The following is a 69,657-nucleotide window of genomic DNA, read 5'->3' as shown; positions in this document are numbered from 1 at the left end:
GTTTTCCTAAACGCTAAACGGTAAACAGTCGGTCACCTACCGTTTAGCTATTATTCGGGCAAAACGTCCCATTAAACGGGCTAAACGGCCAATTAAACGGGGTAAACGGGTGATTAAACGGAAACGGCGCACCACCGTGTAGCGTTTACACGGTGTTTAAACGGGCTAAATGGCCGTTTAGGCGAACAGGCCTGTCCGTTGCGACAAAATTCAAAAGGAAGGAACTCCCATGATTCGTCTGCCCGGCTCTGCATCCACCGCGCCCCCATTCTCACCCTCACCGCACGGCCGCTGCATGCGCCCGTTCGCAGCTGGGCGCCTTGGCCCTGCTAAAAGCTCTAGTTTGATTTTGATAAATTGATGAAACCCTATGTGCTAACCTACTTTCTCTAGTGATCATGAGAATAGGGAAGCACATTCCAAGTGGTGGAGCATATGAAGATCATGATGATGGCGATGGCATGGTGATGATCAAGAGCTCGGACTTGGAAAAGAAGAAAGAGAAAAACAAAAAGCTCAAGGCAAAGGTGAAACTTGATATGAGCTTTTTAGTTTGGTAATCGAGACACTTAGCGAGTATGATCACATCTAGAATAGATAGCCATACTATTAAGAGGGGTGAAACTCGTATTGAAATGCGGTTGTCAAAGTGTCACTAGATGTTCTAACTCATTGCATATGTATTTAGATCTAGTGGAGAGCTAACACCCTTGAAAATGTTTGCGAAAATATGCTAACACACATGCACAAGGTGATACACTTGGTGGTTGGCACATTTGATCAAGGGTGGTGAAGTTTGTGAAGTCGAGGAGGTCACTGGAAGTGACCAGGCGTAAGACCTGACCCTGGACCTACACGTCCGGTTAGCTCTGCAGTGAAGTGCGCGGTGTCGATCTATGACCAGATGTAGTATAGTGAAAGTGACCGGACGCATAGGGCCTATGTCTGGTCTAGGCTGACGTATACTGACGCAATTAGTTTCACGAGAAGGTGAGGAGCCGACGCTAGGGTGTGCTAGGTCATGTTTCGAGCGCTCTGGGAGTTCTTTGGAAATGATCTGACACAGCTTGGCTCGACGTCTGGAGAAGGGACTGGTGCGTCCGGTCACAGTGTGGTGGCAGCGCAGGCGCGCCTGACCAGATGCGGAGTTGGTGCGTCAGGTCTTTTGTTGTGTGCGTCCGATCATGACTTAACATGAGCATGGGAGAATCTAGCTGTTGAGATCCAGCGGTGCTTGTTTGAAGGTGGGGACGCATGGCACGCATCCGTTGACCGAACGCTGGCCTAGGTGCGTTTGGTCACCTCGACCAGCATGTCCGGTCACCGCGCGGTGGGCTGTAGTGTGAGCCCAACGACTCTATTTTGTAGGAGCTCCTATTTAAGCCCCATGGACGGTTCAAGCTCACTCTCTTGGCCATTTGCATTGACATAGCAACCTTGTGAGCTTAGCCAAATCCCTCCCACTCATCTCCATCATAGATTCATCATCTTTGTGAGATTGGGAGTGAATCCAAGTGCATTATTTGAGTGATTGATTCTAGAGGCACTTGGTGATTGTGTTTTGCTATAGATTTTTCTTGTTACTCTTGGTGGTTGCCGCCACCTAGACAGCTTGTGTTTTAGCAAATCAAGAACATTGAGAGAGATCATGAGGCATGGAAGAAGTTGGAGAAATTATTTGAGGACACATGAGCCATAAAGGGTGCTAAGGCATACATCCTTAAGAAGAAGTTTGCTAGCTTCAAGATAAAGAAAGATGAGAGTGTGCCGAAGATGTTCCATAGGCTTCAAGTGCTTGTCAATGATCTCAAAGCACTTGGAGAATAGGTGAAGGACAAAGACTTCTCCCACAAGTTCTTGAGATGCTTACCATCAAGATTTGGCATGTTGGTCACCTTACTAGTGAGGAGTGGTTTGGACACAATGACACCAAACCAAGTGTTGGGAGATGTGATGACCGATGACACTTATAGAGATGATGGGAAAGAAGAAAAGAAGGAGGATGAAAAGAAGAAGAGTATGGCATTCAAAGCCACATCATCATCAAAGGGCAAGGCCAAGCAAGACACATCAAGTGAAGATGATGATTCAAGCTTTGATGATATAGATGATGAGAAGATGACTCTTTTTGTGAAGAGATTTAGCAAGTTCATGGTGAAGAAGGGCCATCGTGCTAGAAGGAAGAAGTCTTCATCTAAGAACAAGAAAGAGTCAAGAAGGCGCTTCAAGTGTGGAAGCAAGGATCATCTTGTTGCTCAATGCCCATACAATAGCGACAATGATGATGATGACAAGAAGAGAAAGAAGAAGGAAAAGAAAGAGAAGGACAAGATGACCTTCAAGAAGAAGAAGGGAGGTTTATATGTTGTCACTTGGGATAGTGATGCTTCCTCAAGTGATGATGATGATAGTGATGATGATAAGACCACCAAGAAGAAGGCTCTTGCAAGTATTGCCATTAATGAGAAGCCTTCTCTCTTCAACACTCCATCGACTTGCTTCATGGCTAAAGCCACTAAGGTACAAACTTATAATGATGGATGTGATGAGGAACATGATAATGAAAGTGAAAGTGATGATGATGATGAACCCACTAAAGATGAACTAATTGACATGTTGGAAGATGCTAAAGAACATTTTAACATTAAGAAAAAGGAATGCAAAGACTTGCGTAAAGAACTAAAAGCCCTTAAGCAAGTCTTTGATGAGCTCAATGCTACTCATGAGAGTCAAGGAAGACCATGAGGAGCTTGGCATGGCTCACAAGAAGCTTGAAGAAGCTCATTCCTCTCTACTTAATGAGCAAAATGAGAAGGAGCATGTTGTAACATGTGACAAAGGTTTAAAATATGACATAATTAATGAATCATTCTATAAGTCTATTGTTGTTGCTTCCGCTAACCCTTCATGTAGCTCATCATCCACTTCCACCTCATCTATGAGTGATGGTTTCACTTGTGATGCCTCATTTATGGTTGAGAATGAGACCTTGAAGAAGGAGGTCAATGAGCTCACTCGCACCTTAGGCAAAGCCTATGGTGGTGAGAACCGCTTGCTTATGTGCTTAGGTAGCCAAAGAGCTTCTCTCTACAAAGAGAGATTATACTATACCCCTTAGAAAGGCAATGCGGTCTTTGCTCCTCATAAGACTAGTTTTATGAAGAACAATGGTCAATTTTGCACTAGTTGCAAGCAAGTTGGTCATATAGAGCAAAAGTTCATGAATAATAAATCTCAAGCTAATGTATCCTCAATTAAGCTTGATTCTTTCTATGTGCTTACCAAGGGTACTAATGGTGTGAAGGCTAAGTTCATTGGTGCACCATAGATGGGCTCAAGGAAGAAATCCATTTGCATATCAAAGAGCTTAGTTATTAACCTTCAAGGACCCAAGCAAATTTTGGTACCTAAAAAGAATTGATCTTCTTTTGTAGGTCAATTACAAAGCTGGAGGAAGGTATTGGGTTCTTGATAGTGGATGCACTCAACACATAACCGGTGATGCAAGAATGTTCAACTCAATCAATACCAATGATAGTAATGGCTATGATAATATCACATTTGGTGATAATGGCAAAGGCAAGGTCAAAGGGTTTGGTAAGATTACAATATCCAATGACTTGAGCATATCCAATATGTTGCTAGTTGAGAGCTTGAACTTCAATTTGCTATCCGTGGCTCAATTGTGTGATCTTGGATTCAAATACATATTTAGGGTAGATGATGTAGAGATCATAAGTGTAGATGGTTCTAACTTGATCTTCAAAGGCTTTAGATATGAGAATCTATACTTGGTTGATTTCAATGCTAGTGAAGCTCAATTGTCAATATGCTTATTCACTAAATCTAGTATGGGTTGGTTGTGGCATAGAAGGCTTGGTCATGTTGGAATAAAACAATTGAATAGATTGGTTAAGCATAATTTGGTTAGAGGCTTGAAAGATATTGTGTTTGAGAAGGATAAGCTTTGTAGCTTTTGTCAAGTCAGCAAACAAGTTGGAAACACCCATCCTAAAAAGAGCATCATGAGCACTAGCAAGGCATTTGAGTTATTGCACATAGATTTGTTTGGGCCAACATAATACACTAGCATTAGTGAAAATAAATATGGCTTTGTGATAGTGGATAACTACACTAGATACACTTGGGCATTCTTTCTAGTGAACAAGAGTGATGCGTTTGCAACATTCAAATCATTTGTCAAGGGCATTCACAATGAGTTTGAAACAACCATCAAGAGAATTAGAAGTGACAATGGTAGTGAATTTAAGAACACTATAATTGATGAGTTGTGTGATGAATTTAGAATTAGACATCAATTCTCTGCCAAGTACACTCCACAATCAAATGGCCTTGTTGAGAGAAAGAATAGAACCTTAATTGACATGGCAAGTTCAATATTGAGTGAGTATAATGTGAGTCAATCATTTTAGGCCAAAGCTATCAACATGGCTTGCTATTGTAGCAACCGCTTATAGTCACCCATTGAAAGAGAAGACACCATATGAGCTCTTGAATGATAGAAAGCCCAACATTGTATATTTTTGGGTCTTTGGTTGCAAATGCTATATCTTAAAGAAAGGCACTAGATTGAGTAAGTTTGACAAGAAGTGTGACGAAGGATTCTTGCTTGGATACTCAACCACTAGCAAAGCATATGAGGTTTTGCAAGCTAAGTAATGAGTTGAACATATTAGATTTCCCAGATTTGTGTTGATGCACCCCCACTTATATGACATGCCTCTCCTTCAAGTAATCCAAGGTAAAAGTTGATTGACATGCATACATCCTTTGATAAGGACATGTTTAGTGCATCTAGTTATTTCTCATGTTTTATAGGCTCATTCATGAAAGTTAAATCAATTTGATGCTTGTATGATACCACTATTGCTTCTATGATTGACTTGATCTATTGGTAGCATATGACATATTTGTGGGCTTGTGAACCTAGTGTTTGATCTAGAAAATGAGCTATAAGTATTTAACTCAACATGTTACAAGATAACCCTTGAAATGAGGTATGAAGAAGCTTGTCCTTGGATCAAACCGAGTTAAATATCTTAGGCAAGTACTCTAGATTGAACCAAATTTGGGAAAATGATCCTTACCTCATTGATTGACACTAATAATCTTAACCTATCTAAAATTGAACCTTTGAGGTCATTGATGACAAAGGAAGAGAAGTGATTCACAAAGATAGGGGGAGAAAAATAAAGATAAGGTTGAATGACAAAGGGGGAGAAATATGAAAGTAAGTGGATCAATTAAAATTTGAGCACACAAGTAGAGGGAGCAAGCTCATGAACTTATATGATGCATTTGAATATGCATTCACATATGCTTGCTTGCATTTGTCAAGTTTAAATTTGATTTACATGCTTGTGTGGTGTATGCTAGTTGTAGGCTTGAATGATGAAATGAAATACTAGCATGCATAGGTGGTAGTGAGATATGCCTTGCTTTGCTTTCACAAGTGGTACTAGAACCTCGCTTCTAATGTTGATCTCACAAGGTATCTAGCTCTTGTCTTTGCAAGTGATATCTAACTAGCAATGGTGCTAAGGATGGTATATTTGGTGCACTCTGATTGGTATCATGCTTTAAAGGTCCATCTCTTATACTTTAGCATCATTTGGTAGACATTGCCCTCCCACATTTTCAATTCATGCATATATGCAACCTTCAATCTAAACTCTTAGCACATATGTAAGGGGAGCTAATGCTACCAATTAGGGTTCATGAAACTTTGTCCATATCCTTTTACACATGGTAAATATGTTGGGCAAGCAACATGAATTCAAATGAATTTCAATTCATATATTTGTGAAAGGGTTGTCATCAATTACCAAAAAGGGAGAGATTGAAAGCTCTAGTTTGGTTTTGGTGAATTGATGAAACCATATGTGCTAACTTACTTGCTCTAGTGATCATGAGAATAGGGAAGCACATTCCAAGTGGTGGAGCATATGAAGATCATGATGATGGTGATAGCATGGTGATGATCAAGAGCTCGGACTTGAAAAAGAAGAAAGAGAAAAACAAAAAGCTCAAGGCAAAGGAGAAACTTGATAAGAGCTTTTTGGTTTAGTGATTGAGACACTTAATGAGTGTGATCACATCTAGGATAGATAGTCATACTATTAAGAGCGATGAAACTCATATCAAAATGCGGTTATCAAAGTGACAATAGATGTTCTAACTCATTGCACATGCATTTAGATCTAGTGGAGAGCTAACACCCTTGAAAATATTTGTAAAAATATGCTAACACACGTGCACAAGGTGATACACTTGGTGGTTGGCATGTTTGATCAAGGGTGGCGAAGTTTGTGAAGTCAAGGAGGTCATTGGGAGTGACCGAACGTAGGACCTGACCCCGGACCTGCACGTCCAGTCAGCTTTGTAGTGAAGTGCGTGGTATTGGTCTATGACCAGACATAGTATAGTGAAAGTGACCTGACGCATAGGGCCTATGTCCGGTCAGGGCTGACGTATACTGACACAATCAGTTTCGCGAGAAGGTGAGGAGCAGACGCTGGGGTGCATCAGGTCAATGCCAACCGGACATGTCCGGTCATGTTTCGAGCGCTCTAGGAGCTCTCTAGAAACGATCTAATACGGTATGGCTCGGCATCTAGAGAAGGGACCGGTGTGTCCGGTCACAGTGTTGTGGCAGCACGGGCATGCCTGACTGGATGCGGAGTTGGTGCGTCAGGTCGTTTGTTGCACGCGTCTGGTCATGACTTAACGCGAGCATGGAAGAATCTAGCCATTGAGATCCAGTGGCGCTTGTTTGAAGGCGGGGACACATGGCACGCATTCGTTGACCGGATGCTGGTCTAGGTGCGTTCGGTCACCCCGACCAGCATGTCTGGTCAGCGCGCAGTGGGCTGCAGTGTGAGCCCAACGACTCTATTTTGTGGGGGCTCCTATTTAAGTCCCATGGCTAGCTCAAGCTCACTTTCTTGGCCATTTACATTAACATAGCAACATTATGAGCTTAGCCAAAGTCCTCACACTCATCTTCATCATAAATTCATCATCTTTGTGAGATTGAGAGTGAATCTAAGTGCATTGCTTGAGTGATTGCATCTAAAGGCACTTGGTGATTGTGTTTTGCTGTGGATTTCGCTTGTTATTCTTGGTGATTACCGCCACCTAGATGGCTTGGTGCAGCGAGGATCGTCGAGCGGAGGAAGGTGCTTGTCTCCGATTCCGATCATGGTGATTATGAGGGGTTATTGACCTTTCCTCGACGGAGAGTCAAAAAGTACTCTAGTGGATTGCTATTGGCTTGTGTGATCCTCATCTTGTGTTGGTTGTGCGGCACCCGATTGTGGGTTAGGCGTGTGATGCCTATAAGCATGTGAACCTCTAAGTGAGTGAATCACCACAATGGGGACTAGCTTGTCGGCAAGCAAGTGAACCTCGGTGAAAAATCATTGTGTCATCTCTTGCCACCAGGATTTTATTGTGATTGATTGATTGCATCTTGTGATTGGCTCTTTCCTCGACAAGGCAGTATAAATTTCACATCCTCTCTCTTATATTTACATTTCTAATATTGCTACGCTCTTTAGTGTAATTAGTTTTAAGAGATAGCTTATGTCGGGTCTAGTAGTTAGTGAGGCTCTATAGTTAGTCTTTGAGAGCTCACTAACTTAGTGTAGTGACATAGCCTTTATGTGTCTAGAGACTATAGAAACTAAAATTGTGGTAGGTGGTTGGTATTTTTGGTAGGCTAGCGCAATATTCACTTTGCCTTATTATTATCTAATCGTTTTGCTTAGTGTTGTATTTAGATTTTTTATAGGCTTTTCATCCTTCTGCTCAAGACCTTTCACCTGCACCCACCCACAGCTAGCCACACCACCGCCTCCCGTGCCCGCTCGCAGCTTTCTTTGTGCCCGTGTGTTGATGTTGTTGCTACAGGATACACCGGTGACAAGGCCGGCTCCCTCCACGCACGCCTCGCCAACGCTGATCCAGGACACCCGTGCCAACGTCCATGCCTCCGAGATCTTCGTGGGCCACTAGGCCGCTTGGATGGATGCTGAGTGTCGCCTCTAGGTCCACGCCGCCGCTGGGGATGAGGCCGCCTCCCTCCGCGCGCGCCTCGCCGATGCCGAGGCCACACATCCCGCCCGTGTCCCACAGCAACAAGCTCAAAACCAACATACACACCGTGTCGCATTCCCCGCATTCAACAAAAATATCCAATCAATTCGCCCATCTCAGCTTAACCCTATATGAATCACAGACTAATTGTGCTTCCATTTCTGATTGCCCAGGTAGAATCGCTGATCGAGATGCTGCGGAAGCTGCGGAGCCTGAGCCTCCGCACGCGACCAGCGGCTGTCGTTGCGACAGAGTGCCGACCCCCTCCCAATGCCCTGCCCCCCCCCCCACCTTGGTCATGCATACCTGCATCCTTCTCTTCTTCAGCGAGATGAGCCGGCGCCGGTCGGCCGGCCACCAGCAAGGTTCACGAGCGGTCACTTGAGGAGGACATTGTTGCGCAAGTCACTGGGGACTTCCACAAGGTGATGTGTTCTTGCTCTCAGCTCGCCTATTTTCCTTACCAGTCTTCACCTAGGTGTTCAGGGCAATCAGTTGGTCAGTTATATGTGTTCTTTTTTACATCGGCGCTGGTGGAATTGCATAATAGTGTATTTGAATGTTTAACCATGCGAATCAGAGAATCACTAACTAATGAAACATTACGCGTTCGACGCTACGTTTTGGGGGTTGAGATACAAAATAAGGTTGGGCACTTAATTATGGATCAAGGGTACCCAGCTTATATATTTCTGAATCCAAATTATAGGTTCATACGTCAGTGTCATGAAATTGAAAACTCATAGTTGTAGCATAGGAGCAGGGTAGAATCATTTTCTGACTTTTCCTCTGCTATAGGTCACTTGATTATTTCTCAGTGGCATTATCCGGGCACAGATATTTATTTATTGGTTTCATTTTTGCCATGTAGGCAAATTGATGGCAATGGAGGGGACCTATTTTATGCCGCCCTTCGATGCAAGCGAAACTGCCTGCTGCTGTGCTGATCAACAACTCCCTGACCAAATCCGAGCAGCTTGGGACTGCATTGTTTGGTGCCATTTCAAAATACAAGAACATTTCAAGATTCATTTCTCCCATCTCAACCATCTACAAACAACATAGGTCCATGTTGTAGCTTCAGCTCGTCTTCTGATGGCAATGGATACATGGCTGGGAACTTTAGCGAGAGTGATGAAGATTATGTTAATTCTACTATGCTAGAAGCAGGTAATTCTTCACACAAGGTGGTCTGCTTTTATATGGAGAATGTCATGCTACGTTCAAGTTTTACTTAGGCTTTGTTTATTTGCTATGCTGGACTTAATTTTCCGATGTGATCAGTTGTTTGACTTTCTATGTTATGCTCGTTTAGCATAAGTATCTTACTATATGAATAAAAAATCTGAATGCTTTCCATTGCAGTTTGTAGTTTATATTGTAACTGTACTAAAATTTGAAGCCATTTTTTATTGGTTTGTATTTCAAAACCCATTATTTTTTCTCACGAGTTGGAAATGACAAATGTATTTGAGCTCCTTCTTGTTGTTGTTTCTTGACTAATAATAATGCTCTATATTGCTGCATGGCAGTTCTCTCCCGTTTCAATTGGACTATACTGGATTTAGAATTCTCATATTTGGATATGGCAAGGATTCAGTTTGTTCGGATATGGCCTATCCGATTCTTTATTTGGTGTCCTTTCTGGATGCAGCAGATACCAAACCAATAGAACAACAATTTTGGAAAGAACGATCGGAGCAGTCAGTCAAACACAAATATTTTGCCACCCAGATTTGACATGGTGATTTAGCTAACTCAAAAAAATAGCCTGACAATTGATGATTCCTATATTGCTGATGGTCTACAACTATTCAATGGGAGTACATTTTCTTTAACTACTCTGTATCAGCCATCTCGAATACCACTAAGGCACTGGTCACCACTCACCAGTATTTGATCTCTGAAACTATTGCCTTTCAGACTGCAAATGGAAGGCACAAGCAGGGAACATTTGTGTTAGGTCATTCTTTTTTTAAGACCACAAGACAGGTCATTCTTTTTTAGACCTCAAGTGCAAGCTACCAGACAACTAAGTTACTCCCTTTTATCCCAAAATAGATGACAATTGTCTAGATTGTAGATTCATAGCCAAAGTGTCATCTATTTTGAGACAGATGGAGTAACTTAGTTGTCTGGTAGCTTGCACTTGAGTTAAAACTATACTTTGCAAGTATCATGAGGGCATGTTTCAAAAATCTAACATGTCATTGTTTTTGAATTATAGGCTACTCCCAGGGCTGGAGGATGACCATGCAGTTTCTTTGCACCCATACAACTTCCACGAAGCAGTGAGGTCCTGGGATCATGCGACTGGGAGGTCATATAATGTGGAGAGGAGGATCAAGGAGCACAGTTTGTTTACGAGGGGGTTGTCGAGCATGGGATGATGCTTTGATGGTGTTGAAAACTTTAGACATGTAGAAGTTCACTGGAACTGGATGGTGCTCAGGAGTTAGTAAACCTGACAGCCATCAACCTCAATAAAGAGTTGATGTTTTTCTTTGCCAAGCAAATTTAAAAACCTATGTTATAAGGTGGACAAAACTTGATTTTGTAGTTTTCTAAGAAGATAGTTTTCCTTGTGATATGGTTTGAAGTTTACCCCAAAAAATTTCCCCTCAAATGGCATTATTCACTCTACTTGTGCGTCTATTTCCATGTGTATTAACATTTGCTTCTATTTTCATTGTAATCCATTTATCTAAACAATGTTTGAGGTGAAGGCACGGTTACAGTTTTTAGTAGCTTTGCGATATTGTCCGAAGCTATGAAATGATTGATGGCTTGCAATGATCCTTTCATTAATTTATTTTTCTATCTATGTTTAATTGTTTGTTTAGTCTATTTTAGAGGCACGCCTGTAGACAATGGATGATAAAATTCAAGCATCCATAATTTATCTCTTTGACTTTGAGCATGAGTTTTGTTTTATTTTTTTAATTGATATATTGTCCTTTTATTTTTACCATAGCGTTAGCACGGGTATGCACGAAATACGAAGTTGTATTTACATTGTAGAAATCTTTCAAGAAGAACATGCATAGATTATTCTTGTATTGAATATTATACATATATACAATCACCTAAATATTCTAATTAAACTACAAAATTTTGAATTAGGATACAAGGTAAGACATGCAAACAGACATTTCAAAACTACCTGTAGAGTCCAAAGAACTTAATAAATAAATCCTTCTGGAGGCTATGCAAATTTTCTCTATTCTTTCATTTGGTGTAGTTAGTGTTATCATAGTACCTGCATGTATTCATAGAAAATAAATCGTATTATTAGGGCAGTACAAGGCTTCCTCTAAAGATCAGGTAACTCCTTCAACCCTAGAAATTATATATCAATTGATTGCTGAAGAGAATGATGTAAGGTAGAGATGCCAATATCCTTGAGGCAGATCATGTAAAGAATGTGAGTCTCTCTATGAGATTGCTCACAAGAGACTCAAACTTATATCTGATCATGATAATGTTGAATTGCTTTGCACCAAAAGCATCGGCAATGTTAAACGGGGACGTAGGTTTTAGTATGCATAGTAGAGTAAAACTCAACCTTGGCCTTCTCAACAACTTTCCTAAGCCTTTGCAGTGCTAACTTGTTCTTACTCAGATAGTCAAGAGGCGCACAATAAAATTATGCACCACCAAGGAAAGTATCACCATTGGTTGCCTTGATCTGAAAAATGTGTCAACACCTAATTCAACATCTTGGCACAGACACTCAAGTGGATATCTTATTCTACAATATATGTCTGTGTGGAATAGTCCTAAAGCCACATATATTTATACAGTGAGTATAACATATTTTGTTTTAAGATTTTGTGAGTGATTTTTTAAGGCACGTAGTATTATCCATGTGACATGCACTAATATTTACATATATACTCGAACCATTGTACAAGATGGTATAGAGATGCAGTGAAACTTATTCGTGGATTTATTAGCGCATGAAAGAAATAGATATCGAAGATTTATTCCTGCCGATATAAAATATTATCTTAGTCGTATCACGGAAAAGTCTATACAGGAGAGTTTATGAGCCTGCGACGTCGCGTTCTTCGTGACTATGTTAATTTTATGAACTTTGCTTTTTGAATTAAATGTCACTTTAACATCGGTATTTAATTTTACAGTATTGTTATCTTATCGTGCGATCCATGTGTTTTTAGTACAAAAAATTTAGTTGTCCCGTAGCAACGCACGGGCACGCTACCTAGTTAACATATATGAACTGAGTGTAGCTCAACTGGTTAGATCCTTTATTATGGTGTAATGTATCTACTCAGGTTATTAAGTCCTCAACTTGATGCAAGATTGGTGCTATCCTCTCAGTGGTAGGTGATGTCACTATTCGTCTACACTACCGTTTAGCCTATTTACACTGAGCGACGTACCTAACTAAAGCATCTGCTTAGGGCAGTCCCAATGGGACATTAATGGTGGCTTCTATCTCTATTAAATGAGATGCACATAAGCCAAATGCTGACATGGCAAGCTAATTAACGAGGAAAGAGATGAAAATTTATAGAAATCGTTTCTGAGAGAGAAACGGCGTCTTCTCTTCACCCAATGCAGAAAGAAACGTCGAGTTCACCATTGGGAAGAAACAACTGGTTTCTTGCAGGCTGCGCCCGCTCGCACTGGCCGTGCTGCGCCGCGCCGCCGCGCTCGCCCCGCTCACTGTTGCCCGCTCTGCTCGGTCACGTCGCCGCGCCCCCTCGCCTTTGCTCGCCCCGGCGGCCTCCTCGTCTGTGCTTGTGCTTGGTCCCGAGGAAGAAGAGAAGATGCTAGTCGGAGGGGAGTACAGTCAGGGGAAGATGGTGTTAGGAGAGAGAAAGAGAAAAAAAGGCAACATTTATTATAGGTAGACACCCACAATGTGTGGGGTAGTTTCTACGTATAGTTTGTTGCTGATGTTGTTACTATGAAAACATGCGTAGTTTCTATTATTGGGATTGCCCTTAATCTTTGGAAGGGTTCGAGGGGCTCGTAGAAAAAGGATGCATATATGAGTGTTTAGTTTTGTACCGTTATTCACAAGACAGATGGGGCATCATATAGGGTCTGTTTGGTTGGGTGGCCAACCCTTACCTAGTCTGCTGGAGCCAACTTGGGCTTGTTTGTTCCCTGTTCTTGGGCTTTAGCCAGGCCAAAACTGGCCTCCGTATGTGCGCTGGCCTGGCTCTGAAAGAACAGATCGGCGATCCATTTTCATGGGGCCTGGCTTGGCCAGCGCTCGGCGTGGATTCACGTCACCTCCGGATCGGACGAGGACGACCCCCACGAGAGCTCCCCCTGTGCTCCCGCCGGCCACCACCATGCGAGCTCCGACGAGGTCAACATATATCTCCGCCCGTGGCCACCACTCCGACCAAGCTCCCATCGGCTCCGCCAGGACACGAGCTCCGACCCGTGCTCTCGCGGCCACCACTACTCCGGCGAAGCTCCTACCATACTCTGCCACCACGTGAGCTCCTCCTCTTCCCTCAGCCACCATGGCGTGCTTCACCGACGGCTACACCCCCCTGGCCCACTCATCCACCTGCTACAGGAACAGGAACGGCAACTACGAGTACTTCCTCAAGGGCTCCTCGCTCCTCCTCTTCCCTCAGCCACCGGCACCGCACTAGGACACCTCCTCCTTCACCTTCAGCCAGGACAAGAGGGCCGGCCGCCACCGCAAGAACTGGAGCACTAGACATGGAGGCGAGCTCGTTACAGGTGATGCCCACCAAGTGTTTGACAGAATGTGCGATAGGGGGTGAAGTTACCAGGAAGAAGATAAGGTGATTCTATGCAAGCCAAGTCAGGGAACCAAACACACCCATTTTAATCCAGGCTTAGATAGCCCATGCAACCAAACAAGTGCATGTTGACTTGCTAGGACCAGGACAAGCCTAGCCAGCTTCAATTCTAGCCAGGCTTCCATGGAGACAGGAACCAAACAGACCCGTAATGTTATTGTCTAGAAGATGTTAATTAATAAATACATATGACATAATTTTCGTTTTGACGAAATTGGAGGGGCTTGCACCCTGCAGAAATCTATTAGAAAGTTAAAGCCAAAAGGCAGGTACAAAAAAAGAAACAAGAAAACAGCAACAAAAGACCTAAGAAACAAAGAAGTTCAGGAAAAAAATAAGGAAAACCACAAAAATTGCCATATGACATAATTTAGTTGCGCATATTATTGAACGCATGTGGCAGGTTTCAATTCTATTTTTCGAGACAAACTAGAAAAAAAAAGTACCAATGTTAGGAGATGAAAGTCAAATTGACAAGGCAGTGACTTAGAATAAGGCTCTTTGGTGAATTGAATTTTATCTATCGTAGAAATTAAATTGGTGATATATTTTTCTTTTTTCTTAGGAATGGTCCAATACAAACCCCTTCTTAATATAATTGGAACTTATTCAATTATACTGGCTAAAAAAATATCCGTTCATATACTTAGGACAAACCATTTTATGTGATTTTTTTCCGCACGGAAATAATCTTGTCTTGCCCCGGAAAATGATTAGTACTGTGCTCCAAAATTGAAATAAAAACAGCTTGAAAAATATCTAAAGCCAGCTGAAAAGTGGAAAAGGACACCGTTAATCCAGCACGGAATATTTCCCAGACCTCGTAGATAAGGCTACACTCAACTGATCACACGTTCCTGCAGGAACTGGCAGGCATGGCGGGCTTCTGCACTCCTGCTGCCACTGCAGCTGCCCATGCCACTCCAACCCCTCTGGTCAGCTCAAGGAAGCACATCGTCATGTGCCTCTCCCCCAAGCCAAGCGGCGGCGGCGGCGGTGGCGGAAGCAAGAGGGTGCGGCTTGCGAGTACAGTCGCAGCTCCTCATCAGGTGCGCGCGCTGGCGCCGGCGACCGCGGCGGAAGAAGCGGCGGGGCCCTCCCCCGCCCCTCTCAACGTGGAGTACCTGACCGCCGAGTTCGCCGGCCACGGCGTGAGCTTCGAGCCCGTGGGCAGCAGCTGCGCCGTCAAGATGGCGCTGCGCAACGGCAGCGTGGCGCACGTGCTGCTCCCCAGCGGGCTCGTCACGTCCTACAAGCCCGCCATGTGGCACGGCACGGTCACGGAGGTGCTCCACACGAACGTCGCCGAGGGCCCCGGCGGGCGGGCCATCATCCGCGGTGGGGTGTCCGTGGACCTCCGTTGCGCTGGCGGCGACGGCGTGTGGTCGCCGAGCGCGAGCAGGGCGTGGTCGCTCCGCGACGTCCGGGGAAACCCAACCACCTCCATCGAGGTACGCCAGAACAGTACAGTAGTGATAAGGCTCCCAAGCTTCGGAAATTAAAGGCCATTCGTCATGGCACGTCGCGTTTCCTTGCAGATCGAGCTTGCGTCGGCGGCGCCGGGGAACGCGGCCGCGGCGAGGTGCGTGGTGACGCTGCACCCGGAGGCGCTGGCCACGGAGCTCGCGGTGACGAACGGCGCGTCGTCGCCGATGGCACTGACGTGCGCCGTGCCTAGCCACCTGCGCGTGAGCACCCCAGACGCCACCTACGCCCTGGGGCTCCTGGGCTCCGACTACCGCAGCGTGGAGCCGGCGCTGTCGGAGTTCAGCATCATCCCTCCGGACTACGGGGCCACGCAGCAGTCCGCAGAAGGGACGACAGCCCGGCACCGGTGGGCAAACAGAGGCTTGGACATGATCCTCTCGGGCGGGCAGGACCGTGGCGCGGCGGACGAGCCCGACGGCGAGGAGGACGACGACTACAAGCACATTTCGGATGCGATGTGCCGTGTGTACAGCAACGCGCCCAAGGAATTCACCATCATCGACAGGGTAAAAACCTTCGGAGATTGGCCATTCTCTGGTTTATTCAGTTGACTAGAAATTCAGGACCGGATGACTGATGCGAGCTTTTGCGCGGGAACCGCTTGCAGGGCAGGAGGAACTCCGTTAGCTTGCACAGGAAGGGGTTCGAGGAGCTGTACGTCTTCAGCCCGGGATCCCAGTACCAGTGGTACGGCAAATATGCCTACGTGGTCGTAGGGCCTGCCATGCTGGAGCCTGTGATGCTGGGGCCCGGAGACACGTGGCAGGGGGCTCAGTACCTGCGGAACCCCAATCTTTAGGCATGCTAGCTGGGAGAACTGCTGAGGGGGACACGTCACATGTTCGTCGTGTACGTGTATCCAGATCAGCAGATGAGGCCAGGCGAGACGCAAAATAATTGGAAATCCAAATAATTAGCGACCACAATGGTCTACAGATGTTGGAAATGCTGTCCATAGTGAATTGCTGATGACAGTGTTCAATATTAGAATTATTGGTCGATGTCGAATGCGATAATGCAAGGTGACCCGCGACCGAACAGCATCAATGAACACCACCACAACGTTAATTTCACATCAGACCTGATTGACTAGCAACCATCTGTGTCAGATGAAAAAAAAATATATACATTGATCAGTAGAGTATCGAGATAGCAGCATTTGCTTCAGTTCAAACTTCTCTACGTCAGTACGTTCCTACTTCACCTAAACCAGTGCATGCGAAAGACGCATCACAGGATGTTAACTGTGAAATTTAACCGCCAACCATGGAAAACATACATAAGAGACATATCTATCACCTCTGCAGTTTCACAATAAACAATTTTCGTAGTGCCCTCTGAGATAATCACTTTCTCTAAAAATTAGATACGAGAAAAGAAGCACTACTTCAAATTTCTATTTTTCAACCCTCAGCAACCTCCGTTCATCCAAGAATGCCAACTCCTCTTTGTAATACCAATACTCTACATAACTGCTCTACCCAAGCCATTCAAGCCTTTGAATCTTACAATCAATCATCGCCAGCATCCATAGCAGCATCATCGTCATCCCCTGCATCTGCATGGTCGGCAGCATCATCGACATTCATGAGCTCCTGCCTTACAACTTCTTGATTGATTTCTTCCAGTACTTGAGCATTCGGCACTGGCAGAGGATACTTTTCCACCTTCATAACCTTCAGGTTATCCTCTCCAAAGAATGTGGTGAATGGCTTCGGGACCTGCAAAATGTGCATAGTGTGACCCATCCAGATGCTGTGTACTCTTTCATGCTAAGGAAACAAGATAGCAAGTCACAAACACACCTTGAAGAAGCGGTTTCGCTCCTTGGCACTCTCAACAAGGTTGTTCCAGTGTTTATCTTGCTTCAATGTTGAAGCAGAACCTACAACCTGCGGCATGCAGATTATTATTTAGATTTACAACTAAGTACTCCCTCCAATCACAAATATAAGCACATTGAGATTTCTCCTAAGTTTTTTTTTAATTTTGACCATCAACTAACATTTTATATGGACTGACAACACAAGATTGGCATTACTCACACACACACAGCTCCTTCCAAAAGAGAATAGATTTTGCCAGTCAAAGTGTCATATTGGAGACTTGTCTGTTCTAAATTTATAATGGACTTACAATAGTGATTGGAGGAAGTATATATAAAACATGAACAAATAGCGGTACAAGTGGGGGGGTATGGGTGTCCACATGTCAGTTAAATCTTGAAGACTGGATGGAGCCGTGAAGTTACATCAGGACATTGATCTCAAAAAGGCATTCTACCATTCATCTTAGATACCATAACTATAAGCAGCATCCTTGAACAATCGTATCTACTTGCATGTATGGATGCATGAGAGAATCTCAAACTTTATGTGTACATCTTGTTAGGCAACAGAGTTCCTTATTAAATTTATAGCCTGCACCTGCCTCTACCTCTCAGTTCAGACTAGAGTGCATATTTGAATTCTGTGTCATGCAAACAATGGAAACTTTGAAGCTACCATAATGCAAAAACAAAATAGTAATGATGAAATTTGAAACATGGAGAACAGGGGCTTACCAGTACAGCAGATTTTGCTCTCGTGATGGCAACATTCATTCGTCGAAAATCAGAAACAAAGCCAATCTTTTGCTCCTCATTGCATCTTACACATGAAAAAATTACTATTTCTTTTTCACGTCCCTACATACAAGCAGTCGGACATAACATCAAATCATAGTGGTCACAAAAAGAGCGAGAAAGAGATATAACATCATAATCACTGGTACTTGAAAGAGTATTGAGGCATAGAGGTGATTTGTACAGAAATCCCAAAATGCATTTGAACTAGTACCTGAAATCCATCAACGGTGCTTACATCTATCAATTCCTTTGATTGATCCCCAAAGGTTGATCGAAAACTGTCCTTCAATAGTTTTACTTGATGCCTGTATGGTGATATAACACCCACTTCAGGACTAGATTTGAGTTCTGGATAGCGCATTGCCAATTGGTGATACAGGAGAGTTATGAATTCCACTTCATCCTGGTTTACCCAAGAACCACTTCCAGATGGCTGGGATTCAATACCATCAACATCAAAGAAACAAAATGGTCCAAAGCAGCTGTACGAATGCCATGGACGTTTCCTGCTGAGGCCCTCCCCATCTTGTAGTACACCTTCATAAAATTCTTTTGACGGGAACATACTAATCTGTATGGGAATGGATAATGAATTACAACAATCATTCCAGTTTCCAGCTTCAGATATGCTGAAGATATGAGATTCACCTCTGGGTGCATGCGATATTGGATTTTAAGCATTTGCACCGGAAAACCAGCAGCTTGAAATCTTTTGAACAAGCTTGTTCCATATCTGAGAGATAAATGAGCATTGTCTTAGCATATTACAGCACCTGGAAAATGTGTGCCGGTATAAAAAAAAAGATCATCTTACCCCAACTTCTGAGCAGTCTGTGAAATGACAGTTGCAGGCAACTGAACTGGGTCACCAACCTGATAGGAATATTATGAGATAGTTATCATTACCAAAAGCTAAAGTGATTGTATTCATGTGCACAGATTAACCTGATAGGGATATATTATGAGATATACAGTCAAGAGAAATGGTGAGACTGCGCAAACATGCACACCAACAAATGAAAGTATACTTTTAACGTAAGCCCAGATAGACAAGTGCTACTATAGGTACTAAACTACTAAAGAGAAGAGAAAATATTCAAAATATCACCTGGGCCTGACCTCTGTCACATAACAAGGTACTATATAAATAAATAGGAAAGACCCTATAAGTTCAGACAACATGCTACATTTTATGATATCCTATTCAATCCCCCGGTTAGCATGCGATGCTCGTCGTGCTAATAAATCCTCTCTTCTTAAAGCCCAAGTAGGACAAATATACATCTTGCACAGGGGAAAGCAAGATGCTTAAAGAAAAGGAAAAACAAAACAATATACAAAAAATGAGAAAATTAGACAACATACAAGAAAAATTTGTCTGCAGCCATGGATCAATGGAATAAGAGTTGCAGGTTCCACCTGAAAAGAAGGGGATAAGTCTAAGCTTAGGAACTTAATTAAACAGAGGCACAGAAAATTCTATTATCCAAATTGATAACGTCAATGCTCCATGATGAAAGCAATGTTTAAAAGTTTCCTCACCGCTTGTGCAGCTTCATCAATTATAACAACATCAAAAGCACGGGTCATCCTGCTAAAAATTGAGGATCCACTGAAACTCAGAGTTGAAAATACCTACAAATTTTGCTTGAAAGTGAGAATACTAAAATAGGTATAATCAGCAAACATTTATAATTAATCAGAAGAGTACAATGGCTGCTTCGTCCAGTATTGAAGCTCTAATCCGATCATATTCACCAGCACCTCTTCTCCCACCATCTAATGTGCGATCTACACCAGAAAGTTTTTGTTGAATCTGCAAGGTTGAAATCATTGTAGTTGACAGAAGTTATAAAGAAAATGTATTGCAACTTTATGTCACTTACAAGGTAATCCATGGAAACTGCTTTAACAGAATGAAGGGCCTTCACTCCAATGCGCACAATTTTAGGGTTGTAAGTGTTGTTATTTTCATCTCGGATTCCTGAAACAAAAAAAAAAACATCATTTCAGTACTTAATTTGTGCATGATGCTTCCTAATGATAGCATGAGTGACGAGTCTAAAAATGTATGAGCACACCAGATGCACAAAAAGAAAAACAGAGAGAAGGGTTGGGGAGCATTGTGTCTGTACTGGATATTTAGCACCGAAAACCTTTACCTGTCTTAAGAACACGCAACACGATCTCATCAAGTGCTGAGTTGGATGGAGCACAGACCAACACATGGGCCCGATACTTGCGATTGGAACTTACGACTTCAGGTTTCTGTAAAGATTTTTTTTTGGCCATGTAAGGGATAAAATAGTCCAGGAACCTGAGTAAAATTTAGCAAGTATGCCATATAAAAGAGTACCAGTTCATTTCCTGTTGGGTAAAATCCATCATCACCATCAACAGGCATAATCAAATCTCGAGGATTTGCACCAAGTAACCAAGGAGATGCCTTCATCCAGTGTGCACGCCTGTCATGTGAACTCCCCAGTTATTGGTGCCGACAGAAATTTGCAGTCGCATGGTGTTTGAAAAACTAGAATCAGTAATCCATCAAAATAACATAAAATTCTTAGCTGTTCCACTTCCCACACAGAAAAGCTAGAAAATAAAAAGGCTACAAAATATGGTACCATAAACAAAACAACCTTTTCCTCCAAGTACTCCCTAGTTCGTTTGGAGGATTTGAGATATCAAAGGAACAAAAGCAATGTCAAAACTAAGATATTTTATTTTTCTTGTAACCAACACATAACCATGCAGATCTATAAGAGAAACCAGTTAAGGATGGAGCATTTCAAAGGGAAACTCACAATTTGAAGCAGCTAGATATTATTAATCAGCTTTATATCCTTCCTATTTTCCATACCCCAGCCCAAAGTCAAATAAATATATTAGAAACTAGGAGGTCTGCATTCTTAACATACTTGCCATCAATGTCCAGTTCTGGCCCATGCTTTAGAACATCAAGTCCTCCTCTGCATTAAGCATCATAAAGCACATGAGATTCATGCGCGAAATTTAAAGGACGTACCCAGTGCAGAGAGCTCCCGCTCTGTGCGGGGTCTGGGGAAGGGTGTCAGTGGCAAGCCTTACCCTCGCCTGTGCAATGCGAGGAGACTGCGACTCGAACCCGGGACCTTCCGGTCACAGGCGGTAAGACTCTACCGCTTGCACCAGGCCCGCCCTTCATGCGCGAAATTTAACAACAACAACAACAACAAAGCCTTTAAGTCCCAAACAAGTTGGGGTAGGCTAGAGTTGAAACCCAACAGAAGCAATCAAGATTCAGGCACGTGAATAGCTATCTTCCAAGCACTCCTATCTAAGGCTAAGTCTTTGGGTATATTCCATCCTTTCAAGTCTCCTTTTATTGCCTCTACCCAAGTCAACTTCGGTCTTCCTCTGCCTCTCTTCACGTTACTATCCTGACTTAGGATTCCACTACGCACCGGTGCATCTGGAGGTCATGCGCGAAATTTAAGATTTCAAAAAATGCAGTATAATTACTATCTCTCATATATGATAAACATGGAGCTTTTCTATCCTCACAATTGGAATTACTATTCCATACACCAAAATATAAAGAATAACCAAGTGAGTTTGTTACTTGATCTGCATTCTTGCAGGAGCAGAATGGAGAACAGCACTAAGGAGTCCAAGAATAGTTTGTGTCTTTCCTGTTCCTGGAGGGCCCTGCAAATAAGCAGATAGAACTTAGAAGAACATAAATCAGCAAATCGTGCATTACTCTTAAATAGTGTTATGTGTTCGATCTGCACATCATTCAAAAGAAAAACATATAGTTAAAACAGCTCAGGTATTTGCAATACTTTCACATAACTAATCAAGACAGGTAAACAATAACAATGCAAATTAATAGTGGTAAAAAAATAACAGACCTGGATAAGGACAAAGGATCTGCGTGAAAGACCTGCCTAGAGAAAAATTCAGTAACTATCAGAGCCATGATTTTAAATAAATATTAGGAACACAATACATACACCAACAATGCGAAAATCACAAAGGATGCTCACATTGACTGCTTCTAGCTGGGAATCGTTAAGATTTGTTTTGAGGTAATCCATAAGTGGCTCAGGAACATTCCACGCACGACTTTGATCATCACCATCCTTGTGCTTCTCAGTAGCTGAAAGAATCAAATCCTTAAACGGTAGAGAAGCTACAGAATGCATAGCTGTGAACTCCCGCATTATTGTAGACAAGCTGCAGACCTGAAAATTTAGACGAGAAAATGGCATATCAAGCAGTACATGCCGTCAATAAACGATGCAACCATGAAAAACTCAGGTGCTTGTTTTAGAACAATTGAGACTCGCCTTCAGTATCCACAGCAAGCTGTTTTGACTTGCAATGGTGGAAGCAAAATGTTGCAGCCTTGTAGAGTTCACAGGCTTTGCAACATTCAGATTTACAATTTCACCTGCCACAAAAGTTCTAAGCGAAATATGTAAGCCACCACCACGCTGTTCCACCAATGCAAAGGCGTATGCATTAGGGGTTGATCCCTCCTCAAACTGCAAAAGTGCAGGCACATCAGTTCATCACATAATGTACTCGGCTACAGACTACTTGCCAGACTGATCTAAGTATGATATCACAGCCATAACTTATGGCACATTTTGCTCTGTTCTTAGACAAAATGTCCAAAATGTAAGAACTAAGAACTCAGGAAATACATCTAGATATTTTATGGGTTTCGGTTATTAAATATTATGCAAATGGCCACCTACCAAATAAAAGTTTGACACATTTCGTCCCAATCAATCATTACCTTGGTATTTTCATATCAGGACCAGCTAAAGTACAAAATTTACTTGCACAACACTTACTTTCTCCTTGGAGAGAAGCAGTAGGTCATTCTCTGACACATTATCCTGAAAATTGTCTTCCACCGCCACAGAGAGCTTGTGGAACCCCTCGGACTCTGTGCAAGATCCCACTGCCCCCCTCCGCCAGTCCATCCCATATTCTACACACACCACACAAGGTCAAAACATAAATTGAAAAAATCCCAATTGGCAACTCACCAGCGAAATAAAAGCAAGCAAAATGCTGCGTTGAAAAAGAAGCAAAGCGCAGGAGCGCGCGCCCTAACCTTCCTCCTCGTCACTGCGTCCCTGGATGATCTGCGCCTTGACCTCCTCGAAGAGCAGTGGCTCAAAGACACCGAGGTACTCGGCCACCGAGTCGTACGTGTTCTTCACACGCTGCAGCACCTTGGCCTGCTTGCCGCCCTGACCCCCGAGCCAGAGAAGGTTAGGGATTTAGAAAATTTTGTTATGGATGGTATGGCGGGCGGGTGGTGGGTGTGGTGAGGTTGATGTGCGTACCTTGGATTCGGTGATGAGGCGGAGGTAATCCCAGCTTAGGACAATCTTTTGGAAACGGTCCATGGTGGAGGAAGTTGGCGTGCCGCCGCTGGACTTCTCCACCATCATTGGAAGGGCGGCCACTGGTGTACCTAGAATTTTAGCTTAGGTTATGCCTGGCCAGAGTGGAGAGGGAGAGGGAGAGGGAGAGGGAGGACGGCGCGGAGAGACCGAGAGAGGCGCGCTTGTCTCGGTCTCGCGAAGGGAGAGGGAGGGAGGGAGGCGTGCGGTGAGACAGAGAGAGTGAGGGAGGAGTCAAGAAACCTAAGGTTCTGTATTTATACTTGAATACGTTATCGGGCCTCGCCTGGGCTGTTTGGGCCTTGGGATATAAAACGAGACGAGCCTTTTACGTCGGTTCTCCGGTTTTGTTGGGTTAATTGAGGTCTGCAACCGAATTACCCGACATTATTTTGGTTCCTGAGAACTGGAAACAGAACTAGGAACCGAAATTTTCGATTTCAGTTAATTCGGTTTCGGTTCCGGTTATTTCGGTTCAGTTCTTGGTTTTCGGTTATTTTTGCCCAGGGTTAATGCCATGCCAAGACTCTTAACATAATAACTCCACGAATATCCGGTAAAGAATTATTAAATTTGATGAGCGATTCAACAAAAAAAAATACCAAAAACGCAAGGCATCAGCAATCAACAGTGCATCAAATACCAAAGAGGGGAGGCAGTAAATCATTTAATAACTAGTTTGAAGTCTGTACTTCTATATATAATTTGTATACTGCTGAGCATCAGCAATCAACAATGAAGTCTGAAACAATTACCAAAGAGGAGCGGCTGTACATCAGTTTGTTAACATTGCATTTCTTTTCTACACTATAGTCTGTACTATTGTACATCAACCAGCAAGTGGTTCACATAAATACATAAAATTTCTCCACATCTAATTTTCATCCCATATCTACAGACCAAAGTGGCAAATAGGAGAGGCAGCCGGAGTGCCAGATAGACACAGGAGCTATGTTGCTTCAATACTTATGATATGTCATGTGTAACGGACACCCGAATATGCAAATTCTCCACACACACACACACAAAGATGATACAGGGATATAGCTACGATCTTTTAGCGATAATAATTAAATCAAATAAAATAGTAGCAGCGACTATTCAAGAACTTAATAATACCAGAGTACAAGTACATTACAGATAAGAATTGAATTGCTAACTCAGTTAAAGGCATAGTCATAGATCACGTTGCCAGTTACCATTCACCACACACACAGTAACAAACAACACAAAAGAAGATAACTACCGACATCAGACTGGAGCGCTGCTGCCGGGGGCGGACCCAGTAAAAGGACATGGGTGTACACATGTACACCCGATGGTTTTTTGCAAAAAGTTGGAAGGTAGTAGGCAAATAGCCAAAGCTCAATTTCTCACAGCAACCAGGGAAGAGAAGGGGTGGGAATACCTGGTGGGTGCTTGTCGCCGGCGAAGAGACCACTGAATGCCTCAGCACCTGGCGTAGGGCAGCGGCGGCAGCGAGGGCGGCTGTAGCCCACCCAGTCGGCGCAGAGAGAGGGGGGGGGGGGGGGGGGGGGGTGAGCGAACGCGGGGTGGGCTACGGAGAGCTGATGCGGCGGCGGCGGTAGCTTTGTTAGGCCCAGGCGGAGCGCAACCGGACGGCCTTCTCCTTCTACGCATTATATGTTTTTTAATTTTTATTTCTTTCTGTTTCTCAAAAACAAATATTTCTTTCTTTCTTTCTTAAGGCAATATATTTTTATTTTTTTTCTTTCTTTCTTTTAAGGCAAAGGGGGTGTGCTGGCCTTTTCACGCGCGTGGGCTATATTTTTTTAATTACATAATATAACGTAGACCTGTTCGGCTGGTATTAAAGTCGGCTGATAAACCAGCTAAAGCTATTTTGTTATGAGAAAAAAATACTGTAGATTCTAGCTGATAAGCCGGCTAATAAGTTCAAGCGAACAGGCCCTACAATGCACGCACACTCGCCACCTATGAACGCATGCACGCAATCTCTACCCCTATGAGCACCGCACGTGGGCTATATTTTTTTTAGATTACACAATATAACGTAGGCGATTACAATGCACGCACACTCATCACCTATGAATGCACGGACGCAATATCTACCCATATAAACATCTTCGAAGATGGGGCTAGCAAGTCCTCGATACGAGATTAACGAAGTCATCATAGGTGCTTCACTATCGATGGAAACGTCGCCTACCACTGAAAACATAAAGTCATAAAATTTTGAAATATTCGCTTTCATGAAGAGTCGAATCTAGGACCTTAAGTGTTACTAAAGTTCTTGTAACCACTAAGCTATAGGCCTTGCGCGGTTGGATGGCTATATTGTGTTTGAGTCATGTTTGGTTGGCTACTCAGGTCATATAGCTAGATCTAGTAGGTAATATAAAAGGAAGTAACTAGCCAGGCTTAAAGAAAAAGCAGAGGAGGTTCGTTTTAGCTTGGCTAGTTGCTAGCGATTCATTGGCCTAGGTTGATGTAACTTCTCATCTTTTTCTCTGGTTCATTCAATACCGTCGTCTATTAAAGCAAAGGACAAGAGCGAGGAGGATGACAGCCACAGAGAAGCGCATGACGAGGAGGACTCCTACCACGATGTTGTCGATGTGGGACGCCACCCTCTCTAGCTAAAGTCCACCTCGCCCCCAACCTACGACCACCTAGATCTGCTAGTAGACATGAGCGGGTGGCACGGGGTAGTGGTGGGCTCACGCTAGGACACGAGAGACAGCGCGCGTCAACACAGGAGGCGGGGGGGGGGGGGGGGGGGGGGGGGGGGCATGTCTGCATCGCAATGGCGTGAGACGGAGGCAAGTTCGTGCGATGATGGCATGACCATGCGAGACAGCGACAAAGATGACAAACCAAGACGAATGTGGTTGGGGTAAGGTCACCATAGCAAAATAAGAGGTAACAGTCAGATAAACCAGCAACCAAACAAGAATTTAGTTAATGCAGGCTTAGTTAGCACATGACAACCAAACAAATATATATGTTGATTAACTTGGATCTACCAAAGTAGACTGCTAGCCAGGCTTGCTAGAGAAACACACCCTTCGTCATTTTGGCACCCTTCCCTACCCACCCCTTCCTCAAGTCTATGGCTATCACTCGTCCTCTGCCGGCCTCAAGTGGAGTCCGGTGTTCAGCAAGTTAGTTCTTAGGGTTTTGATTTATGTGTTTTGTATCATCCAAAAGAGGCCTTTAGGAAGACTGGTAGAAGGCAATAGTGTCGATCAAGATGGCGATAAGGGCAAGGCAACGTAAACGCCACCACCAGGCGGAGGGAGAGGACTGTGCCGATGATAAAGGCACCGACTTGAGAGCAAGAGAGCAGATGGATGTTAAAATTAGGACAAAGGCAATCATGGGCGGTGCGGAGGCGGCATTTTACTACCGAAGCACAGAGTCGGACGTCGGGGCACTGGGTTTAGGCCCTGTTTCCGCTCCTTGATTCTCCTTCGGAGTAATTCCATTGAATTCCTAGAAGGGAGCAGGGTGAGGAGCTGCTGATCCCCAACATAATATAATAGGGAGCAAAGTGAAACATGTTTCTAATCCCCACTTGAATCAGTTGTCATTTTGAGCATTTGTCTGGTTAGGAATGATTCTATTCGGAGATGCAGAAGTTGGAGCTCTCCTGAACGGCCCCTTACACCTAATTTGAAAACTCCAATTCATTTGAGATCCTGGACTTTTCCCTTTATGGGTAATCTATGAGGATATCATTTTAATTATCACTCTAATTTTTAGTGGAGGATTTTTCAGCTCACGCTTGCTTCCAAAAGAGACCTTAGAGTTGGGAATGGCTACCGGTACTCGAGTCGGGCGCCGGGTTTAGAGTTGGGAGTGGCCACGGCCCACGGGCGATGGCGAAGGCATCATCAGCAGGATAGTGCCCGATCTAGACTGCGAGCTGCGGCAGGGGAACAGTGAGATAATGGAGGGTTGCCAAAAATAGATATTTTTTCCAATTTTGTGTGTGTGCGTAGTCTAATGCATGGCCAGTCGTATGCATTAGCTGTGTCCAGATCGCAGGTTACTTAAAAATGGTGTGAAACAGGATAACATGGTCGCACAAGTAGCAATGCTGGAAATGCTGTCCATGGTGAAATGCTGGCAACGATGTTCAATAATAAGATCTTGCTCGATGTCAAATGTGATAATGCTAAATTGCTCAATGTCGAAAGAACAATATCACAACTACAAACATTTCTGAATCTGACCATAAGTTATTCCAAGCAAGGAAAATCAATGCCAAGTATATACATCTCCAAGAGATGATGGACAAGTCTCTAATGTTAAACTCACTCTAAGCAACAACTCCGAGCGACCAAGTTGTGACAAGTTCTTCACACAGGACAACCTCGGATTGAAGATCCTGCATGTTGAGCAAAACGATTATTCCAGGTTCCATTCGCGCCCACGGCCTTGGTGCTGTTGAGCAAAGATGCACTAGTTACGAGAGAAAAATGAGTTTCCTAAAGGGAATGAAAAAACAAGTTTATCAGCTTGCCACCGCAAACAAGATCATGGAACAATTGGTTTCTTCTCTAGCTTTCAATAGTAATATGTTGCGGGCCTAGTGCAAGCGGTAGAGTCTTACCGCTTGTGACTGAAAGGTCCCGGGTTCAAAGTCGCGGTCTCCTCGTATTGCACAGGCGAGGATAAGACTTGCCACTGACACCCTTCCCCAGACCCCGCACAGAGCGGGAGCTCTCTGCACTGGGTATGCCCTTTTAGATTGTAAAAGAGATCTTGTAGAACGCTCCCCTAATATTAAGCTGCCCGAGCTCAGTTGGTCAAGGGTGTAGATGCGAATTTGGGTGCGAGTCCTCCTAAATGTGAATTTGGGTGCCTCTATTTTCTTCATAATAAAATGCCACATAGTTCCTCCTAGGTTGGTCTGGTTTTTTAGAACATTCCCCTAATAGCTTTTGTTGGCAATCACAGTAAATATCATGCATGTCTGCAATATACAATATAATATGCACGATGCATGCTAGTTTATAATTGCAATTTCTCGACGGGAAGAATCTCTAGTCATGTTTAATTCTGCCACCCCACCAAGCTGTAGGTAGCTTCGTCAGTGCACCACTAATCCCCATGCATTTTGGAGTTTTTTCTCTAAACAACGAAGGAGAGCTACGTGTCATTTCATTTAAGAAAATTAGTATATATATGTGCAAATAGAAATGGAAAAATGTGAGGAGCCACTGCATTTTGGAGTTTTTTTTTCGAACAACACAGGAGAGCTGCATGTCATTTCATTTAATAAAAAAATAGTAAAAGGAGAGATCAAGAGGCCTCTCCAAGACCAACCCCTTACATTAGCACCTATTACAAAACTTTGGAGTTAATGTGAACAGCTAATATTTAAATGACAATTTTCTTTTGTAATGAGGAAAGGCTGTACAAAAGGAATGGCTTAACATGGTTTTAAAAATTACTATGTCCTATATTGACAAAGGACTCGGTTTTATAAAATTCAGATTTCTGGAAATCGATAGTGGTTACTAGCATCATCATACCTACTTGGAGAACCTCTTACTGAAGATTCCTGCATGTTGGGCAAAACCATTTCCCCTTGAATCTCGTTTCTGGTGTCAGACCCACACACGTGTAATGGAACCATTCACCTCCTTCACACTGTAGCATCAAGGTGAAATAGTTAGCATTTATAAGAGAGAGGTTGCTCTCACACAAAAAAGAAATTTTGTATTGTAACATAACAAGCTTTGGTGTTTCTAATGTGATGGTTCAACACAACTGTGGATTCGAATCATAACATTTGTTCGTCAGAAACCTTTCTTTAGTAATGATGTTTGGAAATCATACTTATTGTAGTGCAGGCTTTAGCATGATCACAAAGAGTCATACACCATGCATGTAAGCATATGACCATGAATTGTTGACAAAAAATATTCAGATACACCATGTAGGTTCTTTAACTGGTTTACAAAGAATTATTTGTTTCTCTATTTTCTTTCTTCGAAGGTGTATACATTGATAATAAGTAATAACAGTTTATCAAACATCAAATACTGGCAATGCTCAACGACGTAAGATGGCCAATGTATCAAGCAAACCAATTGAACAGGGTTTTCTTTTTGCTGTGCACAATGGCAACAGAAGAAAACTACAAACTGGAAGATAATATCATAGATTATCAGTCAAGCTGCAACAAAGCATAATGAATGCTACATTCTGTTGTTTGAAATGGGAAAAAGGAAATCCTAAAATCACAGCAAAGATCTAAAGCTTATCCTCTGATTAGACTAAAACGTAAAGGAAACTATAAGTTTACTCTGAAAGATAACTCATGAGGCATGATTATTTGGCACCAAGATGGCTTACATTCTCATTGTCACAAGCAATCATGTCACCATATGAAATCTGAAATAGCAATAACAAAGAAATCTTATTCAGAAAGTGATTGCGACATAAAAATTGTTTCATGCAAATAAGTTTCAGGAAATATTAACACATATTATCTTCAAAACTGACCTGGTGGCATATACAGTATGTCGGTTCATTTGGGTCAATTGTTTGATCCACATCCATAGATGTACCTGCTTTCTTGCTGCTACATGGAGGGGGCATTAAGTCAAAGTCCATACCCCTTTCCCTGTCCCATTCCCTCTCTCTAAATTTCTTTGATGCTTGAGGCGTACTAAAACCAAACCTCCTTTTCTCATCCCTGCTAACCACCGGAACTAGAGGAAGGACTGTAGGTTCATCTGAAGGTATCTTCCCTTCTGCAATTAAAATAGAAAAAAAAAAACTGTTTGACGAAGATTTAAGGATGGCAGCCCACAATAATGCCTAGCATCTGCCACGATTGCTAATACCATGCTTTAAATCTTCTGCAAACTGGCCCAAGTCTTCATCAAGGCGTTTTATATGGCTCTCTATCTGTACAATAATGCACAAGGTGCTTGCGATTAGATATCCACGCAAAGCCAGTGACACTGAATAAATGGTAAGACTATAGAAGTTGGCATTTCATTTCTAGATTGATCCACATTCACCAAAATCTCTTTACTTAAAGTGGGCGTAACACCTGTTAGGCTTCTAATATAAACATCTAATCTTAGATATATGGAGGCATATCAAACAATATATATCGTATCAGGCTCTTCACATTCAAATTCAATTTCTTCTTGCTGACCATTATCTAGTAGCTTACAACTCAGAACATATCAATGACTGCAAAGACTTGACCCTAGAATTAGTTTAAAGTTTGTATAACATTACAAATGCATACTCTCATAATGCCTTTTGGATTTCAGATAAAAAAAAGTTGGACCTGACCGTAGAATAGAAACGAAACAGCAACTAAGATAGTTATTAAATATGAAATAAATTTATTGTTGCACTAGGTGAGCATTTAAAATTGAAAAGAACTCATACAATAAGTTTCTTGAACCTAGGACCACAGGGAAACAACAGGAAGGAAGCAGTACCAGGTCATAAGCTTGGCGCGCCAGTAAGACTTTCTCGGTGCAAAGATTCAGAGCATTGTCCTGGCTAGCTTCAATGTCCTTCTTCATCCTCTCTGACTCATCATCATCCATGTTTGACCTGTCATACCCATGGGATGATACTCCCAGAATATACTTTATCTGTTCTTTGGTCTGACCCATAATGCCTGAAACGCAAAATCGCATAGGCAAAAACAATTATCCACTCATCATCACATCACGAAAATGCCAACTTAGCATCAACTGACACTAAAAGAAATTGTCTACATACTCTGTCCCGAAAAGAGTGGCTACAGTTCTAAGTCAGACCATATTTAAATTGAGCAAAAATTGTACAATAAACTAGTATCCCTAAGATTTATGACATCAAATAGGTATCATTATCCATCATGTAACATATTTTCATAGCTCAGTTGTTGATACTATTTTCTACGAACTTAGTCAAATTTAAATTAGTCTGACTTGGACAACAAGCAAACATATAAGTTATGCAAAATTTCGAACTGGTATCCTTATATACTCCCTCCGTTCCAAATTATAAGTCGCTTTGACTTTTTTGGTTCATCCATTATGCTATGTATCTAAACATATTATTATGGCCTTGTTTAGTCCCCCTAAAATTTAGTCCCTATCACATCGGATGTTTAGATACATGCATGGAGTATTAAATATAGACTAAAAAATAACTAATTACACAGATTGCAACAACTTTGCGAGACGAATTTTTTAAGCTTATTTAGTCCATGATTTGACAATGTGGTGCTACAGTAACATGTGATATGACGGATTAATTAGGCTTAATAAATTTGTCTCATGGATTACTGAGGACTTGTGTAATTTGTTTTATTATTACTATCCAAACACTCCCACGTGACACCCGATGTGACACCCCTAAACTTTAGCCCCTGAATTTAAACACCAACCATATCTAGATGCATAGCAAAATGGACGTAGCATTAAAAAAAAAAAGTCAAAGCAACTTATAATTTGGAACCGAGGGAGTATATACTTAGAAAAACAGAAATGGGGAAGAAATCATCACCGTGTGCCCTGTCATCGAGCTCGCGCATGGTGGAGAGAATCCTCTGCAGGTCGCCGGCCAGGGTGCTCGAGTCTGCACGATTCCAAACACAAAATAAACTGGTACGGACGAACAATCGGAGGGGGTAGCAAACTCAATAATCCGTGAAATAGGGGCGCGTAAGTCTAACACTCGAGGTAGTCGTCGACGTACACGCCGGTCCGAGCGATCGCCATGCCTGTCTACGATTGCTCCCGGATTCCGCGTCTCCGGACAGGGTTCGATGGATCGATGCCTCGATTTGGGGAACTAGGGGTGGAGAGACGCACCGTAACGGGACGGAACGGCCCTCTTCTCACTGGCGTTTGGATGAGGGGAGAAGTGGGATGGGCTCGTCCCACAGGCGAATATCCACCGTAGATGCGGGACGGGTCTGCCCGCACAAAACGAAGGGACGGGGTCGTCCCGCTTGCAGGGCGTGAAGCGCCGTCTCCCGAGAGGATGAGCTCGAGAACAGCGTGGCGGTCTCCGGCGAAGGTGTGGGAGCGCAGGGCCAAGGGGGCGTGGACGAGCTCCGGTGAGGGCGCTGAATCGACCTTCGACCGCTGGCTCGGGGAAACGCGAGCAGGCAGCGACTCGGGGAAGCGCTGGGGAGCGAAAGCGCGGACCGGCACAGGGAAGCTCGAGCGGCCGGCGACGACGGCGCGGGGAGGCCCCAGCGACCGAGTGGGCTGTGGGCGGCGGCGAATCTACCCGCGCGAGGTCACGATACGCGAGAAGATAGGCCGTGGGGAAAAAAGGAGTTCACGAAGTGGGCTGAAGGTAATGGAACATGGCCCAATAGTCACCGGGCCAACAAATCGTTTTCAGGGAAGCAGCAGGCCATCAGGGAGTCATCGACCGTCAGACGTCAGATCAACCTCACCTTACAGCCTGTGTTCTTGGATGATGAGTCAAGCCCCTGGGTTTGTAATTGTAACTGAACTCTTGTATGGAGATTTGCCTAAGCCTAGTGCTTAATGTAACTGAGAATTCAAAAAAAATTAACTCACCTTACCCAATTTGTTGCCGTTGCATTGCAACGGAAATTATGTTTATCATTATACGGTCATCTAGACAATTTGCAGACCCAAGAATGATCACGGTCATGCATTTCAATTCATCCTACAGTCACACTCCACAATATGCTTGAACGTGTGCCACTCTAATTCAGATGTGCACGAGAAGTTTGAAGTTTTATTGGTGACCGTGTCATGCACTTCAATTTATTTCAGAATCAGACTCTCCATGATGCCCAAGTATGTTGCTCTAACTCATATAGTCCGGAATTGAATGAAAGACCATGCAAACAAAATGAGTTTAATACTATATATAACTAGCAAACGTGTCGCAAGGTGATGTGAATGTACATGCCGTGTGGTCACTTGATTCTGTCGAGCCAATTATAATAAGTTATTTCCTCTGTTCTTAAATAAATTAATTTCTAAAATCTGTGTCAGTCAAACTTTTGTAAGTTTGACTATAGAAAAGAGTAACAACATCTATGACATAAAATGAGTACATTATGAAAATATATTCTATGGTACATCTAATGATACTAGTTTGATATCATAAATCTTGATGTTTTTTTCTAGAAATTCGGTCAAAGTTTAATTTTTTTTACTTAGGACAACTCTAGAAATCTATTTATTCAGGGACAGAGGGAGTAGCTATCTTTTGTTCATTTAGTTGAGTTTAGCTCAACCTATTCCATTTGAATCAAATAAATTCCAAATTTCATAACAAATGTTAGATGCAAAACCAAAGAATGTCGCCATTAAATTAATAGAATTGATCTAGGAAATGTAAGTATAGTGCCAAATTAAGGACTTAATAAACTGAGTGCGCATATTCCAAGGAAGAAAAATATCCATAAAAGTCGTCAACTCTGAAAGGAGAACCGGCACAAAGTTTTTCTCATCCTAAAGGCTAAAAACCCCTAGGAACAGAGATCTTACGAAAAATGCCTCGAGATATGGTGCTAACAAGGTTCCACTTGTTGAAAAACGCCTTGAGATATGGTGCTAACAAGGTTGCACTTGTTACAATTATTTATTTATCCATGATCGTATTCTCTTTTCTTGAAATATCCGGTAGTACCAGTTTATATTAATACTTCCTCTTTTCTAAATTGTAAGACATTCTAACATAATATATATTTAGGTGCATACTAAAAGCTATGTATTTAGAAAAACTAGATTCATTCACAACTTACCACATGACCTGCATGAACACACAAACCCAAGATACCTTCTCCTGTAACTTTAGCATCCGTGATTGGACAACGTATTTTAAGAGTTCAAAGCACGACGCAGTGACTTGAAGACTTGATTAAAGGTAGTTATTACGCACCAATTTTAAGACATTCTCCTCCAAACACACAAACCGAGATCGCTGAACGATGTGTAGTGTACGTGAACACCGTAGCCAGGGCTTATCAGCCAACCAACAATATTTTTCTCTCACAACGAACCAGCATCAGCCAGGCTTATCAGCCCAGAAGACAATCAGCGAATAGGCTAAAAATGGATGAAGAACAAGATATAATTATACAAAATACGGGGATAAAATGGCTTAAACCTAGAGTTTTTTTTGTCTTATTACTCTCCACAGTACCGCAACACGCAAAAAAATCTACCTTAATGTTGTTCAAAGTATAGGAAATCGGCTGCTTCGCTAACAATAATAGAGCTAAAACAAAAAGGCAAAAAAAGCAAGGCTACAACAAACCCGGTGTCACAGGGTATGTAAGAAGCCTAACACGGGTAAGACACCAAAAACCAGTCACACAACTAATAATGAACAGACAAAATAAGTAAAATCTGGTTCATTCCCATGATGAGCCCCAGCTCATGAACTCCAGTACCAAACGAAGTCTTTAATTCAGGCAGAATCAGTAGGTTTTGATTTGCAGATACCACAAAACCTGCAGCATATGCACCGATAGGCGACCAGTATACATGATGCTTAGTTGCCATTTGATATGCCACTTTCAGCTACAAGTTTAGAGGCATTCGCCGCCGCCTCAGCAGGAGTGCCTTCCTTGCTCAATGCCTGTTTCTGTGCCCCTGGTTTGCCATTAGTTGCATCCTTGTCCTTCTCTTGAGAAACATCGCCCCCCTGGACAATGCGAAGAAACAAGGGATCAGAGACTACCATTTACGCCATACAGAACCACAGAACACTGTAATAAGAAAAGATACTTGCCTGGCCTTGAAGCAGTTGCTGCTTTGCCCTCTTTTCCTGCATCAACTTTTGGCGATTCTCGTAAAAAGCAAAATCATCCAAAATTGATGTTTTAGTAACATGTTCTTTGAAAATCTTCAACATTTCAAGACCTTGTTCCAGCTTAACCTGCAGCATTATAGACAGCACAGGGTCACTATCATAAGTAAGTTTCTCAGAAGACCAACAATATTTATTATCAACAATTCATGGTGACACATAAATTTTCAACCACCCTCTTCAACAGAAACCAAGTGAATGGCCAGACAACATTATGAGTTGTCATGCAGACTCGCTAAGGCCCCTCGGGTCATGGCATAGTCATACATGACTGTAAACAACGAAATAGACAGATCATATTTTGCAGTTCCATCTAGCTAAAAGCCCCCCCTGATAAACCAGTAAAAATTTTAAATATCCTGAAAAGAAAGTAACCAAAACATTATCTTTACAGTACCCTTAGCCCATTGCATCATGATGCAATTAATCACTTAATAAGCATCTAAGCCAGGTAACTTTCAGGAAATATACCTCTTGTGTGTCACGGCTGTTTGTCACAGGCTTATTATCATTGTTATCCAGTGTAATATGCTTCAAGATGTTGTTGGGCACATCCTTGACTATGTGCCACTTGAGTGGAAAACAACCATTCCACTTGTCTTGTTGCCAATACTCCACAGTCTTATCAAAGTCGACAGGACCAACCATTTCAGCAACACCAACAAACTGACCACTTGTGTTCACCTAAGGGACAAGCTCAAGGTCAAAAAGGGACTGCCAAAGAGAACAGTAATAATAGGGAAAGATGCTGACTTACGGAGAAAAACAAGAACACTGGGCAGTCGCTGGATTTCTCCTGAGCCTCTCGGTACCCAGCATCCAGCTTCTTATTTCCATTAGGTGTGCTAGCCCACACATTGTATTTTATACTCTTGTGCACATCATCCTCACTATATGATTTGATAACAAAGATCTTTGCATCCTTGTAGGCTAAAGGAAATCCTTCCTGGTTAAACTGGCCTTTGTCTGGAAGAGCACTGTTCTGTTTCCCCACTGAAGGGAGGGCCTGGCCCTTCACAGCAATAGTGACAGTAGGCCCAAATTGTTTTTGGTGCTTGAAACCACCAGACCTTGGTCCTCTGTTCAGCTCGGTAAAGCCATCTTGATTCTCACCACTAAAACCAAAAGGTGCACGCCCTCTGGGCTTGTATTTGGTATCCACGACTCCCCACCTCCCATTGTTTCTCGAGTTATACATGTTTGATCCAAAACCAAGGCCGCTTTTCAGTGTATTCCCGTACTGACCATACTGTCCATATAATCTGTTGTCCGGGTACATCCTAGAAGGATAGCTAGGTGAGGTCAGACCCATTCCAGAAGAAGGCATCTGTGCATGTATACCCTGGAAATAAATGAAACCAACAACTACGCTTTATTCAAGAACACTGCATACTTCTCATAATAATCCAAATACACAAACACATCACATTTGTATGTGCACAGTCTTAAGAAAGGCAGTACAATTCATTATAAATGGTATGTGAGAGCAAGCTTAAGATGTCATTGATTGCCAGACATAATTAATTACTTAAAAAGAAACTCTGCAACACAATATTATGAAAATGATTTGTTTGGAGAGCACACCATGAGGTTTGTTGTAGGACGCTGGCTCTGACTTTTCGTAGAAGATGAATTGGAACGGTAAGATGTGGAACTAGCAGTTGGTATCTGATGCCCATTCGAGTAAACTGGACCATCGTACCATTGAGTTGGAGAACGAACACCGCTGTGACCATAATTGCTTGCAGAAGGTCCACCACCTTGCATAGGTCCTCTTCCATATGAACCATTGTTTGCTACTGATACATTCAGGTGGGTTTGCTTACGCGGCAGCGAACTGTTGTGAGCAGTCGTCATACCATTAGCACTCATGTTTGGAGTTGCTTTTGTTGCATCTACCAAAACTCGTGCCTGCTGACTGGCAATGGAGGGCAGTTCAGGTTGAGAACTGGCACCATTTACACCATGTTTTGCATTTGTTGGGGTTGGTTGCTGATAATATTGAGTCGGGTACTGATATTGCTGAGAGCCATATGACTGGCCATCATGCCCAACACTTGGTACAGGAGAACCCGAAGGATATGGGCCATATGGAGCATAGCCATATCCATGGTACATGTCTCCGAACACACTCTGCTACATTATTTCAACAGAAAAGAAAGTATCAACTTCATCCCTTATGTTATCCACAAGAGTAAATAAGTGAATTCACCAAAATTCATAGTTCACAATCTGAATGTGTACACATGCCACTATATTTGTTCTCAGATTTCTAGAGGAAGTGGAAGCGCATATAATTCAAATGTATCTTAAACCCAAAAATACACCTAGTTGAGATAATTGCACAGTCAACACAAATGTTAACTTACAGGGGGCATCTCCATTCCTTCATGACCAGAATACCTTGGGTCCCATTCATTGGCTGAGCCATCATAACCTGAGAAGCAGCATACAAGAATCAAACATTGCCATTATTGAGCTTAGCTACCTACAAAGGTCTGCGGCAACAAGGAGCACAGGTTTATGTACCACTAGGAAAGTAATAAGCTGGAGAGGCATATGCATTGGGCTGGTAGAAGAAGTTAGGATCCATGGCCTCTTGTAGTAGAGGTGTTATCGACCTGTCCACCTGCGAAGCAGCGCTCTGTGCATCTCCAGCGTGGGCAGATCCATATGGCACCCCAGAAGGCTAGAATTATACAATTTAGGAAATCATTAATTTTTATCCTCAGTGAATTTCTCCTTCCGTTAAGAATAATTCTGCAAAACGAAACAGTGGCCCAAAACAGCCTAGACAGCCTATACCTTCTTGGCAGCGTCGGAGCCATCCTTGCTCTCCAGAGACAGCTTCTGCAGGAGATTGGTGGTCTCTGAAACTCACGAATCAAGGAAGAAGCACGTGGAATTCAAGCAAGCACCTCGTAGTTCAATCAATACAGTTTACCTACTGAAAACAAATAAAAAAGTTTTTCCCCCATATAAGCGTGACCAAAAAAGAAATATTTCTAAAAACCGCCTCCTAAAACACTGCTCCAAGGCCCTAAACACGGATCAAACCCGCCACAAAAAGGAACAGGAAGCAAGGATACGGTCAGCAGCGGTAGGGGCAGGAGCAACTGTCGCCATGGCTTCTTCCCTCCGGGTCAATTCGATCTAGGACAGACGCCTGCCGCAGCTACCACCACCACACGGCTGCTCCTGAATCGGATCCAAGGCCGATGTAATAATTCGATAAGATAATTATTGTCTATGGCGGGGAGAGGCGGTGGGTAGGTGGTGGTGGAGGATAAACCCTAGGGAAGGGGAGGGGGAGACGAGGCGAGGAGTGAAGGGATAGCCGCCACAGACGCGAGGGGAGGGAGAAGGAGGCCGCCAGCCAAGAGGCGAGAGAGGGTTTTAGCGATTCGAAGGCGGTGATTCAAATACCGACCCGGCCCATCCCCGCCGCTCGTTTATCTTCCCAACCTCTTGCTCCAGGTACACAAAACTTGTCAACATATTGGAAAAGGGTGTAAGACTGTCTCCAACGACGTAGGCAAACGGCGACGCAAACGCAAAATCCATCGCCCACAGTATTTTGCGTCCCAGGATTACGCTCCAACGGAGGACGCAAACAAGGTACCCATTTTGCCTCGCAGGCAAGCCAGAAGGCAAAAACGCGTCGTCACTTTCGACGACGCAGAACACTGTAGACTGAGGCGCCGCAGCGTGGAGAGAGCGAGGCAAAGAGAGAGGGAGGAAGGAGGCGGAGGGGGAAGGGGCCGCGCCGCGCCACACATTGGATACAGCGTCCCCGAGCCACGCCGCCACCGGATCTGGCCGGGGGAGGAGGCCCGTCCCCGCGCCGCGCTCCTGGACCGGATCCGCCGCCCCTTGGACGCTGTGCTTGGAGGAGAGGAAGGGGTCGTCGTGCCGTGGTCGGAGGAGAGGCGCGGCCTAGATCCGCCGGGGAGCCGTCGGAGGAGAAAGAGGGGTCACCCGCGCTCCTAGGGCCGCGCACCACGCTCACCGCCGCGCTGCGCGCGCCGGGCCCGCCGGAGATAGAGGAAGGGGCCGCGATGAGGGAGGGAGGGGCGCCGTGCTCGCGACGAGGGAGGGAGGGAGCCGCGCCGCGCGCGCCGGGCCCGCCACCCGCCGGAGACAAGGGAGGGGCGCGGCGGTGGGTGGGCGTCGATCTGGGTCTGTCTGTTGGAGAGGAGATATTTGCGTCCGTGACTTTTTTTTTTACTGTAGATGACCTATAAGACCGAATGGGTATCGTATTTGGGTCCTTCTCGTTGGAGTCAGTCTAAGGGCGTATTTGGATGACGGCCACACCGCGCCACAGCTCACCACAACTATCACGCCCAAGCTTCGGCAGCCGTTTGGTTCATCGCTGGACTTACAGCGTGCCGCAACGCAGCCACAGCTTGCCAAGTCATTTGCATGCCACAAGCTACCAAAAGTCCTGCGCCCGAAATGGACGTCGTGTTTTTGGCGCAGACGCAGCTTAGGCGTGATCCAAACACGCCCTAAGTCTTCAAGAGAACAGGGTGATACAACTATATTAATAAAGCTCCTTAGCTCAGTTTATGGTGAAGACATAGGAAAAATACTAGAGAAAACTAACATGTAAAAGAGGAGAAGATGATGAAAAAAACTAGGTATGGCGGAGGCCCTACCTAGCCATACTCACTCCTCTAACGCACGCAGGTGGGAAATAAGGAATAACCTTTATTAGCACGCGCTTTTACTGAGCCCGTCACGCGATTTCCTTTCTCTCCTACCGTTTATCTTCTTCAATAACCAAACCTCATGTTCTCCTTGTTCAATGAACCGTGCAAGCCTGTTGTCGCCTCTAGCCTCTACTACCGCCCTAGCTCGCAACTCACCCGTCGACCGCTTTGCCAGCCAGCCACCTCCGCTCCTCCAGCCCCACACTCCCCTAAATCCAATCGGAGGAGAAAGCTTGCCACCTTGCCCCCCACCCCCCCAACAGGTCTTCCACCACCTGCTCAGCGGCACACCTTGCCGCCCCTCAACTCCCACCACCGCCAAAACCGATCGTTGTCGCTAGGCCCCTCCCTTTCTAAGCTAACCATGCATGTAGGGCTTCCCCAAAATTTTTTAACCCTAACCTCAATGCTCCTCTGAAAATCCAAAATCCAAAACCCTAACCCTAAATCCCATCGCTGCAGCCTCCACCACCCGACTCGCGACAACCTCGCCGTCAACTGCCCCGCCATACATGGCCCGCGAAGCATTATGCATATAATTGTTTCATATTTGGAAATATGTACATGCATTGCTATGATTTTTAGGTCGACTCTTATACAAGTTATTACTATGTTCTCTTTCTTCCTTTTCTTGATGTAAATGATTTGGTCAAAGCAATGCCTTTCATGGAGTTTAGCCAAATAGCAAAACCAGCTCCATTAGTGATAGTGCTGTGTGCGATGGTTCAAAGGTTTTCTACAAAGTTGGTGTCTTGGTGAATATTAATCTGGCTTGGCATGGTTTGAATCGATGGATATGCATGTTCGAAGATGCTGTTTCACATGCATGCACGTATAGTGGCATACATGCTACTTCTTCTCGCCATGCTTCATGTAATGCTTCTTTGGGGGAACATGCAGGGTACTTCTTCCTGACAAGCTTCATGCAAGGCTTCTTTTGTGGGGTGAAGGTTAACCAAACTCTTGGTTGTGTGGCTTAGTTTATTGTCTGAAACACCATATAGAAATGACTGAACGTTTCATTGTGACTTGTATAGGTACATTAAATAGCTAAATATTATTTGTTTATCGGTTTGTTTATTACATACCAACAAATGTACCTCATCTCCCTTTGTACATGTTACATCTCCGTTGTGCACTGAAGTATTCAATTCCGATCCATCCGTTACATGTTTGCAAATGCTCTAGCATTGTACCGTGCATGATGGTGACCCAGATATAGACAAAATTGCATCATGCATATGAATGTTAATTGGTACATCACTCAATGTCTCTAGGACTACGTGAGTAACTGAGTATGCTGACGACGAGGTCATACGAACACACTTAGGTTATTTTATATTTCTACAATGTTTGTACTCAAGACAACTTATTAATTCAGCATTGTTGACATCTATATTTTTTTGCAAAAAAATTAACTCGTTGGGTAGTACTTACTTTTTAATTCCCATACTAACATGTGTTTAAAATGGTTATTATGGTCATATTTAAAGATTGGATTACTTGGAATTATAAATAAACTAAAAGTAAAATCATGTTTCTTTACATATCGAGAATTCCCGTTGTTAATTGTTATCCTACCTATCCATATCCATGGATGTTACCATTATAGAGGTACTATGTGATTCACAAACATACGTTGCGTATCGTTTTCCCGTGTGGCTGTGACTGTGTGTGGCTCTAGCATTAATCTATATTTTAACTACTTTAGCAGGAGGACAGAAACCCTAGGCTCCGTTGGGCCAGCCCATGACCCAATCAGGCCCATGCTCTGTGGCCGTGGTCCTCGGTCATTGCAGAGCTTTCTCCACAAAGCTCCGAGCTTGTTCTTATCTGGAAGCGGTTTCGTTGCTTGACGAAAAATCTCTCTCGGTGCTTTGCTTGTCCTCTCTTGTCCGGTCGTCCCATGGCAACTGGAGCACAGCTAATCGGCTGTTTGGTGTTTCCATGTCCACTTGTAAAGCCAGGAGCCAAGCGCACGGTTTGCAAACACGACCGTACACATTTTCTTTCCCTGGCTGGAAAACACCAATACTCAGTAAGAACAAATAATCGTGTGTCCCAGAAGTATCCTTTAACAGTTGACACGAGTGTGTGTATAGTCACAGTTGTTTCAGGCGACGCGTCGACTGACTAGTGGAGGCGATAAAGCAGGCGAAGCTACTGCTCTCCTCGGTCCCAAAATAAATACTTGATTATTATTTTTAATTTAATTAAATATATAAAAAAATATTAATATTTATAATAGTGTAATTCGTTTGATCTTTCATAATAAAATAGCTTAGAGATATAAGTTTCAATATTATTTATATTTATCTAGTCCAAATTTAAGAAGTTTTACTTCTCTAGAATTGATATATATATATATATATATATATATATATATATATATATATATATATATATATATATATATATATATATATATATATTGGGATGAAACGGAATATTGGTTATTGGTATGAATTAAATATTGTAGAACTAATAATAATGATTAAGATCTTATTTTTGAAGGTGAGTTTTGTTCTCTAAACCAATAAACCATTATTGGAACTAGACTATTATGTTTTTTAGTTTTCTATATAGCTCTTATTAAAATAAAAGGGTAGTACTAGTAAATTTTGAAAGGTTATAAAGGACGTGTGTTTTTACCTTGGTATAAGCTTTGAAGTTTGAACAGAGTTGCTTACTTCAGGCTCGCTCTGTATAAGTAACAGGACAAGGTGAGTGGTCCCGGTCGCGCCGTTTTTCAGCCTGTTCATTTGGCTGTGGCTTGTCGTAAACGATCGTAAATTTTTAGTCGGAACAGTATTTTTCTCTCACACAAACCAACCAGCAGTACTTCTTCACGAACCAGCAACGATACGAACCAGCCAACCAAACATGCTATTTAACTTCGGACCTCCTTGCCCTGGTGGGTGGAGGGAGGGCTGGAGGGTTCTCGTTCTACGAGCGTGTTTGTTATTGCGGGCTTGCTCGTCTCTCCATGACTCGATCTGCCTCCGGCGCGCAGACGCGACTGCAAATATCTCATCTCTCGATACTGACGTGCGCTCGTTTTCTTGGCCGAGATGACGCGGTTTCTAGCTGCTCCAAGGAGACAAGGACCAAGGGCGGGCGGCGCAGCTCAGCAGCTCATCTGCACATGAGAGAAGAGAAATGATCAAGTCGGTGGAAATATCCGACTACGAATTCGGTCCCTTTTCAAACTCGGGACCCAGAGCCCACCAGAATCGACAGAAATGCACAGAGACAAAGCGGTTTGTAGTTCGATTTTCTGTTCATGCGTACGGAATGAACAGTTTTTCCTCGTTCCACACACGTCTTGTACATCAGTGATCATCATCCGTCATCAAAAGGCCTGTTTGAATCATCTCCTCTATATTTTAGAGCTCTAAACTTTAGAGCTAAGACTCGTAACATGTGGTCTAAAATTACTTCTGAACTTTAGCTCATCTCACGTTAGAGTCTTAGATCTCAAATGTGAGCTAAAGTGCTCTAAACTTTAGAGCAGATGATTCGAGTATCCTAAATAGTCGTGGGGACGAAGCGGACAACGAGAGGAATGAAAAAACATTACTCGTGTTTCACGTGAAAGGATATGGCTCACCACCAGTTAAAAGGAACACAGTTTAGGCATCCGATATGATGATGAATTTCTACATTTTCACAGTTTTCGGATGAGTATAAAATAGAGTGCTACCCCACGGTGGCGGAACCAAAAGTTTCGAGTAGCAGATCGATCAAATATAGTCGATCCATCGTATAATACAATGTAACCATCGTAATACCTTCCTGTCTAGTAAGTTAAACATGTTTTTTTCTTAAATGCATTAAGACAAAACAAAATGGACTATGCGCGATGGCTTAACGTGTGATTCACATGCGTCCTGCCTGCCTGACGAATGTTGAAAACTTGAAATTGCTTGGTATGTTAGCTAGCGTGCTGCAGCATTCCTTGTTGCAGGCAATCTAGGCACAAGTCTCCCGATACCCAATAGTCCATGCTAATGCTATGGTAAATTTTTTTTGCAGCGCATAGCGATGAAGTGACGCATCCTGCCCCTACCCAACAGTCCATGCTGAAATTGCTTGGCATGTTGTTCTATGGATTTTTGTCTCTCTGTTTTGCTTGTGGATTTAGAGAAGACCCATCTCCTGCTCGGAACGGGGGCAGCAGTGATGAACTGATGATCATGATGCATGCACCACCGTTGCCCATGAGGCCATAAAAGCAGAAAAGAAAAAATCGCAAGAGTTCATTCCAGATAAGCGTCTGAAGAACGGACAGTCAGAATATGGTGTCCGGGGACCGTCCCCGTGTATCCACGTTCAATAATGATCCAACACGGGTGTCTGTCTGCGCCGTGCCCTTCCCCTATCGCTGGCCGCGCCGCGCGCCCTAACTCCTTGGGCCGCTCGCTCCCACGCTGTCCGTCCGCTCGACGTAGCTTAGCAGCTCATCTGCACATGAGAGATGAGAAATGATCAAGTCGGCGGAAATATCCGACTACGAATCGGGTCCCTTTTCAAGCTCGGGACCCAGAGCCCACCAGAATCGACGGAAATGCATGAAGACAAAGCGGTTTGTAGTTCAGTTTTCTGTTCATGCGTGCTGAATGAATAGTTTTTTCCCTTTCCACATACACATCTTGTACATCAATGATCATCATCAGTCATCTAAGGCCTGTTTGAATCATCTCCTCTATACTTTAGAGGAAAAAGTTTACTTAATCTTCCACCTTTCATACTTGGTCTACTTTACCCCCAACTATGAAACCGTCTGTTTTACTCCATGAACTTTCTAAAACCGTCTATTTTACCCTTTGGACGGTTTTCAGCGGCGGTTTTGCTACAGTAATGGTGGGCTTGAATTTTCTTTTTTTATTTATTTTCGGTGAATTTTTGAAAAACCATAGTAAATCATAGAAAAATCATAAAATGAAAAATCTAATTTTATTGGACTCCACATGAGTAGATCTACATAGTGAATATATAATATGGTATGCTTTAGTACAATTTTTTTTTTAGCTTTAGATTAATTGGAAAATCCAATTTTGTCTGTAATTAATTAGAGTTTATCTATAACTAAGTTATACATAGTCCAATGAGTACGAAATTTTTACTATAGTTCAAGCATACAATAATTAGCGTACCATAAAAATTTCACCACAATTGGACCATAGAAGCTGCAGCTATGAATTATTCCAATTAATTACAGACAAAATTAGATTTTTCAATTAATCTAAGGCTACAGTAAAAAAAAATTTGTACTAAAGCATACCGTATTATATATTCACTATGTAGATCTACTCATATGGAGTCCAACAAAATTAGATTTTTTATTTTATGATTTTTCTATGATTTACTGTGATTTTTCAAAGATTCACCGAAAATAAATAAAAAAATACAAACCAACCATTACTGTACCAAAACGCCGCCAGTGTAGCAAACCCGCTATACTGTAGCAAAACCGCCGCTGAAACCCGCCCAGGGGGTAAAATAGACGGTTTTAGAAAGTTCAGGGGGTAAAACAGACGGTTTCATAGTTGGAGGGGTGAAGTAGACCAAGTATGAAAGGTGGGGGGTTAAGTAGACTTTTTCCATACTTTAGAGCTCTAAACTTTAGAGCCAAGACTCGTGACATGTGGTCTAAAATTACCTTTGAACTTTAGCTCATCTCACATTAGAGTTTTAGATCTCAAATATGAACTAAAGTGCTCTAAACTTTAGAGCAGGGGATTCAAACATATCCTAGATGGTCGCGGGGACGAAGCGGACGACGAGAGGAATGAAAGAACATTACTCATGTCGATAGGGAGACGATAATGTTTCGCGTGAAAGGATATGGCTCACCTGTGTTCCGGTTTTCCCCTCCCTATATTGTAAATGTATGTTTCAAATGTTTCAGATGTTTTAGATGTATATTGTAATTGCTATATATGGATGTTGTAAAAGTAGATCGAAATGTTGCACATATTGCATACTTTTGCAAGTGCTTTTCAGTGGTATGTTGCAAACGTTTTGAAAAAATGTTTCATCTGTTTTAGACGTATATCGCAGCAAGTGTTTTATCTGGATCTTGCATATGTTTCACGCATGTTGCAAGTGTTTTATCTAGGATTTTCTATTTGTTTCACACATATTACACGTGTTTTATCTGAATGTTGCATATGTTTCACGTATATATTGCAACCGTATATTTTAAATGTTTCTTATGTGTCCGACTTATATTGCATACCGTAGTGTTTTATGTTGCCAGAGTTTTAAGGGGCACAGTGACTCGATGAGTGGTGGGCGCACGACTTGATGCCGGGGAAGGGACACGACAGAGGTGGGGATCGGCAGACGGGGGCGCAGCGACTCAGCGAGTTGGGGGGCAGCCCCTGGCTCCTGCCCAAGCAGAGAGAGAGGTGGGCTCCGCGGACGTCTGTCAGAGAGAGGTGGGCTCCGCGGACGTCTGTCAGAGAGAGAGGTGGGCTCCGCTGACGTCCGGACCACGGGTATTCCTATCTGGACGGCGGCTGTTCTGTCTGAATCTCAATTCCACGGCCGATTCTCGCTCTCGAGAGAGAAAGGAGAAGGGAACCACGCGCGCCGTTGCTCTAAGCCTCCAAGTCCCGGACCCGAGTGACGCTCTGTTTTCTCCCGACGCAGATGCACAGCGGCCACGCACGACGCCTCCTACTCCAGTCAATCACCGGAGACGAAAGAGAAAAAGGCAGGCGGGAAGGGAGGGGAGAGGATCCATTCCATGGTTGAGAGCACCGCCCGGGGCTTCAGTTGTCATCCGTCAGGTAATGCGACCCTCCCCCTCCCCTGGCGATCGAAAACGCGCATGCCTAGAGGCCTAGAGCAAATCCGACCACGATGGGGACGGCTCCGTGCTGTCACAGCAGGAAACGGTTAAGAGACGAGACCTGAATCGTTTGGGGGCGTTGGGTTAGTGATGATAATGCCATGTGTATTCTGCAGAATTCGTTTCCGCGGCAATTAACGATTCTGCGAAATAAGGTCCAATCGCCTCTTTATTTTCGTACAATCTGGATCCTGCATAGGTGCAGGATTGCAGCTACAGATTAAAGGGAGGGCTTATTTTCGTATAATCTGGATCCTGCATAGGTGCAGGATTGCAGCTACAGATTAAAGGGAGGGCTGAAGCCAATGCAGTGGTTCATAGGTTGGATGGTTGAAGACGGTTAGTTCGTTAGGATAATATGTATTCAACCGTCCTACGGGTAGTGGGCGTATTGATGATTAGCTTAATCAGAAGATCAGGAATCTGTTTTGCGTTGAATGTGGTTGGGTACAAATATATATACTATCATTTATATACATCTTCAAATAATTACAATTTTCTCTAAAGAGCGTACCCAGTGCAGAGAGCTCCCGCTCTGTGGGGTCTGGGGAAGGGTGTCAGTGGCAAGCCTTACCCTCGCCTGTGCAATGCGAGGAGACCGCGACTCGAACCGAGGACATTCCGGTCACAGGCAGTAAGACTACCGATTACACCAGACCCGCCCTTCAAATAATTACAATTTTCTATGTTTCAAACAATCGAAACAATCAAAAGAAGGATATCAAGATATCTATACTATAGTATAAAGAGCGTGCATCTATACTATAGTATAAAGAGCGTGCAAGCCGGCAACTTCCGTCCCTCTCACATATCACTGTTACCGGCACAGTAAACGCGAGATGGTTTTTGTGTACAACAGTAACGGGGTTACTATGAACAGTACTCGATCCATTAAGGAACAGTTCGATTTTTTTTTTTTTTTAACATGCAAATTTCCCCCCCCCCACTATTACCCGCGCAACGCGCGGGGTTACCTGCTTGTATCCTATATTTCCCTTTCTTTGTAGGCATTTTCCCACCCAAAGTTATAAAAAATGGAAGAAGAAAAAAAATCACAACTCAATCTGTGCGCTCCTATAAAAAATCTTCTGTTCTCTGTAACTTCACAAGTAACTGTACTGTTTTACTCTTTATCTGTAGATATCAGTCTGTGTGCTGCTGCAGAAGAAAGTGAAACTGAGAATTCTGCCTTAGTAGTGGGGGCGGTTCCACATCGGACGGATCAATGTCAAGCATCAGTCGAGCTATATCATCCAATGATATTGGTATGCTGCATTTTCATTCATTTGGGTGTTAGATGAGTCATAACTGTTGCAGATTCAGTTGTGTTATCTACTGCATGCATGTTCACATCTTAGTACTGAACTACTGATCATACCTTGAGTCGTCATCTAGCAAGAAAGAACTATTTGGACTTTTGGAGTAGTTATTGAATCATCTGTTGTCATCGTTCTCATCTTTCCAATGACCTGAAATAAAGTTGACTCTTGTTAAGATGTTCTCTTTAGCAACGCATAGCTGCATTTCACGCATTCAGTAAGCTGAATGCACTTGGAATTGCGTATATGTTTAATCATGTGAAGTTGGCAGGCATGCACTTACCTCTTGAGATAGACCTTGTGCACCATACTTGTCGTCCCAGAACATCGTTGCTATGCGATATATTTGAGTTATGCTCAAAACCTGTGAAAATACACAACATTTCATACTTGTAGCTTGAAGAAAATCTAAGCACTTATAAGATGCTTTCTTTATAGCTTACAGGGCAAAGCTCATTCGTGATTTCCTCCAGGGTTTTGTGTGACTTCTGATGCAAAAGCTGTAATATGAATTCATTTAATAAGTAGACAGATCAAACTAGTATAACCGTTGAAATAACTGCATGTTTTCAGGCATACCAGGAACCTGACTGCCTGCCTAATGTGTTGCAATTCATCCCAGGATGTCCAGACATGCTGCATTATGGACAATATTTCAATTTAATTAGCACTCTCTTGCTGATTATAATTTGTCTTGTTAAAATTACCAAAAAAAGAGAGGAAAATATTCACCTCTTTAGTTGTTCTAGAGCACCACTGCTCCAGGTCTTGTAAACCAGCCTTTAAGAACTCCCCATTGCTAAAAGAGCAGCATTCCCAACGAAGTAGCAAGCTAAACAAAAATGGTAGAAATTTGATAGAGTACAGAATCAACCATGTAAAGCATTTACCAAGGATATTTTGGTGTCCCATATGAACTTGTGCAGTCAAGATTTGCTAAGACTTGGAATGATATATAACAATACCTGTTGAATAGTTGCACATTCAAATATGCAAATACTTGGCTAAATGTTTTCCTGATTATCACCGGAGGTACCTACAAAATTGAAATTGAATTCAGCAATGCATTTGTGCAGTTCCCTAATTGTAAGACAGCTGAAAAGTATTAAGAATAGACTCACATAATTATTTTTCATCGTTTCCAGTGTATGATCCAGGCACTTAACAATGTTTTGCCAATGTAGACTTGATGCTTGCCTAGCTAGCGCATTAGAGTTTATGCTTTTTAGTGATCCCCGAGATGGTCTCACACGGTTAGCTCTTGGAGCCTATGAAAATCGACAATTGTTAGAAAATTCTATTTCCTCATATCTGGTAACGGAAATGGCTTAGTTGCTGTACCTGTATGCACATAGTAAAAAATGGACTGATTTCCTTCTTCAGGTCATCTCTGATTATCCCATATATCTTCTCGACATATGCTGTCAACTGTTGCTTGAACCAAAGTGCTGGATATTTTGCCTCTACCATTGATGCAGTGTCAGGCCTTCCCACCATTCCACTGTATCCACTAGGTATGCCTAATCCTGATGATGTCCGGGCACTCTGAAATGAAAGTTATGGGGTGTAAGCTCATGTTTACCATGTGAACATCAGTCCTCGGTACTAAATGAAAGTTGACTAGTGAAATCTTAACGAGAAAAAAAATACATAGTACAAAACACATTGCATCTTTGAATTTCAATGGGAGGCTTGAACTATGGCCTCAACCACTATCGCATTGTGCTCTACCAGTCTACCAGTGGACTTGGCCTGTACGGTGGACCATGAGGTCAAACTTGACGTTGCAACCTCAGATAACTCATTCTAAAAGAAAGTCTGGATGGAGAACTTACCTGCACCATTCTACTGAACAGACTGCCTGTTGTGGTCCGGCTGCGATTTGTTCCTTTACTTAATGAACTGCTAGCTTTGAGAGTGTTTTGTAATAAGTAGACGAGAGTTGATGTCGTCGACAACCAATAAGCAAGCTCTCCAGAACTTTCTGCTCCCTGTAAATTAATGTACTCAGCTGATGAGTTTCTCAAGTACTTGCTTGCCAACATTGTCTTACTTCAATGAAAAAGTTAAGTGGTATGCAATGTGAATAGCAACCTCAACTGATGACCTAATTGTTTGGATGATACGATCAAATATGTTAGTCTTCTCTGCTTCAAATGAATGCCAGTGTAAGAGTGATTTGTAGACAATGCATGCTGCAGCGGATTTTTTGTCATCAAATCTCCTGTCTTCTACCAGACTTTTAATCAGGGCGTCGTGGTTTTCCTGTGGAAGGATGAAGGAAGAACAAATGGTGAGAAATCAATCTTCAGTATGCTTCATTGTCTGTGTCTTTGATTCACAGAACTTGTTTATTCACACTAATACTAAAAAGAAAATAAAGCAGGGAACATACTTGCTGTCGATCCGTCAGTGATTTTTGTTTGCTTAGATTCTTTACAGGAGGAACAACCACCTGCTCCTGCATCGTAGCATATGTCCACATTAATGTGATATACGAATGAGATTTTGCAGTATCTTATATAAATGTTTGCCAGGTAAAACTTATAGCACATACATTGACCGTTTTAACTTCAAGCTGGTGTCCCTTGTCAAGTTCCTGAATATGAGTGAGGTTTTAGACATAATTAAATGCAAATATTTTTACTTATCAAATAGTTGATGCTCCCAAGTAGTGTTTTTGCAAAGTTCTCTTCAAGGAAATTTACCTCGATTACTGTTGTCTGATTCATTTCAGGAGTGACCACTGCCTGAACAGCTAGTGCAGAATTACTATGGAGCAACTCGATCTCTGACTCCAAGGTGGCAATCTTGCTTTCCAATCTAAACGTCTCATTTTTTTTTAGTTTGTGAGGCTTTCGCATAGGACATGAGTACAGCCCAGAAAGGGAAAAAATGTGAACGTGAAGTATGCATATTGTAGAATGTACCTCTCTATCTGTTTTGATTTATCCTCATCAGCTGATGTAACAACCAATGATTGTTGTCGTAGAACCTGGTTTTCAGATTCCATATTGGATAAACTTGCTTCAAGCCTGCACCATATTGTGGAGGTAGTATGTGGGCAGCATTTCTAATATAAACGATTTAGTTTGACAAAGAAGAAAATTTATTAGTACCTTTCGATCAGCTCTTGAAGTTGAGTAACTTTGGATGCTTGTTCTTGTGTCTCCTGTGACAGTTCATCAGACTGTTTTTGCAACTCAAGAAGCTTATTTTAAAGATCCTCAGCCTTCTGTTTAAACGTACTTAGTTCATCCTGGATCCAAATGTGTATGTGAAAACTTTTCTAAAGAATTAAATTATGAATCTTATATCTGAATAAAAATGCAGAACTTAATGGGGATTACCTCAAGTTCTATATTTTGAGTTGTCAACTCCTCAAGTTTTGCATTGTCAACAACTGGCACTTCTACTATCTTTGGTGGTGCCTGTTCAATTGCTAACTTCGCAGATTCTTTCTCCTTTACTATTGCTGCATGGGCTTCCTCGAGATTTTCTTGCAATTTTTGCAGTGCAGATTGTAGCTTTTCAGTTTCATGGCCCTTGGCTTCTTCAAGGTCAGCCTGCCGGCAAGACATAGTAGATAAACTCATTTTGGACCAAGTAACATACTAAACACTACAGAAATTACTATATTGATCCAAGTGAATTACCCTCAAACGCTTCTCAACGTCTAACCGCCATGTGAGTTCTTCTACTCTCTTTTCTAGCTTGTCTTTTGCTTCTTTGAGTGCGCCGGTCTCTCTTGCTTCCTGTTTACATGGTTGTGCTTACTTTATGAGCATTAACAATGAATGATGTGCTTGTGTTGAAGATGTGTAATTGTACAGACCAATCTCAGTTTCTGAAGTTCCTTTCTTGCAATGCGTGCCCTCCACAAGCACTGAGGAATCAAAGCAGCTCTCTTTTGCTGCTTGTAAGAAACATAAGCTCTGTGTTGGCGCCATCGAGTTTGTGATTCAAGGAACTGTTAATTATGGTTTTCCTATAAAAACTATTTGCAAATCATGATAGGTATAATAGTGCAAACCTGGATAATTATGGATGCCTTGGTCTCTCTTCGGAATCTGTGTTCATTGCGAGCTGCCATCGCTCGTAATCCTGTCTGTATTACTATAGCTGATTCATATACTTGCAGGTACGCTTTTCTGGCAGAATGGGTACGCACGTGCTTTTGTATCCTAATTGAAGCAGCGTCTCTCCTCATATACTCAAAAAGCTTTTTAGCTAGTCGTGCTGCAGGATTTTGATTAAATTGTATGTCAGTTTCAGGTAAGGCCAGTTTTGCTGACAACTGACATGGAGGGCACAAAGTGCTCAAAGCGGTGAAGAAATACCTCTCCAGAACTTCTGAGATTGAACTGAGGCTTTTTGTAAGTTAATGAATTCCTTTCGCATAAGATGTGTCTTTATACGCCTCTGGATTAATCGCGCGGCATTGGCCAAAATTTCTGCTCTTCGAGCATCCAGCTCTGCCATCTGACCAGCTCTTAGGAATACCTTAGTTTTCCCTATCTGATACATAAAAAAAAGAGAGTCTAATTTAGGTCTTGAAAAAAGAAAGTTCTGTATACGATTGTTTTATTTCCCATATTCACTCATCATAGGTTCAAACCCATTCTACCACATATCACTGCACAGGCGGCCTTCTCATCGCTGCAAATGCATTAAGCCCACTTTAATCTTCTTTCAGAAAAATCAGTGTAACTAGTATATACATTTGACTTAAGAGTTACAAATCTATTTACATTGTCTACTTAAATTCAACAGCTAGAGCGTTATACCTGTCGACAAGCTCCGGTGCTAGCATTCCAAACCGATCAATGAACTCATCAAATGTCCACTTTGTTGGATAACCGGCACAGCTGATCCGAATTGCTTCCAGGACACCCTGTACCACGACCATGTGCATATGTCAAACTGATTAGATAAAAAATCAGTGAAGTAGTGCAAATTACAGATGTTAGGGAACGTAGTAAAACAAATTTTACATACATACCCCACATCTCAACTGATTCAAGACATTGTGGTTCTCGAAAATGCCGGGTTTCAGTACAGTATTAGGCTTGACACATCTGATGTAGTGAGGTTCTGTTGTATTCAGTGTTTCCATGAGGGATTGCAGTTGTTGCTACATATATATGGATTAAGGTTACTGACCATTCAAAAGTCAAACATAGAGATCTAGCTCAATATGACGCACCTTAAAGCGAGTACCGATTGAAGAGAATTTGGACTGTTTAGAAGTTTCCTCAGGTAATGGAGGAAAGAGGTTTGCAACAAAAGGGCACCTTGAAGAATTTAGTAGAGCTTGGTGTTCAGCTACCACATAGTATTTGTTCTTATCAAGGAACTGATCCGCTTGATATGTCACCTGTTTTGTTGAACTGCTTGTTAAAAATCTGTTGCTGGTTGGTGCTAAATTTCATGTAGTAACTGAATAGTTGCTTACATCTCCTGCGTAGTGGTTGATTGTCAAGGCTGTCCGGGCAAGTTTGGGCTTGCTGAAGCGCTTATGTGCCTTATATGTTTGGTACATCTTTTGAGCAAATGTTTCATGTGTAGACTTTGGAAACATGCTGCATGAAAGACATGCCATATGCTTACATTTTTTCCTTCAAATTGCATTCTATAGAATGTTCTTTGCTAGGGAAAACTATGCTATGTTAATATTTAGTAACAACAAAATATACTGAAGTATGTTTTCAAATTTGTGTCAGTTTGCACATAAAGCTACATGTTTCTCAAAGCTCTTCTCCATTTTTTTATAGATGAATCTCTCAAAATATCACAAGTCATACCATGCCTCATCCAGGAGTGCAATTATTCCTCCAGGTTTCTGCATGCAATGTTGAAGTGTTATTGATCAACCAATACTTGATTCTTCTTCTGTATGTGTAGTCCATATACCACTTCCAATATGGTCCCATAAATTACCTTTTCAATCAGGTCCAGCACATCCTGATTGTCTACAAATTCAACATAGCTCCAGTCTATTTCCTCCCTTGTGTATACTTCTTGCTCCATCTTAAATACATGCTGCAAAAGGAACTCATGTGTTTGATGTTTTAGATGTTTCCATAGTAATTGAGTATTAATTAATTATTCTCTTAGTATCTACTAATCTTGTCCAACCTGATTGAAGTGCTGCTGCAACTTCTAAAAAAAAGGGCGTACCCAGTGCAGAGAGCTCCCGCTCTGTGCGGGGTCTGGGGAAGGATGTCAGTGGCAAGCCTTACTTGTGCAATGCGAGGAGACCGCGACTTAAACCCGGGACCTTCCGGTCACAGGCGGTAAGACTCTACCGCTTGCACCAGGCCCGCCCTTCCCCAGACCCCGCCCTTGCTTGCACCAGGCCCGCCCTTCCCCAGAAGTGCTGCTGCAACTTCTGGTTTGTCAAATTGATGCATAGTTGCTCGAAACTGTGAGATGAGCAGAATTTAAATCCTGTTTCAGCTTTTTAGGTACTAAAAAAGGTCTAATAAAGCTAAAAAAAATGCAGAGTCATACTTGCAGGACCAGGCAGTACTAAACTACAGCAAACCTGTTAATCTTGAAGCTCTCAAATCCATAGATATCAAGCACACCTATTATATTGGTCGCATCTGGATCCTGGCCAATTGAGTTATTGATCTTGTCTACAATCCTGTCAAACAAAATAAGAAAATCCCCTCATTGTTTAGATGGCTTCCATTACTAGTGTTGCTGGTTCAAGTCTGAATTGGTAACTAAAACATCCAGAATGCATATTTCCAGCTCTGGTCTTTACATATACTGACAGGTAGGGATGCAAGTGGGTACGAAATGGGTACTTCTGGTTTACTGCATTAGTGCATTTCTCTTCCATTTTTCTTGCTTTGAAACCTGCACTGGTTCATTTTGATGTGTTTTGGATCGACCCAATGACCCAAAGAAAAGTAAGCTTGTATCCCTACTTACAGCCAACACTAGTAGCACTTAATTTTTTTCCTTTTTTTAATGCATTCATGAACATGGTATCATCATTCTTACCAGTCAAACAGTCGTGAATATACTGTCTTTGCTAAGGCATCACGACTTAATGCTGCAGAATCTGGATCAAGGGGTTTCGTGATATTCCCATCAGGTGTCACAATAACACGCTGGCAAAGGGAGTCTTCAAGGGCCTTCTCATCACACCTGAAGATAAGTTTATGCTTTACTGTACCAGAAAGATCCAGATAACCAAAATAGCTTTTGAAAGACTTACATTAGCAGTTCTGCAACTGTTTTCAGGTGATAGACTGATTTATCATCTCTCAACTTGGATGAGTCAATTTCCTGCCCTTTGAAGAAGTTAATGTTTCCTAGGTGAAGGATTGCCGCTACTACTCTGAAGATTGCATCCTTGAGCAGTGAAAAAAAAGATGAATTAGTTCTTAGCTGAACAATCTATTTGCTATTTCATTTCAAATCGTCTTCAAATGTGGAGTATATATGATGTACCTGTTCCTCTTGATCAATGCCAACAATATCCATAGCATTTCTAGTTTCTATGTATTCTCTTGCATCATCCACATTGGCTACTTCATAGCAGTTTGTTTGGTTCAAGTAAGAAGTAATGGAATGATCTTGGGTCTCCCGCCTTAAACCTTTTTACATCATGAAATCAGTTGACCATTCTGAAGAAGTTGGTCTTCGGTTGTAACCGTACAGAAACCAGAAGTTGTTTGTAGGCTATGCTTGGGAGTTACCTCAGTGGGCACGGAACAAAGCATGTAAAAGCAATGGTAGTTCCTCTCAGGATCAGAGACCTGACATACTCGTGATCGTTCAAGGAGGTATGTGCGAACAGCAGCCCCAGATATCTTCCCATACTTGTCGAACTGGATTTCAACAAACTTACCGAATCGACTGCAATGGTGGACATGTTTAATTAAGCACGGTGAAAAAAAAAAACCAAACACTGTTTTGCTAAAGTGCAATTGCAGTTACTGATTCAAGAGCCCACCTTGAGTTATTGTTCTTAACCGCTTCGCGTTACCAAATGCTTCAAGTACTGGGTTAGACTATATGCGCATAGTACATGCAAAAATGAAGAAGTTAGTGCGGACACTGTGTGTGATGAAAGATGAGAGGAAAAAAAAGGGAGGAAATGGCAAGTTTTTCCTACCTCTAGAACCTGCTGCTCAACCGTCCGTCCCTCGGTACCGGACCTTCTGTTGGAGATATGCAATAGAAATGATGATATTTCATTGTATCCATGATTTGCAATTATGTGAGTTGTACGTGAAACTCTTTACTTGTATGGTTATTCTAAAGTTGTCCTTAATCGGAGTTCATGTGAGGAGACACATGAATATTAGACTGGTACATGTATTAGCTGATGACTATGTTTCACAAGTCATGGATACGAAGATGTCCAAACTAATAATGTGGGTACATGTATGATATGGGGCTGGACTGACCCAACGTGAGATGTTATTATCTCTATTCATATCATGTACGTTATGTCTTTGGACGTGAGATTGTTGTATGTATTCAAGATGTGAAACGACCTATTCAGAGACTATTAAACGCTACTCCGTAACAGGGTAGTTATAAAGGTGGTTTTCGGGTTTGTCGGGAAACACGCTGTGAGACATAGACAATCAAGATGGAATTTGCCCCTCTCTATATGAGATAGATATCACTAGATCACTCTAATGATTAGATCAAGAAATGCATGGCCGTGCTTGGGTTAAGTGTTAACCTATGAGTTGGACCAAATATCGTGAGGCAAGGGGATAACAAGTATGTGGTTTTGTGGTGGTTCGTCTGATATGATCTTTGCGTACGCATAGGAGTTGACATGTCTTGCTAGAGGCCGCTATCAACTAATGGCCGAGTAGGAGGAGTACTCGGGCTATGTCTATGTGTGTGTGAACCCATAGGGTCGCACGCTCAAGGGGCTGGAAGCCTAATTCGGATTAGATCCGAGTTAGACAAGGCTTAGGGTTACTAATGGGCCTCCAACTCGAGAGCTCATTAGGGACGCCTATAAATAAGTGGGGTGGGCAACGAGGCTAGGTAATCCCACGCCTTTTGGCAACCGTCGCCGCCCATCCTACGCCTGCGCTTGCTGCTCCTCACGGACCTAGCAGTCCGGAGGCGCGACGCTTCTTCCCTATACGTGTGGATATCTCGGAGGTGCAGCATCTGGAGCACAAGAACGAACCGCACGAAGAGGACGGACGGACGGACGACCTCGCAACTGCACAGCACTGCTACGACGCGTACGACTACATCGAGTCGCTTCTGATGCACCTGCGCGTCTAGTGGTAATCCCATGATCTATAAGATCCTGGTTTATTTGATCGAAATTTTTGTTTTTCGGCTAGCATAGCATCCTCATAACCCTACACCTTCCGCCCATGAATGCAAGATACCTCATGAGCATCGTGGTCGTCTCCGTCTTGCCGTCACCACTCTCGCCACTTACCAAGCCTGACTCCCCTGATCATTGATCAACGCCCTGAATTTTTTGCATTGGCGCCAACAAGGAAGAACGCCGATCAGCTAGCCTTCAGCCGATGAATTGTACCCACTGACATAATCAGATAATTTCTCTAACTTAATTGAAGGGCAGAGCTCCTATCGTCACATTAGAAAAAAAAAAGAAATAATCAGATAATGGACCAGAACACACAGACCTGTAGCAGGCGTCCGCGATCGTGAAGAGATGCGGGCTGAGCTCCCCAAAGGTGGCGCCCTTGTACTGCTCCATCATGTGCACGTCGTACAGGTGAGGCAGCCGCTGGAAAGGGTTCACCGCGATCAAGATGTTCCCGGAGTACGTCTGTATGTCAGGTTGTACACGGTTGTTAGCTGTAACGGAACGGAAGCCTTGACGAACAGTTTCCTGACAGGGAGGAAAACCGAGCCTGCGTACGTAGGATCGGATCCCCATCCCGGATGGCAAAATTTAAGTACTCACATATAGGGGCCGTTCGCTGGTTTAAAACTTGGCTAAAAAATACGATTACAAATGATTTGTTGTAAAAGAAAAATACTGTTTAGCTCGTTTGATGAACAATAACTTAAAAGACTTAAAAGGAGAAGCAGCCGGGTGGCTCGTCTGAACCAAACCAGAACGGCCCGGCAGGAGAGGTAGTGCAGGCCCCCCGGCTCGTGGAGGTAGGCCAGCTTGGTCATGTCGTCCACTCCTGCCGGCGTCGCCTCCGTGTCCTTGGGGTATATGCTGCCGAGGCTCGCCACGACCTGGAACGGCCAGTTAGTTGCGCCTCCAATTTTCTTCTTACATATACGTGTAGAGCAGCCGACTCGAAAGTTGAAATATATATAGTATACCCGGCAGCAGCCAGCGAGACAGATGAGAATGCTAGAATTGATCTCTACCAACTTGGCTTAACGGTCAATTGGACTTTTGATCCGCGTCTTGATCAAGGACGTCCAGCCATTCTTCTGGCTGATGAGTCTTCGTCGCGCAGCGTAATAAATAGGAGGTGGGGGCTGAGGCTTGAGACACAAGGTTCACCTAGCTACCAGCGCCCCCACCATATCCCGTCAGCGCCCCACCATATCCTAGCCCTAGTCCGATCTAGAAGAGTACGCTGTAAGCGGCGAGAAGTGCCATCGCCTTCGCCGCCGCCACCAGACTGGGTCTGCACTGCTACTATTTAGTCGCCGACGCCATGGGTGCGACTGGAGACTTAAGTCGAGTATATCAGCAAGTTCACTCATCTAAGTTATATTTCACCCAATAGATCTATTTCTATCAGAGTAGGGACGGCTGAAGAAGAATCAACCGAGAGAGACGAATGATAATCAAGGTGGCGGAGTACAACGTACCATTTTGCCATTGGTGGTGGCGTCGCCGCCTTTGATCTCGGTGACGACGCCGTCGACCCAGGCCTCGCCGGGGTCCTCCAGCCAGACGTGCGAGCCGACGATGATGTTCACCGGAGTCCCCTGCATGATCATCATCAGGCGACTAGGAACGTACGGATTACTACTCCATAAAGCACCAGGCAGATCAACTCGACCGCGCTGTAGCTAGCCAGCAAGCTGGGAGGAGAGACAAAGAACAAAGTACTGACCATCTGGTGATGGCCGATCCGCCGGCGGACTTGGATCGATCAGCTCGTGGCTCGTCGTCGTTGGCCACCGGCAGGAGCTAACCGCGCATAGGAGCTCGATCAGTCGATCGGAACTGCGAGAGAGAGAGAGAGAGAGAGAGAGAGAGGAGGATATCGATGGATCGATGAGCCGGTGGCCTGGCTGCGCGAATGCCCACGCGAACAGGTGGAAAGGGGAGGCGCGGGGGCGGTCCGCGGCCTGATGGAAGATGGAACCGGAAAGCGTAGGTAGGGGAGGAGTATACAAGCTGGTGCACAGGAGCTGGTTCTGAGTGGGTGTGGCGGTCGCCGGCTCTGAGCTGGTTCGCGTCTCCCTTTTTGCTAGTAGGAGGGAGCAGGGAAGAGAGAGAGAGAGACGACTTTAAATTTGGTGCAGACTATTTGAAGATTTAAATAGCATCTGATCTGAAATGTAGCGATTCTGTGCTTTGTAAATCCCCTAGCCTATCTTTTGTAAAACGATATTTCTGATTTGGGCTACAACTACAAGCCATTAATAAAAAAGAGAGCCCGGATCGGAATCGCTAGAATCGCTACGGCCACTCGATCGAAATGCATGTCAGACTATTCTGCATGTTCTTCAAAATGCATGTCTGTAGAAAAAATTCTTTCAATTTTTGGACGCTCGCTTTCATGTTTGCGGGGGAAAGGAAACGGGAAAAGACGTCAATAGTCTGAGCTATTGGTTAGGATAGGATCATATATATCAAGTTAAAATCCAATTAAGATGCACGGTTATAGTCACCCAACTTGCTTGTACTCGAAGAGACATGCTGACTTGGACATGGCAGGAAATGTGATCGGTGAAGTGCCACAAATAGGGTGCGGAATGAAACTTGGAAATTCCACCTTTTATGACCCAAAATACATACTGTACTTGCCTGTGCTGCTAATAACTAACTGTCTCACGTACAATAGGGTAAACCCTTTCCAGGAAACATAGGTCGCCTGTTTCCAACTGGCAGAATTATAAAGCTCCTAGTATGTTTGATAAAAAAAAGCTCCTAGTATATTTTTTCGGTAGCTTCATCATCAGGAAAGAAAAGAGAAAAATAAAAAAGAGCGTGGAAGCACAAGCGGTGGGTGGCTTGGCCAGCTCGGCGTGCCTGTCGTGCGGCCCCGCTCTGAGCGAACTCGGCTTGTGGACAGCGGCAGCCTCGCTGGTGGGCGCTGGGGCTGGGCGGTGCCTTCCCTCGCTTCTTTCGGCCGGTGGGGGAAACAAAAGCGACGTCCCACGAAAGCGGGGGAGGGCCGGGCAAAAACATGCCTTTCGGCCGTCGCTTCGTTGGACTGGCTGGAAGACTCGGCGCTCGCCGGCCTTGACCACTTCGCCTCCCGAATCCCGATGCCATCGGTTCAACTCACGCCGAGAAGCTGCCTGGCGCGGGGCACTTGCGCCGTGCTGACTGGAACCGGAACTCCCGTTCGGCAGATGGACCTCCTCCTGTCGTGTCTCGTGTGCCCCGGTCATCGGTGTCTGCCGGACCCCTACCCTGCCGACGCGCGACGCTGCACGCACGCGGACACGTGGTCCAATATCTATGTTTTTATTACAATCCAGAATGGAGAATGCCACGGGATCAGGATTGCTCAGGCGTCGGCTCAGTAAAACTTCTCGAGGCGCTATAAAGGCCATATTCGCTCGTCTCACGAGTCATATTATTTCAGTGAACGAACAGTTCTCTCACAATAAATTAACGAACAGTACTTTCAGTCATGGCTTTTCAGCAGAACGAACAGGGCTAGTCTTTAGCAATGAACCTAGCGGTTGTTGCCAGCCAGCACGTGTTTATCTTATGTCATAGAGATGTATTCATGGATATATATGGTACATTTTTAGTCATTATGATTGTTTTTCTGTTTTTGAGGCCCCCTAAAGCTTCGCCCCTGATGTTTAGTGAAATTAAACGCCGTCAATCGAAAAAAGAGGTTTTTGTCTTCTGATTTTTTTTCTCGAATATGCATGAGATCTATGTATTATTGTATTTAAAAAGGAGGAAAATGTATGGGCTATCCTTGACAGGAGATGTTATTTAGGTCCCTTTACTTTTAAAGTGATATTTTTGGGTACATTAACTTGGCTTCGGGGATCATTTAGGTCAAATGGATTCTAAACGCCGTCGCGGGCCCTGTGCGAGCTCGCCGCCCAACCCCTCGGGCGAGACCGCGACTCGCGACCGCTTGTCTCCGGGCGGCGAGGCCGGCGCGGCGGAGCAGGCCGGCACAGCAGAGCAGGCGTGAGTGGTTGGCGGAGCAAGCTGGCGAACGCTGGAGCCCCTCTTGACATGACGGCGACCTCTGAGGACGCGACCGCCATCCGCTGCGCGAGCTGGCTCGAGTCCGAAAAGCCCCGATCCGTGGTGCTGGTGAGCTTCGGCAGCCTGGCGCGCTCGTCGCAGCTACAGCTCGCGCGGTCTGGAGGCGAGCAACCGACTGTCCATGGCGAGGGAAACGAAGATGGTGGAAGACCAGATCGGCACGCGGATTGCCGACTTGAGCTGCTCCACTTGGTCCCCCGTGCACAGCCTCTTTCCCGTCGTGGCCGAGCCGCTCGGATGCGGTTCCCGTCGTGGCCGAGCCGCTCGGATGCCACCGCATCCGAACCGTTGCAGGGCGCGTCCTCCTCGGCCTCGGCGAGCTGGTTGCTTGTTCTTCTTTCCCGTCGATCCCGAGCAAGAGCGGCATGACGTCGAGCACGAACAGGAGCAGGTTCTGCAACTTCTGGTTGCCGTTGCGGCCTGGACAGCGGCGTCGTACGCGTGCTCGCCGCCACGTGCTCCGCCGCGCCCTCAGGTCGGTCGAGCGCAGGCTCGCCTCCATCGCCGCGGGTGGTACGCGAGCTCGACACCGCGGGCTCAGCCGCTCCCCTGGGTCGGCCGCGCGCGGGCTCGCCTCCACGGGCTCGGCCATGCCCCCAGGCCGGCCGCGTGCTGGCTCGCCGCCACCGCCGCCGCGGGCTCCGTCGCGCCCCCAAGCCAGCCGCGTGCTAGCTCCGTTGCGCCCCCAGGCCGTCTGCGTACTGGCTCGCCGCCGACGCCGCCGCGCGCTGGACATCGACGAACAGAAACGAAACGAGAAAAAAAGTGACAAGAAAAAATAAAATAAAAATCTATCTGACACGTGGGTCCGGCATGTAAGGCCCTCCACAGTGTGGGGGCTTGAGTGGTGCCAGAACAAGAGAGATGATCGAAGAGTCACTCTGCACGCTGCAGCTAGTGATGCCACTTTCAGAAAAATAAGGAGCGGCACAACTAGCGTCGATGCCTGCTACGTGAAAAGCTGGTAAAAGTACTGCTCCGGTCCCACTTCTTCTTGCTGCATTGCTGCAGTATAGGCTGTTGAGGGTTTTTAAAATAATTTTAATGCCTGGCTTTGCATGCTGGAAGAATCCCGGGAGTGAAGCTCCACACTGCAACATTCTAGGCTGATGCCGGTTACCGCTCATGTGACCCAAAGATTCTTTTGAGCACCACTCCATGTCGTGGAGGGCCTAAGAGCCACGCCATACTTAGCGTACCACATCAACACCCCGCGAGTTAGGACCCATTTATGTTCTGTTCGCTTGGCTGATAAGCCTTGACTGAAAGTAGTGTTGCTAATTTATTATGAGAGAAAAATACTATTTGTTGGCTCAAAAAATATAACTTATAAGCGAAACGAACAGGACATTAGATCTGAATAAGCCAAGTTTGTGAAAAAAATAGAGGACCTAAATAACACCTCGTGCCAAATTAAAGGGCCGACTGTGAAATTTTTCTCTTTAACAAGGAAAAGTATATAATACAATAAGAGCCAGCTGAGCAGGACGTTAAGGAACTATATAATGGCCCCTCGTCTGGTGATTTCAGCCAGAGCTTATTAGCCATGGTATAATATTTTTCTTTCATACCAAACCAGTTTATCAACTCAGAAACTGACCAGCAAACAGGCTGAATAAAAACACACAACAGCAACATTCAGAGCCTGACGACGCTAACGCTCGACCAGCGCCCTCAATCCAGGTGCTCCAGCGTCAATCCAGCGATCTGCCTCCATCTTCATGACTTGAAGCATTTCGACGATCGTACTAGAGACGTCTCGGAAGCACCTTGCATTCCATTACTTCCACACATGCACAAACAGCAAGTCAAGTCCCTTTCGACGTTGCCCATCAGCTAGCAGGCTTAGGCGTTTTCAAAAATTTTCACCCTAAATTATCCATCGAATTTTACGGCACATGCACGGAGTATTAAATATAGACGAAAAAAACTAATTATACAGTTCGGTTGAAAATCGCGAGACGAATGTTTTAAGACTAATTAGTCCATAATTAGCCATAAGTGCTACAGTAATTAATATGCGCTAATGATAGATTAATTAGGATTAATAAATTCGTCTCGCAGTTTTCAGGCGTTTACAGGCGAGCTATGCAATTAGTTTTTTTATTAGCATCCGAAAACCCCTTCCGACATCCCCGAAACATCCGACGTGACGTCCAAAAATTTTCATTTCGCGAACTAAACACACCCTTAATTGGCCAACTGTCTGCATGCCAAAAGATTTGGGAAGCCTTGAGGCCATAGACCTTGACAAATTCAGCACAGCCCTGCGACTATGGTGGTTGTGGCGAGAATGGATGATGGAGAACCTTGTGTAAATCCAAGGATGTAATTAGTCTTTTGTAACCACAGCCATTCGGTCTGTAGGGCGAATCCTTGGAGCTTGAGGTCACTTATGCCGAGACCGCCCAAATGTGTTGATTTGCAAACTGTCGGCCAGACCACCATACATTTCCCCCTTACTGAAGCATCACTGCCCTTTGTGTTCCTGTAGATGAGTTGTCGTCTGAATCAGTCAGCTCATAAGCTAAGCCAGCTTTGGATGCCGATGTTTCTCCTTGCTGAGCTTCGGGCCCGGGCATTGCTGGGTGGCCGGGTTGGCTAGCGTCAGGGTTTGTTTGTGTACACACAACATCACATGAACTGAGCTGCCAAAAGGCCTGTATTGCATGTTGCGTATCCGGCCACTGCTGGACCCAATGGGCCGTCCCGTGCTTTTGTTGCCCCTCCCGGTACCAAAGGCTTGTTACTTTCAACTTCAAGCGTCCGTGGTATCAAGCCAAAGCCAAGCCAGGTGAGAGTGCTGCAGATAAGGTTCTGGATTGACAGCCAAACATAGGCTCCACTTGAACCAGGAACAAGGTACTACGTACGAGCAATCCAAAGCATCCGTTGCTTCTGCATTGCAGAGGCCGTAGCTAGGATCAGCAATGCCTTCCCCTCCGCCGCCTCCGATGTCCACGCTGCACAAGTCCTGCTCGTCGCCGTCGCCGTCGCCGCCTAAGCTGCAGCGAGCTCCGGACAGCAGGCACAAGCCTATCTGTACGTGCCTCATCGTCACCATTCTCCCCCTTCTCTTCCTCCTCCTCGGTGCTCTCGCGTTTGTTTGATTAACTCTCGCGTGCCGCCGCGCAACAGAGCAGGCAGCGGAGCCTGCAGGCTGCCGATCACCAGGAGAGCTCACGCCGCCTCCCTCCTCCTCCTCGGCCTCGCGGGCGCGGCGGTGTCGGCGCCTGCGCCGGTCAGGGCGGCGGAGGAGGATGGGAGCGGCGGCGAGGAGGGCGTCCTCGGCGCCATCAAGTCCATCTTCGACCCCAACGAGAAGACCAAGGCCGGGAAGGTGCTGCCCAAGGCGTACCTCAAGGCGGCCAGGGAGGTGGTGCGCACGCTCCGGGAGTCGCTGGAGGAGGACGACGGCGGCGACATGGCCAGGTTCCGCCGGAACGCCGACGCCGCCAAGGAGTCCATCAGGGAGTTCCTGGGCGGGTGGAGAGGCCAGCAGGCCGTCGCCGCCGAGGTACATGAGCAGAAGCGGAGTAATGCGTGGCGGCAAGCTGTGATTCTGTGATCGTCCGCCCTCCGTTGGTCCATTTCTTACCCCGCTTGTTTCACTGCACTGCAGGAGTCGTACGTCGCGTTGGAGAAGGCGATCAGATCACTGGCGGAGTTCTACACCAAGGCAGGGCCATCCGCCCCACTTCCACAGGATGTCAAGAACAAGATCCTCGTTGACCTCAGCACCGCAGACGCCTACCTCTAGATTTTGCTTCTCCAGGGGCATTGTATTGCTTGCACATCTCAACGATGATGATTTCGTTCTAGTATATTTTGACCTGCACAAGCTTCCCTTCACAGGAAGAACAAGCACATTCCAGCACACAGCCAAGCAGCCATCTAACTTGTATCTTTTTTTTGTGTGTGTGTGACTTTACTGCAAGCCATCTAACTTGTATCGTTCCAGTGAAATTTTCCCCTTCCTATAACATTGCATGCAACCCTGTATCGTTCCAGTGTAGAGTGCCATATGCAATTTGTACAACTTCGTATTGTTGCAAAAGAGTTGAGTTGCTATTTTGTATTGATTTTTCTACCATGGCAGGGTTGCTCTTACCCCTACTGTCGCCGAACCACTGGCTCACAGTTGGTCCCGCGGGCCGGCAACATCTGTTATTGTTTTGCCTTGCTAAGCTAGAAACTAGGGAGACACATGTGTTTGGTTGGTAGACAATATCACCTAGTAAATGGAAGTAATTTTTTTTTCCTTCCATGGTACACAATGGAAAGGATACAACTCCCGCATGTTGAGCCCCTTGTTTGAACAGTACGGTGGCTTGGGTCTTGTTTAGTTGACGAAATATTTTGGAAAATAGTACTGTAACACTTTCGTTGTTATTTGACAATTAGTATCCAATCATAGTCTAATTAGGCTTAAAAGATTCGTCTCGTGAATTTCGTCTAAATTGTGTAATTAGTTTTATTTTTTATTTATATTTAATGCTTCATGCATGCGTCCAAAGATTTGATGTGATGGGGAATCTTCTAAAATTTTACAAAATTTTAGGAACTAAACAGGCACTTCATCCATACCCACGAGCTCTGATTTACCCCACTGACGCTGACGTTCAGCTTTAGCTCGAAACCTAAGACATGTCGTCTTCACCAATCTCGTACTAATACCTTGCACGACGCTCGCCTGCCTCCCTAGCAGTAGCAGGTGTGTTAGAGGTCTTGGATTTCCTTTGCCAATTGCCACGCGACAGCGAGTTTGGATCCGTGTGGACAAGTTGGTGATGAAGCCCCTGCGTCATGCTGTGCAGTTTACCTGCAATTTCCCCTTCCCAACCTGCCACTTACCTGCAATTGTTCCGCAGCGTCAGGTGAGCGCGTGTAGGGTGCTTATATAAGTTTGTTGAGGGAGAGTTTGCTTGCCGTGTCCCCAAAATCAAAAATCAAAATGGCTGTTGTCAATACCATACCACTTGCTGCTGTAGTCATAATTGCATCTGTAGTTGCTGTAGGAGCCAGCAGCTTAGAGTTTGACGTGGCCTCGCAGGGGTTCCAGGAATTTTACAGCGGGATGAAGAAGGCCCTCATCGCTGCCGGCGCCACTCATCTACAGCAGAGCCACCTCGGCGCCGGCGGCCAGCATGTCCTTGTTCTTCCTCAGCTGAAGACCCACGGAGCATACGACGTGCTCCTAGGAGCCAACGGCTTGGAGTTTGATGCGGCCTCGCAGGGGTTCCAGGAACTCTGTAGCGGGATGGAGAAGGTCATCGCTGCCATCGCCAACCATCTACAGCCGAGCTACCTCGGCGCTGGCGGCCAGCACGTCCTTGTTCTTCCTCGGCTGATGAAGACGCAAGAAGCAAACCAAGTGCTCCTCGAGCAGCTGGATAATTTGCTGAAGACGATCCACGACACGACAACGAGCTGCTGTCGCCAGTCCCTTCCAAGCGCCTGACAGAGGATGGCAGGCAGGAGCAGGAGCAGTAAGAGGAAGGAAGCAATTCTGCGTCCACTCGTCGACTAATAAATAACGTAGTAGTACTGATTTGTGATCGAATACATCCAGAAAATATACTCCCTCCATACTCGTATTAGATGTCGTTTTGGACAGGATTGTGCATACCAAGGAGTGATTAATTAGGGGGTGTTTTTCCATGTCTGCCCCTAATAAATAGAGTTACGGGTGCATCTGTATCGAGTAAACAACCAAGGCTCTAACGGCTAGAGCAGCGAGGAATAAGCTACCAGTCGTGAGGTCCCGGGTTCGATACCTAGCCGGGCACTATTTTTTTGCTTGTGGACATTTGCATGGGTAATTTTGCATGGCACTGTTCGTGCGTGGCGCTCGCGCTTGCCGCTTGGCCTGCCGCCCGTGCTCGCGAATTTGGCCGCCGCGCTCGTGAATTTGGCTTGACGCGCGCGGAAGCTGCACGGCGCTGTGCATTCTCGTAATCTCGTTGCATTCGCTTGTTTTTTGCGTTCTGGCGCTCATTTTTTGCATTCTGGCGCTCGTTTTTTTCGTTCTGGCGCTCGTTTTTCCACTACGCTAGCACGATGAGCAGGTCCGACGGTTCAACTGGTTCATCTATTTAATGGCTGCGTTGCTTGCTTCTTGCTTCTATCCCCTTGCCTTGCTTGCCTACTAGTACATCTACCGCACAATGGCTTAGCGTTTTCTCCTTCTACATCTACCTCGAGCGAAGAGCGTAGCGGGCGGCGAGCGTGCGCATACGAGGCGCTGCGATTAATTCCATGTCGAGCGGAGGTGGGCCGAGCGTGCGCAACAAAGAGCCAGGGGCAAACGTGTCCATTCAAAGCTGTTTACGGGCTCAACGACAACCTTTGTGAAATCAGCAGCATCGCCCAGAACGACATCTAAACCGAGTACGGAGGGAGTACGAGTATGCAGTAATTGAGCAGCTTTTAAGCAATGTACTGAGCAAAAACTTGAAATGATATTAAATGTTTGTAGCATTCTCCTGGTCCACCTAGTGCCTACGCATCACTACTTCAAGTCTTCAACCATGCTCTAGTAATAGCTAGAAAATGAGATGACCCTACTGATAGATCATTGAGATCGACTTAGCAGTAGACTAGCGTGTATAAATTTAAATTTAGGATATGGTAAACCCTAGAATATGAACTAGTGCTAGGAAACAGAGAGGAGGATGCGGTGTTAGCAAATCATTGATCGCTTTGGAGATAGACGAGCGGGCCATGGCATCGGTGTCGGTGACACGGTGAAGGCGCAGAGTAGCAGTGGAGTCCGACGACGGTGTGGACGTCGCAATGGAGGCACGGTCATAGAGGCGGCGATGAAGACGCGGCGGTGGTGGCTTCCCGTCGCTGGTAGCGCCCCCTCTTTAGATCGGCTTAGGGTTAGGATGTATGTGGGGTTTGTGGCGGCTCTGGTGAACCTCGTGCCTTGTGCCCCAGCCCCACCTCCTTTTTATGGCGTTGTGCAACAGGGGCCCACCAACTATAAATAGGGTTGGGCGCCCCTGATTAGGGCGTGGATCAAGGGTCTAATTGGCTATTGGGCCAAGTTGGTAGAGATCAAACTAACATTCTCCCTCTTGATCTCACCTTATGACTTAAACTTAACTTACTTTATCTTTTTCCCATTTCATCACAGATCAGTGCATAAAGCGTGCCTCATCGTCACGGTCAGTTGCCATTAGATTAACAGCTACAATGCACCTCTTTGTTTTGAAACAGAATCTCATCTAGGCCCTTGTTGTCCAGAAAGCATAGGCTTTTCCTTAAACCCATGCCGGCTAAGTATTCTCTGAACACGTTGGGTGGTAAGCCTTTGTAAACGGATCCGCGAGCATCTTTTCTATACTTATGTGCTCAAGACTAATTATATGATCCTGGATTTTGTCTTTCACAACATAATACTTTATGTCAATGTGTTTGGTAGCACCACTTGACTTATTGTTGTGAGCATAACATACTGCTGGATTATTGTCTCGGTATAACTTGAGTGGCTTATGTATGTCGTCTACCACTTTCAACCCGGGTATGAACTTCTTCAACCAATTCACCTGCCATGTGGCCTCATAACACGCTACAAACTCAGCATACATCGTAGACGATGTAGTGATGGCTTGCTTTGAGCATTTCCACGATATAGCTCCTCCTGCGAGAGTGAATATATATCCTGACGTGGATTTTCTATCATCTCCCGCATAATCTGAATCTATATACCCCTCTATGTGTAGGGAATTTGATCTTCTATACGTTAGCATGAGACCTTTTGTGCCTTGCAAGTAACACAAAACTTTCTTTACTAGTCTCCAGTGTTCTATTTCTAGATTACTCTGATATCTGCCAAGTAACCCGGTAACAAATGCTAAGTCAGGGCGTGTACACACTTGAGCATACTATAAACTTCCGACAGCTGAAGCATATGGAACCGTTTTCATTTGATCGATCTCATATTGGTTCATGGGATATTGAAATTCCTCAAATCTATCGCCCTTGACTATGGGAGCAGGTGAAGGCTTACAATTTGCATATTGTATTTCCTTAAAACCTTTTCTAAGTATGCATTTTATGA

General features: G+C 44.2%; 5 protein-coding genes, 1 long non-coding RNA gene and 1 pseudogene across 11 annotated transcripts; 3 read left to right on the top strand and 4 right to left on the bottom strand.

The window, feature by feature from the left end:
- The first annotated feature begins 13,366 nt into the window (after positions 1-13,366).
- On the top strand, positions 13,367-16,433 carry LOC136518338 (protein NDH-DEPENDENT CYCLIC ELECTRON FLOW 5-like). Its single transcript, XM_066511991.1, has 4 exons — positions 13,367-13,597; positions 14,798-15,385; positions 15,473-15,928; positions 16,030-16,433. The coding sequence occupies exons 2-4, from the start codon at positions 14,810-14,812 to the stop codon at positions 16,219-16,221; spliced, it is 1,224 nt and encodes a 407-aa protein (XP_066368088.1). The 5' UTR covers positions 13,367-13,597; positions 14,798-14,809; the 3' UTR covers positions 16,222-16,433.
- Positions 16,434-16,465: 32 nt separating this feature from the next.
- On the bottom strand, positions 16,466-23,662 carry LOC136518330 (probable helicase MAGATAMA 3). Its single transcript, XM_066511981.1, has 21 exons — positions 23,607-23,662; positions 23,397-23,527; positions 23,162-23,300; positions 22,896-23,035; positions 22,383-22,580; positions 22,080-22,277; positions 21,945-21,980; positions 21,653-21,738; positions 20,970-21,020; positions 20,405-20,513; positions 20,211-20,316; positions 19,935-20,032; positions 19,760-19,864; positions 19,591-19,683; positions 19,414-19,467; positions 18,863-18,921; positions 18,697-18,781; positions 18,260-18,619; positions 17,986-18,108; positions 17,228-17,314; positions 16,466-17,143 (listed from the first exon to the last, which is right to left on the bottom strand). Exons 2-21 carry the CDS (start codon positions 23,502-23,504, stop codon positions 16,934-16,936), a joined length of 2,445 nt encoding a protein of 814 aa, XP_066368078.1. The 5' UTR covers positions 23,505-23,527; positions 23,607-23,662; the 3' UTR covers positions 16,466-16,933.
- A 3,896-nt stretch (positions 23,663-27,558) lies between these two features.
- LOC136518345 (PHD finger protein ING2-like) lies at positions 27,559-32,799 on the bottom strand. 4 transcript variants are annotated; one of them, XM_066512008.1, is made up of 8 exons: positions 32,146-32,799; positions 31,977-32,048; positions 30,917-31,101; positions 30,302-30,365; positions 29,958-30,208; positions 29,808-29,846; positions 28,986-29,099; positions 27,559-27,887 (listed from the first exon to the last, which is right to left on the bottom strand). In XM_066512008.1, exons 1-7 carry the CDS (start codon positions 32,189-32,191, stop codon positions 28,998-29,000), a joined length of 759 nt encoding a protein of 252 aa, XP_066368105.1. In that variant the 5' UTR covers positions 32,192-32,799; the 3' UTR covers positions 27,559-27,887; positions 28,986-28,997. The 4 variants fall into 4 exon arrangements, with proteins under 4 accessions (XP_066368105.1, XP_066368109.1, XP_066368099.1 ...); XM_066512012.1 differs by having other exon boundaries at positions 27,560-27,831; XM_066512002.1 differs by having other exon boundaries at positions 27,560-27,831; positions 28,982-29,099; positions 32,146-32,798.
- Positions 32,800-34,509: 1,710 nt separating this feature from the next.
- On the bottom strand, positions 34,510-38,659 carry LOC136538045 (YTH domain-containing protein ECT4-like). 2 transcript variants are annotated; one of them, XM_066530029.1, is made up of 9 exons: positions 38,369-38,659; positions 38,085-38,149; positions 37,809-37,968; positions 37,649-37,716; positions 36,864-37,415; positions 36,037-36,621; positions 35,751-35,963; positions 35,202-35,348; positions 34,510-35,114 (listed from the first exon to the last, which is right to left on the bottom strand). In XM_066530029.1, exons 1-9 carry the CDS (start codon positions 38,403-38,405, stop codon positions 34,962-34,964), a joined length of 1,980 nt encoding a protein of 659 aa, XP_066386126.1. In that variant the 5' UTR covers positions 38,406-38,659; the 3' UTR covers positions 34,510-34,961. The 2 variants fall into 2 exon arrangements, with proteins under 2 accessions (XP_066386126.1, XP_066386127.1); XM_066530030.1 differs by having other exon boundaries at positions 36,864-37,412.
- A 7,700-nt stretch (positions 38,660-46,359) lies between these two features.
- Positions 46,360-49,683, top strand: LOC136518320 (uncharacterized). 2 transcript variants are annotated; one of them, XR_010774464.1, is made up of 4 exons: positions 46,360-46,497; positions 46,652-46,791; positions 47,994-48,118; positions 49,556-49,683. It is a non-coding gene; the product is annotated as an uncharacterized lncRNA (long non-coding RNA). The 2 variants fall into 2 exon arrangements; XR_010774462.1 differs by lacking the exon at positions 46,360-46,497 and having other exon boundaries at positions 46,540-46,791.
- Positions 47,467-59,110, bottom strand: LOC136518313 (myosin-12-like; annotated as a pseudogene).
- Positions 59,111-64,392: 5,282 nt separating this feature from the next.
- LOC136538044 (photosystem II D1 precursor processing protein PSB27-H2, chloroplastic-like) lies at positions 64,393-65,648 on the top strand. The gene is made up of 3 exons (XM_066530028.1): positions 64,393-64,631; positions 64,733-65,106; positions 65,212-65,648. Exons 1-3 carry the CDS (start codon positions 64,520-64,522, stop codon positions 65,347-65,349), a joined length of 624 nt encoding a protein of 207 aa, XP_066386125.1. The 5' UTR covers positions 64,393-64,519; the 3' UTR covers positions 65,350-65,648.
- Positions 65,649-69,657: the final 4,009 nt, after the last annotated feature.

This window comes from Miscanthus floridulus, chromosome 2 (genome assembly GCF_019320115.1).
Source record: "Miscanthus floridulus cultivar M001 chromosome 2, ASM1932011v1, whole genome shotgun sequence".
NCBI lineage: Eukaryota > Viridiplantae > Streptophyta > Magnoliopsida > Poales > Poaceae > Miscanthus > Miscanthus floridulus.
This window is presented reverse-complemented; position numbering and strand designations above follow the sequence as displayed.

What these genes read in the sequence shown, in the direction of transcription:
- LOC136518338 (XM_066511991.1), top strand. Translation starts at nt 14,810, where the DNA reads ATGGCGGGCTTCTGCACTCCTGCTGCCACTGCAGCTGCCCATGCCACT. An exon ending in ACCCAACCACCTCCATCGAG is followed by an intron (nt 15,386 to 15,472) that starts GTACGCCAGAAC and finishes GTTTCCTTGCAG; the next exon opens with ATCGAGCTTGCGTCGGCGGC. An exon ending in AATTCACCATCATCGACAGG is followed by an intron (nt 15,929 to 16,029) that starts GTAAAAACCTTC and finishes AACCGCTTGCAG; the next exon opens with GGCAGGAGGAACTCCGTTAG.
- LOC136518330 (XM_066511981.1), bottom strand. Translation starts at nt 23,504, where the DNA reads ATGATGGTGGAGAAGTCCAGCGGCGGCACGCCAACTTCCTCCACCATG. An exon ending in CCTGCAAGAATGCAGATCAA is followed by an intron (nt 21,021 to 21,652) that starts GTAACAAACTCA and finishes TGCTTAATGCAG; the next exon opens with AGGAGGACTTGATGTTCTAA. An exon ending in TACTGGACGAAGCAGCCATT is followed by an intron (nt 19,684 to 19,759) that starts GTACTCTTCTGA and finishes CAAAATTTGTAG; the next exon opens with GTATTTTCAACTCTGAGTTT.
- LOC136518345 (XM_066512008.1), bottom strand. Translation starts at nt 32,191, where the DNA reads ATGGCGATCGCTCGGACCGGCGTGTACGTCGACGACTACCTCGAGT. An exon ending in CGCGCCAAGCTTATGACCTG is followed by an intron (nt 30,366 to 30,916) that starts GTACTGCTTCCT and finishes ATTATTGTACAG; the next exon opens with ATAGAGAGCCATATAAAACG. An exon ending in CATACTGTATATGCCACCAG is followed by an intron (nt 29,847 to 29,957) that starts GTCAGTTTTGAA and finishes TTGCTATTTCAG; the next exon opens with ATTTCATATGGTGACATGAT.
- LOC136538045 (XM_066530029.1), bottom strand. Translation starts at nt 38,405, where the DNA reads ATGGCGACAGTTGCTCCTGCCCCTACCGCTGCTGACC. An exon ending in GCTCCGACGCTGCCAAGAAG is followed by an intron (nt 37,969 to 38,084) that starts GTATAGGCTGTC and finishes GTATAATTCTAG; the next exon opens with CCTTCTGGGGTGCCATATGG. An exon ending in AAGGAATGGAGATGCCCCCT is followed by an intron (nt 37,416 to 37,648) that starts GTAAGTTAACAT and finishes GAAATAATGTAG; the next exon opens with CAGAGTGTGTTCGGAGACAT.
- LOC136538044 (XM_066530028.1), top strand. Translation starts at nt 64,520, where the DNA reads ATGCCTTCCCCTCCGCCGCCTCCGATGTCCACGCTGCACAAGTCCTGC. An exon ending in CAGCAGGCACAAGCCTATCT is followed by an intron (nt 64,632 to 64,732) that starts GTACGTGCCTCA and finishes GCAACAGAGCAG; the next exon opens with GCAGCGGAGCCTGCAGGCTG. An exon ending in AGCAGGCCGTCGCCGCCGAG is followed by an intron (nt 65,107 to 65,211) that starts GTACATGAGCAG and finishes ACTGCACTGCAG; the next exon opens with GAGTCGTACGTCGCGTTGGA.